General features: G+C 43.0%; 1 protein-coding gene across 1 annotated transcript; it reads left to right on the forward strand.

Annotated features, from left to right (window-relative positions):
• The first annotated feature begins 29,858 nt into the window (after positions 1 to 29,858).
• On the forward strand, positions 29,859 to 48,696 carry FCRL4 (Fc receptor like 4). The gene is made up of 10 exons (XM_008264263.4): positions 29,859 to 34,099; positions 35,316 to 35,579; positions 35,885 to 36,169; positions 37,247 to 37,534; positions 41,325 to 41,429; positions 41,958 to 41,985; positions 43,197 to 43,267; positions 43,498 to 43,566; positions 47,450 to 47,481; positions 47,581 to 48,696. The coding sequence occupies exons 1-10, from the start codon at positions 33,574 to 33,576 to the stop codon at positions 47,695 to 47,697; spliced, it is 1,785 nt and encodes a 594-aa protein (XP_008262485.2). The 5' UTR covers positions 29,859 to 33,573; the 3' UTR covers positions 47,698 to 48,696.
• Positions 48,697 to 61,218: the final 12,522 nt, after the last annotated feature.

The raw sequence follows: 61,218 nt of genomic DNA on the forward strand, positions 1-61,218 counted from the left end.
CTGAGTACAGGCCAAATTTAACACACATGAAATAACATCTTCACTTGTTTACTTCTTGTGTATGTCAGACACTATATTTAATACTTTTACATATTAATTCAGTGCATAATGATGAGGAAGTTGGGATTTTTGTCCAAGGTGGTAGTCAATAGGCTTGAGAACATGGAAGTGGGTTTGTTTGCAGGGTGTGGACAGGGCAGGAACTATAGAGAACTATGGAGAGCATAGGTAAGTGGTAGGACATCAAGTAGGGTTTGGGACCCTAGCAGACCCGCAGAAGTCATGTCATTTTCTATAAACTCTTGCTCCCCTGAACAGGTAGGTAACAAAACACATGAGGGCAGAAATAGGATCAGCTTTACAATCAGTGAGAGATGGCTCAGCTAGATAACTCAGTAAATACTCAATAGAAATATTGGATAAGTGAATGAAGTCTACAGCCACCAAAGCCAAGGAGACTTGCACTGTTATCATGGGCCAGTGCATATAAAATGCCCCCTGCATGGCTTCCCATCTAGTTTAACCATAACATCACCCAGTCTGTGCATATAGCAGATCTGTGAAGAAGAGAACATTTGATTTCCATATTATCTACAGAAGAGGAAATGCTAAGTAGCAAATAGCAGAACCTTTGGCTTGCCCTTCTCAAAATCTTCTAGGCTAGCTCATTGGTGCCACTGTGGACAGCCTCTGTCCTCAGATCTGAGCTATATGGTCAGTTGCAAAAGAAGCTTCCTCTGAGTCTCATAGAGTAGGCGCCCATGCTGCTGTGGCCTTTGCTACTTGTTGAATACACAGCTTGAAACAGACCTGCTTAGGACGGCCACCAGCCTTCCCCAAGCACTGACCTCAGATGCTCATGAAAGCTTCTCATGGCAGTTGGTGCCGCAGCTCACTAGGCTAATCCTCCGCCTGCGGCGCCGGCACACAGGGTTCTAGTCCCGGTCGGGGCGCCAGATTCTGTCCCGGTTGCCCCTCTTCCAGGCCAGCTCTCTGCTGTGGTCCGGGAGTGCAGTGGAGGATGGCCCAAGTCCTTGGGCCCTGCACCCCATGGGAGACCAGGAGAAGCACCTGGCTCCTGCCTTCAGATCAGCGCGATGCGCCAGCCACAGTGAGCTGGAGAGTGAACCAATGGCAAAAGGAAGACCTTTCTCTCTGTCTCTCTCTCTCATTGTCCACTCTGCCTGCCAAAAAAAAAAAAAAAAAAAAAAAAAAGCTTCTCATGGCTTCAGCTCTCAGGTAGTTTCCAGCTGACAGGGGACTGGATAATCTTTCCTTAGACAATAGGCCCTTAACTTCATAAATAAGAGCTTAGTATCATATCAAAATACAAAAGATGATAGGGGCTGGTGCTGTGGTTTAGCCAGTTAAGCTGCTACCTTCATCACCAGCATCCCATATGGACACCAGTTCAAGTCCCGGATACTCTGCTTCTTATTCCACTCCCTGCTAATGTGCCTGGGAAAGTAGTGGAAGATGGCCCAAGTGCTTGGGCCTCTGCACCCATATGGGAGAGCTGGATAAAGCTCCTGGCTCCTGGCCATTTGGGGAGTGAACCAGCGGATGGAAGACTTCCTCTCTCTCTCTCTCTCTCTCTCTCTCTCTCTCTCTCTCCCCCTTTACCTCTCCCTCTCTCCCTGTCTCTCTTTGTCTCTCTCTCTCTCTCTGAAACTCTGCCTTTCAAATAAGTAAATAAATCTATATTAAAAAAGAAAGCAGAAATGTTAATATTTACTGATTTCTCACTAATAATTTGCATGCATTCATTCTAATCTCTGCACTAACTACTGTCAAGTAGGATGCATATCAGAATTGAGGAATACATGGAAATTCTGTTAAATTTTGAAAAACCACATTAACATGCTGAATCAAAGAAATCATATGGTGACAACTGATGTCAAAGGTATTGGAATAAAATTAAAAGTCAATATGTATTCCAAAAAGAATATTGTTTAAATCAGAATAATTAACATGATAAAGAATATGTGTTACAGATTGACAGCCAGCATTATACATAATACAACAGGACCAATATTGCCATTCAAATTGGAGTCAGAACCAAGATGCTTGCGATCATCATCACATTTGTCTTAGTTTTTAAGTCCTTGCAACATTAGTTGCAAAATTAAGAGGCACACATATTTGAAGATAAATTTTTTAAATCATTCATTCTTTCATCATGCCCACCACTGTGATTTGCCTTTGCTTGTTTGTTCCTATTGCTATGTATTATATAGACTCTGTTCTTTATTATATTATCTATGTGAGATGGCTAAAATGCGTAAATTTAATTTAACTAGAAAGACCCAAGAAAATGTCCAAAACAGGGAAACCCTGGAATATTATCAATAACCAGTCTTGGGCTGGCGCTGTGGCACAGTAGGTTAATCCTTTGCCAGCAGCATCGGTATCCCATATGGGCGCTGGTTCCAGTCCTGGATGTTCCTCTTCAGATCCAGCTTTCTGCTATGGCCTGGGAAAGCAGTAGAAGATGGCCCAAGCACTTGGACACCTGCACCTGCATGAGAGACCTGGAAGAAGCTCCTGGCTCCTGGTTTTGGATCAGATTAGCTCTGGCCTTTGCAGCCATTTGGGGAGTGAACCAGCGGATGGAAGACCTTTCTCTCTGTCTCTCCCTCTCTGTCTGTAACTCCACCTCTCATCAAATAAATAAAATCTTAAAAAAAATGGCTTTAGCTTATAATGAAGAAATTCCTACCAAAATATCAATAAAAGGAAAAAATTAGGAACAGTTAAGAATGTTTATTAGCATATGGAAAGGAAATACATAAAACTGTGCAAAGAAAACTTAAGTGAATAAAGACATATTATTAGCCTGGATAGGAACTCTAGACAGAATGTTATAAAAACATTATTAGTTCTCCTCAACTGGATTTGTACATTCTGTATAATTTCAAACAACCTGCAGAATTTTCCTTGAATTTCAATAAAATGTTCAAGTATATCTGAAAAAATATATTATTCAGAATATCAAAGAGTAATTTTTTCTAATTTTATTTATTTATTTGAGAGGTGGAGTTACAGAGAGAGGGAGAGACAGAGAGAAAGGTGCTCCATCTATTGGTTCGCTCCCCAAATGGCTGCAAAATCCAGAGCTAGGCCAATCCAAAGCCAGAAGCCAAGAGCTTCTTCCAGGTGGGCCCATGTATCTGAGCCATCTTCTACTGTTTTCCCAGGCCATAAGCAGAGATCAGAAGTGGAGCAGCCAGGACATGAACCTGGCACCAGTATGGAATGTGGGGGCCACAGGCAGAGGCTTAGCCTACTATGCCACAGCGCTGACTTCAAGGGTAGATTTTTTTTTTAAAGCAGTGTTTGTTTTGTTTTGTTTTGTTTTCCTTCTCTTCATACTATATGATCATTAAGTATACTGAAAATAGATATGAAAATAGATCATTGTAAACATTAAGAGTGGGAATCTGAGAGAGAGAGGAAGGAAGGGTTGGAGCGTGGGGCCAGAGGTGGGGGGCGGGGAGAGCCACTGTTACTAAATCTGAATATCTGAAATATATGAAACTTGTATAACTTAAATAAAATATAAAAAAATTTGAAAAGTAGTGATGCCTATTTAATTCATATATTTTAACAGAATCTATAGAAATACGTATCAATGGAAAATAACAGAAACAGAAATATTTTCATTATGTATTTTTAACATATCAGAAAGAGACATAATCAAACAATAGATATTTACAGATTCCACTGCAAATTTAAAAATAAACTTTGGTAACTATGAGATACATGTATTTTTTAATTCTCAAAAATATGGTGAAAAATTAAGTTAAGGCTATTTTTAATACAGATCCTAATTAATCAGAGATTTTATAACATCAAAATTAAAAGTTTATATATTATAATAGCACATCTATAATAGAAACAATATTGTGTTAGGAAAACATTGCAACAAATAAGGTAAAGAGTTGATGCATGATTAAAGAATTCACATAAATTGGCAAGAAAAATTAAAAATATTATTAGGTAAATGAATAAAGATCATGATTTTATAACACAAAAATACACCTTCCAACAGCTGCTTAAAGAGTTGATGCATGATTAAAGAATTCACATAAATTGGCAAGAAAAATTAAAAATATTATTAGGTAAATGAATAAAGATCATGATTTTATAACACAAAAATACACCTTCCAACAGCTGCTTACTTGACTGCAAGCTTCATGAAAACTGTTGTTTACCCCAAAACTGAGCAGATTACATAGTTGTCACTCAATAAATACTTCTTAAAAGAATAAGTGAATTCACCCAAGAAATGCAATGTACACTCATTTGCAGCAACAACCTAAAAAAGCTAAATGCTAATGAACATGTGTGGGGAGACTGGATGAGCACAGCCATACATTGCTGCTGGCACTGCTAATGGTAAAACTCATTTGGAGAGCCACCGATCATGAAAATTGATGAGTACTTTGATGCAGCAATCCCAGCTCCAGGACTTTAAAACAAAGGTGTAAGAGTAGAGAAGATAACTCGCACAATGATTTATTATAACATTGAAGAAATAAAAGAAGAATACAAAGCTGTATTTTACTCATTAAAATTAGGTTAAGAGCATACACTTCATAAGAAAAATGTCTTGAATGAAAGAAACAAATTGTGAAGCCACATGAGCGCTGGAATTGAATGAATGGACTGTTTTACTTATGGTTTCAAATTGACACATGAAAGTTGTGCACATTTATGGAGTACCATGTGATGTTTTCATTCATGCATGCACTGTATTGTGGGGAGCAGCCCGGACTGGACTGAGTTACTGGAATTAAGACTTATTCTATGCATCTGCTCTCCCACAATATGGCGCTGGGAGAGAAGTAAACAGCTTCCGCACAGCTGCCTCCAGTTCAGCTAATAAACTGTAGGACTTGCTCCTGATTGGAGGAGAGCAGCGTACTCGGCGTGTGGGCAGCCGAGTTGGGATTGGCGGAGGAGGACTATAAAGGAGGAGAGAGACGGCATGCACCGGGAACATCTATGGGGAACATCTAAGGGAACCCGTGCAGCCCCCGAGAAAGCCGGCCGGCGGTGTGCCGCTCCCCTGCGGAAGTGGGGAATGTGGCAGGGGGAACTGCCCTTCCACGGAGGTGGAAGGGATAGTAGCCAACCCGGGAAGAACCAGCAGCAAACCCGGGGAGGGCCGAGCAGACGAAAGAACAGCTCAGGGTCCTGTGTCGTTCCTCCACGAAGAGGGGGAGCGACATAATGGTGCCGTGACTCGGATAGGAAACCTAGCTCGGATAGAAAACCTAGGACGGATGGGAAACCTAGGACGGATAGCAAACTTAGGAGGGAAGAAACGGGAAGAAGCAGGAAAATACCAGAGAGAGAGACTAGCAAACAGCCTAGGGAAAAGCCGGACGAAAAGGGTGCCGGAAGAAGCTATTGAAAGCCTAGGCATAGATTCGGATACGGCTACAGGGGGAAGCTGGGAGAAATCTCTAAGGTCGAAAGCGAAAGTGAAAGCTAGAACAAACAGACTCGGACGCGGACTGTGGGGAGAGGCCAGGAGAAATGAGGGAGGAATATCGTTGGAGGAAAGTTTGGGGAAACATACCGGGTAGAGAAAAATGTTAGGGAAATTGAAGCCGCGGGGGGCAGGCCAAGGCGGAAACGGAAGCCACTTTGGGGTTCTCAAGTTAGCCCGGGAATGGGGGGCGAAAAGTTGAAACCAGAAGCTGAAACGTAAGCCAGATTGGGATCCGTCTGATTAGCCCGGGGAGCAAAGGACGGGAAGCCAAATCGTGGGGCGGAGACGTAAGCTGGGTTGAATTCGCCAGGCTAGCCCGGGGAACTTAGATTGAATGCTAGTGGCGGACACGTAAGCTACGCTGTGTGACTCGCGGAGGCTGCCGCGCGCAGACAGAGCATGCGGGGCTCAAGTACATAGGGAACGGGGCTGGCGCGAGGCCGTGGTTCAGACGCGAAAGGGTTAAGTGCGAGACCGCGGAGTGTGTGCGCGCAAAGCCGAGCCGTGTAGATGAGAGAGGCGCTGGTTGAAGCGGGCGCAGCCGGGAAGCCGCGGGGATAAGAATGAGAGCAGGAAGCTGCGGGGATAAGAGAAACAGAAGTTTAGAAGTAAAGTGAGAGAAATAGGAATGCTGGAAGATAGAAGTAAAATGGGAGAAATAGGAATGCCCGGAGATAGAGAAATAGAGAAGGCCTCCCCACAGCATGGCAACGAGAAAGCTTGGATTCAGTCTGCCTGATTAAGTGAGGCGATGAGCACCTGCGGGCAGCTAGCAGCTTATGCACCGCAGGTCACCGAAGACAGGCACGAATTAACATCAGTAAGGCTTCCCCACAATACAACAATGAGAAAGCTTGGATTCGGTCTGCCTAATTAAGGCGGTAAGCACCAGCAAGCAGCTCAACCAGAGTATGAGCTGCAGGTCACCGAAGATAGGCACGAACCAACACTAATAAGTCTCCCCCACAATACGGCAATGAGAAGGCTTGGATTCGGTTTGCCTGATAGGGCTTGTAAGCCCCTGCAGGCAGAGCAGAGCATGCACTGCAGGGCACCGAACACAGGCACGCATCAGCGCCTAAAAACCTCCTCACAACAGGGCGAAGAGAGGACCCGGATTCGGTTTGCCTGATTGATAGGACTTGTAAGAGCCTGTGGCAACTCTAGCAAGTAGAGCAGAGTGTGTGCCGCGGGACACCGAAGACAGGCGCGTATCAACACCAAAAAATAAAAAGAAAGGGGGATCTGTGGGGAGCAGCCCGGACTGGACTGAGTTACTGGAATTAAGACTTATTCTATGCATCTGCTCTCCCACAATATGGCGCTGGGAGAGAAGTAAACAGCTTCCGCACAGCTGCCTCCAGTTCAGCTAATAAACTGTAGGACTTGCTCCTGATTGGAGGAGAGCAGCGTACTCGGCGTGTGGGCAGCCGAGTTGGGATTGGCGGAGGAGGACTATAAAGGAGGAGAGAGACGGCATGCACCGGGAACATCTATGGGGAACATCTAAGGGAACCCGTGCAGCCCCCGAGAAAGCCGGCCGGCGGTGTGCCGCTCCCCTGCGGAAGTGGGGAATGTGGCAGGGGGAACTGCCCTTCCACGGAGGTGGAAGGGATAGTAGCCAACCCGGGAAGAACCAGCAGCAAACCCGGGGAGGGCCGAGCAGACGAAAGAACAGCTCAGGGTCCTGTGTTGCTCCTCCACGAAGAGGGGGAGCGACACTGTATGACATTCAAATCAGGGCACACCTATGCTTCCTAAAAATGTTGTCATTCTTTTGTGATGAAGATTAATTAGATAAGATTAAGAAATCTTGGTGTTCTGTTATATATTATGGTGACTATAGTTAATGTAATGTATTTTTTCTTTAAAAAGGTTAGAATAAAGGATTTATGAATGTTTCCTTTATAAAAAAAGATATATTTATTTAATTTGAAAGGCAGAGTTACAGGCAGAGAGGGGGATACGGAGAGAGAGAGAGATCTTCCATCCACTGCTTCACTCCCCAAATGACCACAACACTCATGGCTGGGCCAGGAGCTTCTTCCAGGTCGCCCACATGGGTGGGGCAGGGGTCCAAGCACTTGAGCTATCTTCTACTGCTTTCCCAGGCACATTAACAGGGAGCTGGATCAGAAGTGGAGCAATCAGGACATGAACTGGTGTCCATATGGGATGCCAGCAGGCAGTGGCTTTACCCGTTACCCGTTACCCCACAACACTGGTCCTTAAGTGTTTCCTTTTTAAAAATATAGCTTTAAAATATCTGTTAAATTTTAGAATCAAAAAGATCTCAAACTTTACCATATTATGATTAAGTCTCTTTTTTTTTAAAAAAAAAAATGTATTTGAAAGGCTGAGTGGCAGACAGAGGGAGAGATAGAGAGACCTTCCATCCACTGATTCACAGCTGAGGCTGAGCCTTGTGAAAGCCAAGTGCCCAGAACTCCATCCAGGTCTCCCACATGATCCAAGTATTCAAGTCATCGTCCATTGCGATGGCCTGGGAAAACAGTGCTTGGACTCCTGCACCTGTGTGGGAGACCTGGAGGAAGCTCCTGGCTCCTGGCTTCAGATCAGCCCAGCTTCAGCTGTTGTGGCCATTTGGGGAGTGAATCAGTGGATGGAAGACCTTTCTCTCTGTCTCTCCCTCTCTCTATCTGTAACTCTGCCTCCCAAATAAATAATTTTTTTTAAAAGAAGCAGGGGAATAGGGATTGAAATTGGCACTTCGACGCGGGATATAGGTGTCCCAAGCAGCAGCTTTATCCACTGTGCCACAGTGCCTGCTCCACGCTTAACATTTTGACTCTTACAGAGAGAGAGAGAGGTCATTCATCCGCTGGTTCACTCCCAAAATGGCTGCCACGGCCAGAGCTGAGCTGATCTGAAGCCAGGAGCCAGGAGCTTCCTTGGGGTCTCCCACGCGGGTGCAAGGACTTAGGCCATCTTCTACGACCTTCCCAGGCCATAGCAGAGAGCTGGATAGGAAGTGGAGCAGCCAGGATTTGAACTGGTGCCCATATGTGATGTTAGCACTGCAGACGATGGCTTTACCTGCTACACCACAGTGCCAGCCCCTCTCACTTACTCTTTATATGATAAATTACACAAATGGTCTTTCTTATTCGAAAAAAAGAATTTGAATATCTTCTTCAACTCTTTTATAGCCTTCTATGTTTCCTACTATCATATCCTCACCATACTGTATTATTGCTGCTTATGAACTTAGCATCTCTTCTATTAGATTGTAGGTTTCTTGACTTAGGGGTGTTGTTTCATTCTTGGCAACTATAATAGTTAGGTCCCTGCCCGCACAGTACTCATTGAGTGTTTGTTGAATGATTGAATGAATAATAAACTCCTCTGAGTGCCCTTGCAAAGGGAACAACTGTCCCCAAAGAGAGGTGTTGGTGAGATCAGGCACTGCTAAGCCCTCCCTTGAACACTAATGCCAAACCACAGTAGTCAAGGAAGCTGAGCTGTGAGATTTTGTTCTCCACTGGGCCCTCCGCTTCTGTGCCACTCCACGGCCGCCTCTGACCAGAGAGCTGCTGAGGGGCCAATAGATCCAGATGAACTGGAGGGTGTCCATTAGCTGTTCGGGTTGGAGCTAAGTGGCACAGAGAAGGCAAAGAAGGAAACAGGATGAGTGCAGTGGAGGAAGTAATCTTTCTGCTGTGCTAATAATTCCTCATGCCTCACACTCTTGCAGTTCATGACAGAAGAGAGTCCTGTAAGTTCTCTGTTTCTTCTTCCGGCTTCAGAGTCATAGTGCCCAGCACAGAAGTCTGCGAAGCCTGTGCCAGTCCTTGTCCCCAACAGCTGCAGGGAACTGTAGCCTTTTCCTCCAGGCTGTTACTGTAATCCACTCTACTGTGCTCTGTTTTGATACCTTCTTCCTCTGTCCTGCACTAGCGTGATTTCCAACCCCTTCAGCAAAGAGAGGAAAGCACACCTGGAAAAAGAAAAGCAAGCAATCTTTTCACCTGGTCACAGGTGTAATAAGGCTCCTGGAGGCTCCCCAGCTGGAAGGCCCTGCTGGGAACAGGGAGGCAGCTCTGAAAACAAGACACATACAGAAAGTGCCTTACAACCAGGTCTCTGGTCTAGTTCAGGACAAACTCCTGTCTCACCTACAAACTCAGCACTTGATATTAAGTCTTTTTTAGCTTCTTAGCCTCTGGTCTAAACAGAGTCAGAAGCTGTTTTGGATGTGAAAGGAGGAGCACTTTGTCCTCAGCTATTTACTCATTTGTTCTGATCCACTTCAGACTCTGACACTCCAAGAATCACACTTTAAAGGTCACATAACTACTCCCTGGTTTCGTGCCATCCTCATGTGTGAGCCTCTCCACACTTAGTGGTCTCTTTGCCTGTCTTGATCAAGCAGAAAGTACAGATCAGGAGAAAGAGTTTGGCCATAAAATTCAGATACAATGAGATTAATCCTATAGCTGCTCCATTCTGTTTCTGTGGCCACGGCAAAATGGCCTGAGCCTCAGTTCATTGTTTGAAGATTATACCAGGGAGGGGCAGTTAGCCTAGTCATTAACAAGCCCACATCCCACAACAAAGCATCTAAGTTCCATTGCCATCTCCAACTCCTGGCTCCAGCTTCCAGCTAATGGGGTAGCAGTGATGACTCAAGTAATTGGGCTCTGCACCCACGTAGGAGACCAAGATTGCAAGCCCAGCTCCTGGCTTCAGTCGTGGCCCAGCACTGGGCATTGTGGCCATTTGAAAAGTCAACCAGCAAACAGGAGGGCACACTCTGTCTCTGCCTCTCAGATAAACAAATAAAAATGCATTTAAGAAAACACAAAGAGTCCGAGTTGGAGTCTGGCACCCAGCAGAGGCCTAATTCACACCAGTTGTCTCATTTATTCAATGTTTATTCATGTGTGTCCTATGTGCTAAGGGTACTGATATTCTCCTTTCCATTTAGTTGACACTCAGAGTAGCAAACATGGGCAGTGGGTCTCCACAGAGACGTGAACTTGGCCTGCTCTTTGCCTCTCCTTTTCTGGGACTCAGCACTGCTGTTTCCTCTGGGAACAACCCCTCTGCTTGCCCCAATCTCTATCCCTGTCTAACTCCTAGTCTTCAAATTTCAACTCAAATGCCATTGTCTCTGAGAAATTGTCACTGACTCCTCCAACTAAACTTTTTGAAATCATGCGATTCCCAAATTATGCTCGTTTTTCACATGGCACTGCTCTGAGTGCTTTACATACCAACTTATTATGTGGAGATATAGATGTACCAATCAGATCCTTTTGCTAGAACAAGGTACAGTTCCCCTTAACAACCCAGAGTGGCAAATCCTCTCACATGACTGTCTTACTTTCTTTGTTCTGGTGACAGAAAGACCAAGACCTGAATTTCCAATCCACTTTAACAAATAAGAGGACTTCCTGGCATAATGTTGTACTCTAATTCAACTCTCTTTTTCCTATTTCCTTCTAATTTAATTTCTCCATGTACATTTAAATTTTGATTGTCTCACATTTTTATCATCTGCCTTATTAACCAAAAAAAAGCAATTCTCCAAAGATTAATAAGATTCTTGAGGAATGAATATTGCAATAGGATACATGTAGCACAGTACATAGTGAACATATTCATTTTTTAATTTATTTTTATTTTTATTTTTTGACAGGAAGAGTGGACAGTGAGAGAGAGAAACAGAGAGAAAGGTCTTCCTTTTCTGTTGGTTCACCCCCCAATGGCCGCTGCGGCCGGTGCACCACGCTGATCCAAAGCCAGGAGCCAGGTGCTTTTTCCTGGTCTCCCATGCGGGTGCAGGGCCGAAGGACTTGGACCATCGTCCACTGCACTCCTGGGCCACAGCAGAGAGCTGGACTGGAAGAGGAGCAACCAGGACAGAATCCGGCTCCCCAGCCAGAACTAGAACCTGGGATGCCAGCGCCGCAGGCGGAGGATTAGCCTATTGAGCTGCGGCACTGGCCAATAGTGAACATATTCAAAGAAGTTGAAGCAAGGGGAAGCTTTTAAAGGCAAAATAAGGATAACATAAATTATTTTTGAGAGAATAATCATTGGCTATAAGAGTCAACAGCAAAGATTGTATCAATCCAAAGTTGGATGGACAGCTGTTTGGCAGATATCCTTGTAGAAGGATTTTTAATTTTTTATTTGAAAGAGAGAGAGAGAGAGATCTTCTATCTGCTGCTTCACTCTCAAATGCTACAACAGCTGGGGAGGGGCCAGGCCAAAACTAAATGCGTAAACTCAATCCATGTCTCCCACATGAGTGTCAAGGACCCAGGTATTTCAGCCATCACCTGCTGCCTCCCATGGTACACATTAGCAGGAATTGGAATAGGAACCGAGACTTGAACCCATGAACTCTGATATGGCATATGGGCATCTCAAGTGGTGTCAGCTGCTGGACCATAACACTGGAGCTATAGAAGCAATTTTTGTGTAAGGTTTTAATTCTGGCAAAGTCTTGTGTCATAGTTCTCATTATTGGATGTAGTGCGTAAGACCCCTTCCTTCACATCCTCTCAGCTGTATGTATGTGTTTATATTTATGTTAAGATTTGACACAACTTCATTTCAATTGTTACAACTTTCACAGGTTCATAAGAACAGTGTCAATAAATACACTAAACCTAATACTCTAGTGTAAGCAGTTTCTAATTAAAATAAAAAGTTGTGGGGAAATGAACAATTAATATGTCCATATCAACCCTGCTTTTTTTAAAAAAAAAAGATTTATTTATTTATTTATTTGAAAATCTGAGTTACAGAGAGGGAGAGGGAGAGACAGGTACAGAGAGATCTTCCATCCACTGGTTCACTCCCCAGATGGCTGCAATGTCCAGAACTAGGCCTGGCTGAACCCAGGAGCCAGGAGCTTAATTCAGTTCTCCCACATGAGTAGCAGGGGCCTAAGTACTTGGGTCATCTTCTGCTGCTTTTCCCAGACCATTAGTAGGGAGCTAGGTCAGAAGTGGAGCAGCCTGGTCTCCAACCATATGGGATGCCAGCATCTCAGGCAGTGGCTTTACCTGCCACACCACAATGCCAGCCCCTCAACTCAGTTTTTATATTTTTATATCTGTCTGCTTATACCACAGTAATTTAGTGCTACTATACTACACTATATCAACATGGACTAATTATATGAAAAACCACCTCAAAGCCATTAAATTTGGAGCCAAAGTGTCCCTTTCCTCATGCTTCACTCTGTACTTGCCATCCTAAAAATAAAATTCATTCTCAATACAGGTTTTAGATTAGTTTCAACTTGACATCAATTTAAAAGAAAAAAATTTTTGTTGTCTTGGGCAATTTGAATGTGACTATCTTCTTTGAATTTTATGCACTCTATCAGCCTCACTTTCATACCCATTTAATACCTAGCCTTATAAATTTCTAATAATTATGAAATAAGGCTTTCATACCAAGAAATACTAAATCACTGATACACATAGAAACCTGCTCTTACAGGAATTTCAATGCAACTCTCTCCTTTTGTGCCATACTTTTCAAAGTCCTTGGCCCCCCAGATGCCACAGAATCTCTCCCCAGCCCTCTTGGTCCCCACTTCCCATCACATGCTGTCATCAGCCTCTTCACTCTTTGGAGTAGGAAAAATGTAAATTCTTCAAATGTTTCCAAAAACTTGTTTAAGCAAAGTAGACAAGTGAATGTTTCTGAAATAAAGATGGAGAAAGTTCTAAAAACAGAAAGGAGGAATGGTAAGTCAACACAGCCCCTGGATGCTGCCTAAATAAGACATAAACTAAACAGAGGCAAGGTGGGAAAAAAAGTGGAAGCACGAAAAGGTGCCTTGGGCAGAGCAGAGGCACGAGGGACAATCCAGGTACACAAAAAAGAGGGATATTTGGGCTAAGAGCATCCACATGCCATCCAGCAGAGTTTGCCTCTATGTTTTGGGCCTGGCAGTCCTGACATACACCTGTCAGTAAGTTATACACCAGTAAGATATAAAGACAAGATGAGAGCTTGGGAATATCTGATCGGCACATATTGGAAAAGACATTACAGAGACTTAAGATAACAACATAAAGTTCTGTGATGTATATTTAAGGAAAAACTCTCCTATTCTGTTTCTACAACAGAGATGCAGGGCTGGATGAGAATGTTGACCATTGTTTACCATTTGTCTAACCTCAGGAGCATATCGTCGTCTCTGAACTTCAGTCAGCAGTAGAATGGAGATAACTCAAAGGGTTGTTGGAAGATTGCATGAGACCTTCTAAGAAATGCCTGTTGCAGAGGAAGTATATAATAAATGGTAACTTTAAAATCAGATCATTATTATGAGAAATATTATTCCTATAGACAGCCCAGAAACAACTTCTCAGGAGATCTCCACTGACTTTAAACTTACTTTCATTCATGAATCCTACATAGATTTGTTTGTTATAGTCATGGGAACGCTCTTTGCAGAAAGCCCGAGTATCTTCTTCCAATTTTCAGAGATTATTTCAGTCAGATTTCTCAGACTCCCTGTTCAGAAAGAGAATACTTTGCTAGAAGGACAGGGACTTGCGAAGTGGGTGGCCTGGATTAGAAAATGAGTAGAAACAAGAGAGTCAGTAGACTTGGCAACAAGAACCATCACAATGTCATGTTACATGTTGCTGTGATCCACATACCGCATGTCCATCCACCCCAGAGGCTCCCCACACTAGTGCCACCAGCTCAGTTTGCAAAATCCTACAACAGAGACCTGACTCACTGAACATAGGCCGCCTGCCCATCCTTTGACAGATGGAGGTGGCAAGCTGAAGAATCTTGTTACCTGGATTTTTAAAATGAAAGATTTACCTGGTGTTTGTGCAGTCTTGAAGGAGGATAATTTAAAGTGCTAATAAGATGGGTGCTTTTGTACCCAAGACAACAAATGAGTCATTAAGCAACAAGAATCTGCTAAAGACGGTAACATGGCCATCTCAGAATCTAACTGTACCCCCTAGTTCCCTTCTTTAGTTTCAGAAAACACCCAGGGGGATATAATTCTTTGAACTTCTCCTTACTACAAATTGCATAATTCTAACCTCAGAAGTACCTCAAATACCACAACTTTCATACAAGCTTCAGGGCATCAAGATTTTCCCAATCAGGGGTACTATTTATATTCCATTATCTATCCCTGGACATCTCTGTGAGGGTGCTAAATTCTAGCTAGTTCTACTCCATAGATAAGTAAAATAATTAGGATTGGGTTGCTCTCGCACCTCACACTTTATACCTCACCCCCAACGGCCACTCATACTCACACACACCGGTTCCTTCCTTCCCTGGAGAACTCTTAAGATACTGAAGGAATCTGAGTCTCAGAAGTCCTGGGTTTTGGATTTTCCAATCACTGCATCATCTGATTAACTATCTGAAATGTTTTCTTGACTCCATATTTTCTATTCTGAATGAAAGATTTTTAATTATTTTTTTAAATGCCCTTGCTGGTGTGACTTACCTCTGTACAGAATCAATGTCTTCATACTTCTGTTTTAATTTATGTCATCTTTACCTCCCATAAGACAACAACTATCCAAATTCAGCTCTGATAACCAACAATACTTATGCTGACATCTTTTCTTATATTCTGGAATTCTTTAGGTAGGAGTTATACCCAGTTGCCAAAAACAGGACCAGGAAACAAGCTTAGGAAATCTGACTATCTAAACCCAAGAATTGTCATCTTTCTTTTGCTTCAAGATGTAAGACTCCCTTTCGCATCTTCTGTAAGACCAGTCTAGTGATGGTGAATTCCCTCAGTTTCTGTGTGTCTCAAAAAGTCTTTATTTCTCCCTCACTTCTGAAAGACAGCATTTCTGAGTATAGTATTCTTGGTTGGCAGTGCTTTTCCTTCAGAACATTGACTATCTTCCCACGCCCTCCAAGCTTGTAAAGTTTGGACTGAAAATCTGGTATTAGTCAAATATGCTTCCCTAAAATGCTCCATGGTATTTTTTCTCTTGCTGTTTTTAGATTCTGTCTTTGTTTTAGACTTCTGACAGTTTAATACTGTGTGGATATAATTTTTTTGGTCAAATTCATTTGGTATCTTTCAGGCTTCTTGGATCTGAATGTCCATATACCTTTTCCAAGATTTGGAAAGTTTCTAGTTATTTTATTGAATAGGTTTTCTGTGTCTTTTATGTTTCTTCTCCTATTAGAACACTTATATTTCATATATTTATTCATATAGTGGTGTTGCATGGGCCTTGAAGGCCTCTTTCTTCATTCATTTGTAATACTTTATTTTATTATTTTCTTCTTTGGCTAAATGGTTTATTTGAAAAGGTCTGTCTTGAAGGTCAAAAATTCTACTTGATCAAGACTAATATTAAGACTCTCAATTATATTTTTATTCTACTTATTGAATTCTTCAGTTCCAAGATGTCTGCTTTATTCATTTTCATAATTTCTACCTTTTTGCTGAACTTCTCATTTATATCATGAATTGTACTCCTAATTTCTTTGAATTATATGTTTGCATCCTCTTTTATCTCAGTATCCTACAATCATTCTTTTAAAAGTATTGTCCAGGTATTTCACTAATTTCCTCTCCTTTTTGGTCTGTTTCTAGAGTTATTATGTTGCTTTGGAGGTACTATGTTGCCTTGCTTTTCGTTCTTCTTTGTGTCCTTACCTTGGTATTTGTGCATCTCGTAGATCTGTTCTCTCTACTAATGTTATCAAATAGCTTTCAGAGTAAGGTATTCTCCTTAGCAAGTTATTTTGATGGGCTCTGCTTGCTTTGGCTCTCATTTGGTACAACCTATCTTCCAAGTAGTTTCTTCAGCTGCAATTGATGCTTATGGGTATAGTCTATGTGTCTGTAACTGAAGAGCCCTTCTCTGTGAGCCGCATGTAGTGTGGCTACTCCAGCTGCCCAGGCAGATGTGGCACATGCAACAGTATGGGTAGGACACCTGTTACTGCTTGGCTGCTCCTAAGTACACATGCAGGTAAGGTACAGTGTGCAAATGTGGCAGCAGAAGTGTGCCTGTCAGTTTCTGTTGGCCACATAGTTGTCGGGACACACTGGTGTGCCTTGTCAGGGGTGGTGCAGTGCATGCATGAGCAGTAGGAAGGCATAGTCAGTCCTCATGGGCATTGCAAGGGTGGAGCTACTGTACATGGGCCCCAGACAGGTGTAGTACACTTGCCTGGGAGTGGTGGCAGAACATCTATGCGATTTAGGGGCTACACATGGGGATGGAGTGGGTACCCCAGCAGACTAAAGGATTGAGGCACAGCTTGCACAGCCTACATCAGAATGTCTGTGTGGTACTGCATACATCTGTCAGTCTGTGGAGACTGTGTGAGGTGAGATCTCACTAGTGAATCTGGCAAATGAGGCACAGCTTGTTTGGCAGTGGGTGCAGGGTTGTTGTGCAGCACAGAGTACACCTGTGAAGCCTATAAGTATTGTGTGAGACTGAGGTCAGCATGCCAAGGTTGCTGTGCAGAGAGCCAGTGGCTGTGCTGGTAAGTCTTGCTAGGCCGTACAGAGTTGAAACCACTCCAACAGGTATGAGCATGTATCATGCACAGCAGTGGGCCAGGGTTCCATTGTTTCAAAATGGTGCTATGCAGCATCTGCATAGATGGAGAAATGTATCTCATGAACTGTGTCCCCACCCCCAGAAAAGTGCAATGGTGCGCTCTCCCCGAAAGCTGCTCATCTGGGTTTGTGCCCTCAAGGGCTGCAAGATCTTCCAGCAGCAGCAAAACTTCAGGTGTCAATGGGGGTTGTTGGGAGTCTTGCATTCACATTTTTTTCCATTGTGGGGAAACTCTCAAGTTCAAACTGGTCCAGACTGTGGGCTGCTAAGGCAGACAATGTATGTCACTTCCCTCCATTCTTCACCAGACTGTCTGGGGTCTCTGCGTTCTGCAATTTCTCCATTTCATCCACACTGCGTACCAGGGCTCGCTTTGGACTACTCTAGCTGAAGAGTAGCTGTCTATTTACTCTTAGCTTTTCATGCTTCCTTGTGAGAGGAAGCATGTTTGGTGTTCTAGTTAGCCATCTTACCAAAAGTCTCTATTTTTTCATTTTTTAATTGACAAATAAAAATTGTGTATACTTATGGTATACACTACAATGTTTTGATACATGGATGGAATAGCTAAATCATGTGAATCAACATATTCATCACCTCAAATACTTATGCATTTTTGTGTTGAAAACATTTAAAATATACACTTTTAGTGATCTTTAAGGACATAGCATATTGTTACTAACTGTAATCACCATAATGTAGAGAAAGGGAGAAGACACACAGAGAAAGATTTTCCTTCTGCTGGTTCCTTCCCCAGATAGCTGCAACAGCTGGGGTAGGACCAGGCCAAAGACAGGAGTTTCATCTAGGTCTTCCATGTGGGTGGCAGGGGCCCAAACACTTGGGCCATTTTCCGCTGTTTTTTCCAGGCAGTTAGCGGGGAGCTGGATCAGAACTGGAGCAGCTAGGACATGAACCAGCAGCCGTCTGGGATTCTGGCATTGCAGGTGGAGGCTTTCCCCACTATGCCACGACACCAATCCCAGACATTATTAATTGTTAACTCAATCTCCACCACTTTTCTCATTCCCAGATGTCGGAGGAAAGCTCCGAATGTCAGCTTATGGCTTTGTCTTCCATAACTTCTAACAAGTCCTCATTCTGAAGGTATCAAAGAGAATACAAAGAGCTGCTTCACCAAAACAAACAGTGCCCCTATTATCAGGAAACCCCAGGGTTTTAGGAGATCAAGACCAGAAACTGGGGTCAAAGATCAAATATTATAATGAAAAATGCTCCTAGCACCCCTGATGTTGAAGAAATTACAAGAGTTTTAGGAGCTGTGTCAAGGGCAGAAATCAAAACCACAAAGACACAAGGTCAAAATATTCAAGGGCTAAACAAATAGATTCCACCTCTTTAGAGGAGGAGCTACAAAGTGAAACCATAAGGATATGGATGCAAGAAGGAGAAGAATTTGTAGCCATTTTTTCAAACTACCATAAGTCTTGAAATGTTGGATACAACCTGTACACATTAATAAGCAAAATATAGATATGTTCCTATTGTGATCTGTACTAACATTGAATTTGTTATGAAATTTAAATTCAAAATGGCATTGTTTTCTAATGGCAGAGAACTTAAATCTATCATTACATCATCCACCAGCAGTCACTTTGTGCTAAAAAGTTAGAAAGGTGAGATATTTCAAATTCAGTAATTTAAACCATGAACTAGATTAGTTTCAGATTAGAAGCACAGACTACTAACACTTTACTTGATGAATAAATTGCAAAATATTGGGATCAACTATACATGACTTAACTTGCGACACGATGAATTAAAATAATTTGGGGCTGGCATTGTGGCAAAGTGCATTAAGTCATTGTCTACAATACCAGCATCCCATATCAGATTGCCAGTTCAAGTCTCAGTTGCTCTGCTTCCTATCTAGTTTCTTACTAATGTGCCTGGGAAGGTAGTGGAAGATGACTTATATCCTTGCCATTCATGTGGGAGACCTTGATGGAGTTCCCAGCTTCTCTCTTCAGTCTGGCTAGACCTGACTGTTGTGAAGATTTGGAGAGCAAACCAATGGACAGAAGATGTCTTTGTGTCTCTGTCTCTCCCTCTTCCTCTATTGTTCTGCGTTTCAAAAGAAGGAAGAAAGGAATAAAAGGAAAGAAGGAAAGAAGAGGAAGGATGGAAGGAAGGAAGAAAGGGAGGGAGGAAGAAGAAGGAGGGAGGGAGGGAGGGAGGGAGGGAGGAAGTCTTGCTCATGTCATCCAGTGGACATATAGTAGATAATGCAACTCATTCAAAAATTTGATTATTTCTCAGATAAAAATTAATGAGTAATTATTCAGAATTATGATCCTATTCACTGAAATCAATTTCCAGAAATAAGAGGATTGGGTAGAATCTCTTTGTGACAAATCCTAAATTGTACATTTGGAAAGTGAATTCAAAAAATAAAAGCCATTGTAATCCATAAACTGTACTTTGGAAATTTATATTTACTAAATTAAAAAAAAATACTCCACTAAGAAAAAAAAAGAAACCTGAAAATAAATCAACGGTGTTAAATTACCTTTTTTCAATTAATATTCGTAGTGGAGCTGAAGAATTACAAAAAGAAATAATTTAAGGCCTGGCAACACTGAAAAAAAAATGCAAGATGGCAATGTAGGAGTACCAGGATTCTACAAATATCTCAGAAGTCATTCTAAATGTAAAAACAGTCACCCAAAATGTCTATCCATGGTCAGAAGTGCTTATGTTTTCAAACAGGCGTTTACCTTTATAAAAGAAAAAAACTAAGGATTGCAATTGTTTAAAGGATATAAAGCTGAGTCTTACGTGGTACATAAAACATGAAATGTAAATTCTGATATTGATTTCCTGGAGCAAAACAGATGCCAAGTTTCCAATTTGCAGCTAAGAAATAATGAATAAAGGGTGGAAATTAATCATACCTACAATCCAATTTGTATTTTTCAATTTTGCATTTAAAATATAGTGCTTATGTTGCATTATGTTGTAACACACACATATCCAATATTCCAATACAAATAATTAAATTGTATTCCATTCTGCCAGTTGATGCTTCTTATGCCTCCCTCTGTGTAATCTACACTGCCTGTCTGGCTCCCATGGGCTCTGAGTTTTCATGCCATGTAACAGGCTAAGTCAGATTAAAACAGATGCCACAAACACCAATCTTGAAAAGCAGTCAAACCAAAACAAACCAGTAAAATGCAAACTTGATTCGCTCCCATAAAGTGGAGAGCACCCTCTGGTGCAATTTTTTAAATGCTTTTCTCCAAAGTAGACTTCCCAGGTAAATGTTTGTGTAACATGCAGGTCCAGCTAAAAATTAATAGTCACAGATGAAATTTGGAAGCCATATCATGCACAGTAGGTGAGTAACATTAACTTAGTATTTAAATCTAAAATTCTTTTTTTTAAGATTTATTTATTTATCTGAAGTCAGAGTTACAGAGGGGGAGGAGACAGAGAGAAAGAGATCTTCCATCACTGTTTCACTCCCCAAATAATGGCCACAACAATGAGGGCTGGGCCAGGATTTTCTTCCAGTCTTCCATATATGTGTAAGGGCCCAAACACTTGGACCATTTTCTGCTGCTTTTCCCAAGCCATTAGCGGGGAGCTGGGTCAGCAGTGGAGCAGCTGGGACGCAAACCAATGCCATGGGATGCTGGTGTCATAGTTAGCAGCTTCACCCACTATGCCACAATGCCAGCCCCTAAATCTTAAATTCTTTACACAGTCCTCTGATAAATGGCCTGGTTTTAGAAAATCATAAAATCTAGTGAAAGATTACAATTTTAAATTTTTTATGTTGGTGATTCTTTTTCAAAATGTTCATTCAGGTTTGGCCAATGGAAGTAAAGCAGTGAGAAAATCCATTTCTATATAAAATGAAAGCAATGGGAAAACTGCAGTTCCTTTCCTCTTCCAGTTAAGTGGTAGTGACCCCTAACTTTTGAACGGGCCAGAACAAGAGTAACAATGGGGGCCTTCCTTGTATACGAGAGAGCTTCAAAAAGTTCATGGAAAATATTTATTATAAAAACTATGCATTCATTTCATTTTTTGCATCAAAATAGTTGTTCTTCAATCCCATTTTTCTAAAAACTTTTTTAAGTAGTATCATACACTTGAGGCTATACATCAACCGAATTAACTCATAAAGTATACTTTGTCTCCTACCTTGACACACCCATGCGTTCACAATGACCTGGAAGTCCTAATTCAAATATAAAATCCTGAATCCTTGGAATTTCACACCGGAACATGGCTCAGTAAGAAAAGCAAGTTTACAGTCTCCAGCCCCAAGCCAGAAACTTCCTCCTTCTCTATCACACAGCACGATAGTGAGACAAGCCAGCCTGCATTTTTCTTATGCATCCCACAGTCATACCTTGGCCATTCCTCAGAAAAAGCTAACCATGTTTGGCAAAACATTAATAATTGGTGAATCTCAGTGAAGATTGTTTAGATATTCACTGTGTTATTCTTGCCAGTTTTCTGAAGGTTTAATGCTTATCAAAATAGAAACATGGAGGAAATGAAAGTTTTAGTATGATAAAAAGTCTCCAAGTAGCAAAGTAACTTACATAACTTGTAAGTGTTGCAGCAAAACCACCGCCAGACCTCAGACTTCAGATCTAATGTTTATTCTGCCCCCACTGCCACGTCAGTGTAAGTCTGTGGATCTGGAACAGAGATTACTCACTCACTACAATCCTGGTTTCATTTTGGTTCAGCTTTTAAGTAAACCAATTTGTGTTTTCATGAAGGTGGAGGAGTTTCAACTTAGAACAAGAAACAATCTAAGAAAAGTCTCTAAAAGCAAAGAAGGAAGTCTTTTACCACTGGACACTAGAAATATTCTTTATCTGTGGGCAGCGAAAATAAAACAAGACTTCCAGGTGGCACTAGTTTCCAAGAAAATCTTATTGAGTGTATTCACTGCCTTTTCCTTGAAATTCAACAATGATTATTCTAGGGGATTGTTTCTCCAGCACTAACAAATGGCTATAGAAACCAGTATATATACTTGCATACATAGCCATTGGTTTTGGAGTCAAGGCAGCACTATTAATAACAAGAACAACACATTACCTGTCCAGTATTTTTCCACTCATAAAGCCTTGTCAAGATCACACATTCCCTTTCACTTGACAATGTGCACTTGTCTCCCAGGAGTAAGGAACATGCCTAGGTCTTGATTTCTAACTACCATTCTCCTCTGAAAGAAACTGGGGATCCTTGGAGAACTGGCTGATTCTAGAACTGGGACAGGCAAATGAGCCTGGAGCACCTTGTTGTGCCATGAGGTAAGGAGTGCTCCCATAAGCATTGTGTCCCAGTGGTGGGACACAAACATTGGGACTAACCTGAAAGACAGCTCAATGTCCATAGTTGGGATAATTTGAGCAACACAATAAAATAGCATTGTGTTATCACTCAGATTCAACAACATACAAGAGTACATGGTAGCATAAATAAATGATCTATTTAATTAAGTAATAGATAGGTGAATAGATAGGAGAGAAGAGACAAACCTCCTGGCAGCCCCCTCCCCATCACATCCCCCGTGCAGGGGTTGAAGTTAGTGACTTGCTTCCAAATAAAAGACTATGGAAAGGAGACAAGTAGTAACTCAATATTGAAGAACCTGGACAGCACTAAATTAACCAAGCTATCAAGATTAATACCACCAGCTATGGGTCATATTGATATCACTTACACCTTGATAAGATGTTTTGAGGACATGTCACTTCATTTCTGAAAACTCACAACCGCACTCTAATCATGACTAAAATATCAGACAAAGTACAAGTGAAAGACATTACAAAACCCCGGGCCCACTTTCCTTAAAACTGTCAAGTTCATAAAAAAACAAGGGCTGATAAACTGTCACAGGCCAGGAAGCTGAAGGAGAGATAACTAAAAGCACTGTAGAATCTCGGGTGGGATATTGGAAGCTATAAACGACTTTAATGGGAAAACTGATGAAAGCTGAAAAACATCTGGAACTAAGCTAATAGCAACATATCAGTTTGACTTAGAGTTTTGATAAATTTTCTATCAGCATTTGAGATTATACCAGAAAAAGAAACTGAAACTGGTACTTTCTTTGCTATTTTCTGTAAATCTAGAATTGTTCAAAATTAAATTTTAATTTTTTTTATTATCATTTTTTATTTTTTTATTTATATTTATATTTTTTATTTATATTTTTTATTATAAATATTTTATTATAAATATTATATATTTATTATATTTTTTTTATTATCATGTTATATATAAAGGGATAGTTTTTAATCTTCCTTCAAATTCTTTTCTTTTTTACCTATAAGCCTTTTATTTAAGGTATACAAACTCCATGCACTTCATATATACAAATTGAGGAATATAGTAATCCTTCCCCCCTTACCCTCCCTCCTGCCCACACTCTCACCATTCTTTCTCCTCCCTCTCCTATTCTCATTCCTATTTTTTACAAAAATCTATTTTGCATTAATTTTATATACATAAGATTAACCCTACACTAAGTGAAGAGTTCAACAAATAGTGTAAAACGGAAAAAAAAAAAACTGTTTGTCTTTTTGGATCAGCTTATTTCACTAAGTGTAGTGGTTTCCACTTGCATCCATTTTGTTGCAAACAATGACATTAAAATTTAATTTTTAAAAGGTACAGTTTTAGATGTTTTCTTTTTCAAAAAATCATTTTTATTTGAAAGGCAAAGAGACAGAGAGAAAGCATCCTTCCACTGATTCACTCATCAAATGATGCTACCTGGCCAAAGCCAGAAGGGTGGAATTCAGTCCAGGTCTCCCATGTCAGTAGCAGCAATGCAAGTACTCTAGCCATCAGCTGCTGGCTCCCAAGGTGCACATTAGCAAGAGCTGGATAGCAAACAGAGCCAGCACTCTAATGTGGAATATGAGTGTCTCAAATGTTGTCTTAACCACTGTGCCAAATGCATACCCCAAATATATGAAAAGTATAGAGCTTTCAGTTTCTTACATTGTCACTAAAAACAAGCACATTTGTTTGGCATACCAGTTAAGCCACCACTGGGATGCCCACATCCCATAGCAAAGTGCCTGGTCAGAGTCCTGACTACTTGGCTTCCTACTAATGCACAGCCTAGGAGGCAGCAGATGACAACTCAAGTGTTTGGATCCACACCATTCGTGTGGGAGACACAGATGGAGTTTCAGGCTCCTGGCTTCCCCAGACTTGGATGCTACAGGCATTTGGAGAGTGACCTGCTGTTGAAAGCGATCTGTCTGTCTGTCTATCTGTCTGTCTCTTGCTCTCTTTCGATTAAAATGAAAAATACATTTTAAGAAAAAAAAAGCAAGTGTGTTTACCTTTCGTTAATATAAAAAAATAAAAATTATCCCTGATTAGTCAATAAATTGCTTAATAAATCATGCTATCCATAGCCAATGTTTAAAAGTGAAACTACACTTTTGGCATCAATAACTGTGACTCAAATGCAACAACAAAACCAGTGCACTCAACTTACTTAAACTAAACTTTTACCTGGCATTTGTAAACAAACATGATTGTTATGTTGGGACATCTTCTATAATGTCATAAATGTCAAATTTTATATTAAAGATTGAAATTCACTCATTCAACAAAATTGAGGCTAGAAACAAGAAAATAAGCAATGCAATTACAACTTCCTCAAAATCCTTATTTAATTAATAAATATTTGAACTCTAAACTTATGTAAAATATTTTTCTGGGGTGATAAGGGCTACAGAAACATTGATAGAATATTATACCAATTATAAAGTTCTTTTCAGTTGATTGTAGTTAGGATTTCAAATGTGACAGAATATCTAGTTCATCATAGTTATTACTTCTTGAGTGTTTACATTGTCCCAGACACTGGACCAAGAGTTTTACAACCATAATTGATTTTTCCATGGAGCAACAGCAACATACCCTTGAAGTGGGGATTATTTTTAATCTCTTTTTTATCAGTGTGAAATTGACATCTACAGGAGCTAAAGTCATACAACTCTTATTAGGCAAAGACAAGGGAGCTGAAAGATGACTGGAAAGTCACAGAGCAAGGAGAACCTGAGTGCCATCTGATATTCTGTATGTCCCTGTGGTGCCCGGTGCCTATGTCTGCTGGGAGCCCTCTTTTTATAATAAAAGATCATGGGCATTGCCTGGAATATAGTTGATGTTCAATACAAACCTCAGCCAGAAAAATAAACTATTATGATGTTATAAAAAATTGTGTTATATCAGAAAAATACAGACATCCCAGTTTGCCCTCTGTCTGTTATCCTCCCCTTACAAGAAGGTTAAGAGTCATTTATGCACACATATCACCATGTATTTCCCAAGACATTGCTGTGGAAGATTTTGATTCTGGGACCTTAAACAAAAACTTCATGTTTGGGGCCACTGTTGTGGCACAGCAGGTAAGGCTTCTGCCTGTGATACCAGCATCCCATGTGGGTGCCGATTCATGTCCCATTTCTGATCTAGCTTCCTGCTGATGGCCTTGGAAAAGCAGCGGAAGACAGCCCAAGTGTTTGGACCCCTGACAACTATGTGGGAGACCCTGATGAACCTCTTGACTCCTGGCTTCAAGCTGGCACAACCCTGGCCCTTGCAGCTGTCTTGGGAGTGACCCAGAGGATGGAGGATCTCTGTGTCTCACACACACTCTCTCTCTCTCTTTCTCTCTCTCTCTCTCTCTCGTGTGTGTGTGTCCCTATTTCTTTGTAATTCCATCATTCAAACAAATAAGTTTTTTTTTTTTAAATCTAACAATGATGCTTGATGGTCTAAGAAGATTTTGACAGGGCTGTAATTTTCTCGTCAGTTTGATTCCAGGTCAGATCACAGCTGTGGCTTCCCCTGAGACAGATGAGTCAGGACATTTTCATATATGTGAGACAAGGTGGGAGTTGTCTGACGGCTGAAGGGTTTCATCAGGTGTGTGGATGGCCAGCGGAAGGTGATCTGACATAGACAGCAGAGGTTGGAGGAGGGTGTTCCTGCATTGAATGAGAACATCTCCATCCCTGGAGCGTCTCAGGTACATTCTTGGATTATGTGACTCGCAACGGAACCACAGTCTTGCCTGGTATCTGGTGGCAGAGAGGATGAAACTGTGATTTCTCAGAAAGACAGAGGCTGAACTATTTGGAACACGTGACAGTTAAAGCCTTGAGAAGCTCTTCATGCCAGGATGTCAGCTCATTACTTACATAATTCTATCAAATGTTGATTTTTGTACTCCAGATTCTCTCACCCTGGGTCACATGGTGCTTGGTGTTTGAAGGAAGATTCTTCTACTTCCCCTTTTCACTTTATTGACGTGACCCACTGTTCTCTGATGAGCACCTTACTCACTTCCCAGTGCCAGCGCGGGTTCATTGTCTGGGCACTGCTCTCGTGATCTGGGTGGAACTGGCCTGCCTCCTAAGAGCTTCTCCTCCTCCAGTCCCTGGAGAAGACGTCCATGCTGCTGTGGGCTTCCTTGCTGGTCCCCGGTAAGTGACAAGGAGGAACTTCTGCTTGCTACAAAGCGGGGCTCCCAACATAGCAAAAGCTTCTCTTCTGAAATGCTGCAGTCGTAGACTTTTATTTCTATTTCAGAACAGCAGAAAATAAGCAAGGGAGGGATGATATGGGTTTATTGATATGAAGGGAAATAATCATTAGTTCCCAAAGGTGTGGTCCACATCCACTGTTGTTTTTAATTGCCTAGGAAAAACCCCTCCTACTCTAAAGCGAACTTTTCATTCATGTGAAAACAAAGCAAAACAAAATTACTGCTGTATTCAGTTACCTGCTTAAATCACAGCTCCTAGAGATCCAGGGTGAAAGATGAGTTAAATTCCATGTGGAAAGGACCGTATCCTAACTGTGAGCTAGAGTAGTTATTTCCTTCTCCTTCTCCTAAGATCTAACCTGCTGTGGTGATTGAAAAGAACGTGAGAAGAAATGAAATGATTTTTTTCTTTGGTTCCCCACATCCCCCACTCTCCACTTCGGTACACCTTGTCAATATTTGTCCACATGAGCACTGAATTCCTAGAAATTCAGGCTAGGGAATTCAAATAACAGTCAATCTTTTGTACACTAAATATGTATTAAGTGTGTTTGTCTTGTCCCAGCTGTATCTAAGACCTTAACTAAAGGAAGAGTTATTAGTGTGATTGGCACCTTAAGGGAACTCAGTTAATAGTGAATGGATGAATATACGTGGCATTATACAACAGGGACATCTAGGAGAGAGCTGCTGCCCACAAGAGCCATCACTTTGATTAGGAGATCCAAGTATGAGTGCAAGAATATTTGATTTGGCAGTGTAAAAAAAAGTATTACACAATGGGTCATAGGATTGTGTGTGATGATGACAACTTATCCTTGCTGGTTTCTAATAACAAGTATGCCCCAGACACTCTTCTGGGAATATCCCTTTTGGGGATGGTATTATGGCTTAGCAGGTTAATCTGCTGCTTCCAATGCCAGCATCCCCTGTGGGCACTGGTTTGAGTCCCAGCTGCTCCATTTCCAATCCAGCTCCCTGCTAATGTGCCTGGGAAAACAGCAGAAAATGGCCCAAGTGCTTAAACTCCTGCACCCACATTGAAGACCCAGGGTTCCTGGCTCCTGGCTTTAACCTGGCCCAGCCGCAGCCGTGGTAACCATTTGGGGAGTGCACCAAAGGATGAAAGATCTCTTTTTCTACGTGTCTCTCCACTTCTCTCTGAACTTTACCTTTCAAGGAAAAATATTTTTTTAAAAAAAAGAATAGTCCATGTATTAACTTAAGAAATTATTGGACAATTAATGAACTAGGACTGTTATCACTTCCATTTATAAAACAGGAAACTAAAGCACAGAGACTTTAATATCATGTCTGAGATTCATGCAGCTAGTACAGTGGCAGAATCAGGGTTCAAACTCTCAACCTGACTTTTGAAGCTAGGTGTTTAACCCCTACCCCACACTGTACTTCCACTCATGATTCCAAATAAGCTATGATAGTGTCCTGAGTCAAGAAAAGAGGGAGGTTGCTTCAGCATAGAGGCATCTCAGAAGGCTTCACAGAGAAGGTGTGACTGCATCTGGGTCTTTTTATTTTTTAGGATTGATTTATTTATTTGAAAGTCAGAGTTACAGAGAATGATGGACACACACACACACATACACACACACAAAGAGAGAGAGGGAGAGATCTTCTATCTGCTGGTTCATGCCCCAGATGGCCACAATGACCAGGACAGGGCCAGGCTGAAGCCAGGAGCCAGGAGTGTCATCCAAGTCTCCAACGTGGGTGGCAGGGGCCTAAATACTTGGGCCATCTTCCACTATTTTTCCAGGGCCATAACAGGGAGTTGATCAGAGGTGGAGCAGGGGCTGGCACTGTGGCATAGTGAGTAAAGCCTCCACTTGCTGTGCCAGCATCCTATATGGGCGTTGGTTCAAGTCCCGGCTGCTCCACTTCCTATCCAGCTCTCTGCTGTGGCCTGTGAAAGCAGTAGAAGATGGACCAAGTCATCCCCCGTGGGAGACCTGGAAGAAGCTCCTGGCTCCTGGCTTTGGATAGACGCAGCTCTGGCCACTGTGGCCAATTAGGGAGAGAACCAAAGGATGGAAGACCTCTCTCTCTCTCTCTCTCTCTCTCTCTCTCTCTGCCTCTCTCTCTCTCTCTGCCTCTCCTCTCTCTATGTCACTCTGACTTTCAAGTAAATAAATAAATCTTAAAAAAAAAGGAGGTGAAGCAGCCAAGATATGAACCATTGCCCATATGGGACGCCAGCACAGCAGGTGGTGGATCTACCAGCTATGTCACAATGCCGGTCCCCCATCTGGGTCTTAATGCATAGGTATGACTTGGTGGTGCTTCGTGCAAAAGTCAAGAAGATTCCTAAGATGAAGCAGAGTCAGGACTCAACCACAGTCCCATGTTTAAAATGATAATGACAGCAAGCACTGAGGACTTACTAATGTAACTTAGCACAATCTTGTTCTAAGGTTGCTTTGACAATCTTCATTTATCAAATGAGGAAACTGAATCTCGGAAGTTTATATTTTCCCAGAATCACACAGCTCAAACTCAAATCAGGATACCTGAGTCACTGCCTGAGCTTTGGGGCAGAGCCTGAGCTGGCTTCTCTGGGATGGGTTCTTGGAGAACATGGTTTGGGACTCCTCACCTATGCTGATGACTGGTTCTTGACTCTCTTGCAGCTCTAGTCAATGGACAATTCGGTAAGTATCCTCCCTTTTTTCTCTGTTAGACACCTTATCCTCTATCTCAGATACTGGTAAGATGAGGCCCCATCGTCCCTTTGATCCTTTTCCTGAGGGTTGTAGAAATGTCAACACCTCACTCATTCTGGTGACTCTGACTCTAAGAATCAGGCTATCGGGGGTGAGTGGGCTCCTCTCTAAGATCAAACCCACCATCATGGATGAACATGCAGGGGCTGGGATATGTGTCACAGAGGTCACAGGAGGAAGAGGTGCAACTCGGTCTGAGCCTTACAGAATGCATCAACACTGAGGGCCGGGGCCAAAATAAGCCACTACTTCAAAAGGAAGAGGCTAGGCCCCAACAATCTTGTCCCTAACCATGGGTACTTAATTTGTCCAAGCTACAGCATTCTGCATAGACATTTTTCTGTTAATAGTTCAAGTCATGATGACTCTAAGGCCCTATCCATCTAGTGTCCAGCAATCTTGTCTTCCACTTGGAGCCGTCTCACAGGTGTTCAGGCAATGCCTGTTGAAAGCCTTGATGTCCACCACATGCTTTCAGGGGGCTGCCTGCTGTCCTCACTCAAGTCAGCAAGAGCCACAGCTCTCTCAGTGCGCACTGTCTCCTGTGGTTCCTGGGTTTCCTGTAATACACCCATCAGCGTGTAGACAAAGACCATTTCCCATACATCCCTGCTTCCCTTAGATAAGACTGTAACCCGGCAAGACTTTGCTGCTGGCCCTCAGAAAGAGAAATAAGACAGACAGTGCCTTACCTCAGCTACTAGATGTGATTAATCTCAGAGCCTCCAGGCTTGGTGGCAGCTTCATGAAGGTCCTGACAAGAGGTGCCTCCTCCTGGCCACAGGGCCACCTGCACAGAGTAGGGGCCAAAGAGATCCAAGCGGCAGGATGGAAGTTCTCCTCTCCAGTAGAAGACCCACTGGCCGATTTCCCATTTTTCTCTCCCCAAGTGCTTCCCAGGTATGTAGCTGCTGGGAATTTCTGTTCTCTTCAGAGAGAAAACACACCCAGTTACCACTGGGACACAGTATTCTGTCCAAATCCTTAAGCAGAGGGTATTTTTAAAGGCTATGAATGGTTTAATATCCCCAAAAACATTTAGTTTCTTTATCTAAAACATACCTTTGGGTTACTTTACAAATTTTGCTCCCAAAAAGAGACAATATTCCCTTTACATTTGAATATAACTGAAAGATCCACGTGGGCTGCTCTTTCAGAAAAAGGTAAGAATATTTGAAGTCTCAGACTTTAAAAAAGCAATTGTTGATAAGCTTTTAAATGTAAACAGTTCCCCTTATCTGAATAGAAAATGTACCAGGAAGAAAATGCGTTTAGTGATTCCACTTAAAAGTGCTATGTTTAATAGCACAGCCCAGAAATGAGATGCTTATTTTTGAAAAATAATACAAATGGAAATACTTGTTTCATTTTCTGCTTTGTAGAAGTCAGATTACCTTAGGTAGTTTGTAGAACAAAGTATGCACCTAACACTGATTTTTTTTTTAAATATAGTGGCTGTCACCATTTTCAGCATCCTGTGTTTAAGGTAGGAGAGAAGGCAGGCGGAGTAGGGAACAGAAGCTGTCCAAGAACCCAAGAACTTCCTCTGTACCTCTCTTCTTTCAACATCAGGAAAAAACTTCCCTTGGTACCTCTATTCTCTAATCCACCCCAACCTTTGTTCCTCTGCCATCTCTCTATCCAGACCTGGAGCATGTAACTGGGAAATTAATGTCTCACTTTTTGAAAACTGTTGGTAGGTAGCAGGCTAGGGGAAGAGAACACTGGAACTAACTTTCAAGAGGCAGGCAAGCATTTTCCTTGTTACTGATTTTTCTTTTTTCAGGGATAACAGTCTTGCTCTACCTCACTCCCCGGTGGTTTTGTGAGCTGTCAGAGCTGTGGCAGAGAGATAGAGAAAAGGAAACAGATAGGCAGACAAAGCGCGTGCCCATCTGCTGGTTCACTCCCCCCAAAGCCTGCAATGATGGGACTGGACCAGTGCCAAGACCAGGCACCGGGAATTCAACCCAGGCCTGCCGTGTGGGTGAAAGAGACCCTCCTACTTGAGCCATCACCATCTGGTTCCTAGGGTCTGTCTTACAGGAAACTGGAAGCAGGAGCAGAGCCAGGAAATCAGACCCAGGTTCTCCAGTGTGGAATGCTGGCGTCTTAACTGCTGGGCCAAGTGCCTGTCCCTAGATAACTTTCACCAGCTTCACAAGTTGCTGCATCTTGAGAAGAACCTGCAATGGAATCATTTCGTATTTGTAACTCATCGAAAGCACTCGTCTTTCCACAGGCTAGAGAGTAGCATTAAATCAGGAAGAATGTCTGTATGAACACGTCTATTAGTGAATAATTTGAGTGTAATCAGTTTGGTTGTTAGCCCTCATAGGCTCATAGCTACACATTTAAAAAAAAATCTAGATTAAAAAGAGCCTCAGTAACACCTGCTCTCTGGGGAAATATGGTTAAGCACAAAATCTTCTCTCAACCCAGAGATCCCTTCCACAAAGTCATAGAGAAAGAAAACCTATGATTTGAGGGGCTGACATTGTGGCACAGCAGGCTGAGCCGCTGCCTACAGGGACAGCGTACAATACCGGGGCACCAATTCCAGTCCTGGTGCTCTGTTTTCAATCCAGTTCCCTGCTAATGCACCTAGGAAAGCAGCAGAAGATGGTCCAAGTGCTTGGGCCGCTATAATCCATGTAGGAGACTGGGATGGAGTTCCTGGCTCCTGGCCTTGGTTTGGCCCAGCCCTGGCTGTTGGAGGAGTGAGCCGGCAGATGGAAGACCTCCCTCTACAGAGTGTGTGTGTCTCTACTGCTATCACTCTGTAAGTCTGCCTTTCAATAAATAAAATAAATCTTTTCAGATAAAAGTAAATGATTGAATAAGCATTAAATCAGAATGTGATGTGCATCACAGGCAGTCCACTGAAAAGACAGAAGGGAATCTCAGCTCTTTGTGCCCCCAGGAGGATAAAGAATAAGTGGTCCTTAGTAAGAGGCCCTTTGCTATTCACCTGTCTGAGATAATTGGCTTTTGTGCAGAGGAGAAACAAACTCCTCACAGCTGTATGCAAGCAGGTAGTTCTGCACACTGAAACAAGCACCACACTGAGGTTTTTGCCCTCTCACAGCACCTGGGGGTGAAGGGTGGGGGTGAGGGAGCTACCTCCCAGGAGTTGGGACACTGACCCGGGGTTAGTTTGAAAAGGGCCCAGAAAGTGAAAGTGCCATTGTTTGTTTTCAGCAGGGAGAATGAAGCTTTCTGTATTCAATTTGTGTTTACACTTACATCCTCCAGGTTCTGCCCACGAATATTTCAAGAATTTAAGGGCCCAATTTTGTATGAGATCAACATTTTATTGTCACCAGTCAGTGTCTTTGCTGTTTGGGGGCTGAGGAGCACCTGGCTCCCTGCACTCTGACTTTTTGTAGCTGTCTGGATGGCTCTTTCACTCCAGACAACAGCCTGCTTTCTTCGCCCATACCCACTTCAATTTTGACCATTTTCTATAATTGACCCCAAAATTTCTATACTTCCTCCATCTCCAATCCACAGCTCACCAAAAGCCCATGTCACATGTAGCAAAAAGAAAAAAAAAGAAAAAAAAAACCTGAGTTTTCCCTCTACTCATCTTAGCTTCTTGGCTATGGCCCGTGAATCAAACTGGTAAAAGAGAGATTAACAAGTGAAAGAAACAGTTTTAATTACATATATTCACAGGGGAATTTACCAAAAAATAACATGATTCCAGAAGGTGAGCAGGTGATTGAGGATTATATACCATCTTGGGTTAAACAAGGGAAAAGCAATTTGGAGCTTTTGAGTGCACGAGGTCAGTTGTAGAGAACTGACCATGAAAAATATGGTAACAAAGGCTATTTAGTAAGGTTTATTACTAAGGCTTAAGTCAATGTCTCCCCGTTGCTAAGGGTCATCCAGAGGTATCCTCTTCCTGGTACAGGAGAGGGAGAAATTTTAAAACTGGAAATTTCCTACACAAAAGGAAAACCCATGTCCTGTTTTTAGAACTTTCCCTAACTTCCAGTGGCTCTTTGTGGCCCTTAGCTTAAAATAATCCATAAGCCAAAAAGGCATGATTGGGGATGTATGTTCTGGTAGCCCTCACACACAAACCCTGAGCTGAGAATGGTCTCTGTAACATGAGGAGCCCTGGTAGGAGTCTAAGAGAAACAGCAATTCTCAAGTACCTACCTGGGGGCCTGGTCCATGAGCCGCCCATCATCCACAAACAGTGAGTGTATGCTGCTAGGATCGCCCTTTGAAAGGCCAGCCTGTTCCTGTGGACCACAGGGAAGCCACTGCACTCTGGGGCAAGGTGAGCAGAGTTGGCAGACTGGCAACCTAGGGAAACAGCAGCCCTCCTTCGGGGATTTTGGGGGACTCTCCAAAGCTAGGTTTTCCGGTCTGTCTCACACTGACCATGCAGCTGGAACTGCAGGCCCCTCCACCCCAGACTCACCTCTCTTCTCCTCCTCAGTAACTACGCCCACGTCTGTGATTTCTCTTCATCCGCCATGGACCACAGTCTTCCAAGGAGACAGAGTGAATCTGATCTGCAACGGATTTCAGTTCTATGCTCCAGAGAACACAACGTGGTTCTATAAGGATGGTAGGGAAAATACACAAACAGAACACCCAGGAAACACCCTTGTGGTCTGTAAATCCGGAGAATACAAATGCCAGGTCCAGGGCTCACTTCCAAGTGACCCTGTGTCCTTGCGTTTTGTAACAGGTGAGAAAGATTGTGAATTCGTAAGCACAATTTTGGTTTAATTCAGCTCCCGGGACTTCCCTCTTTGACCTTTGACCTCACCTATTTCAGTTTCACATTCTCTCATTGCCTACAAGTGTTTTCCAAACTACTTTTGAAACTCAAGTTTAAATGTTTACCATTGATCAACACACATTCTTGCATACTTAGAAAGTCAAGGAAATTAGTTACTTTAAGGTAATATAAAAATGAAGCTCTCCCTGATACAGAATAGAGTTTAGCAATGGCTGTACTACAGTAGGTTGTGTCTGGGCATTGGGGTGGGAGCAGGCACGGTGAGTTCTGTTTTTGAAACAAGGAAGTCACTCCAACCCTAGATAACTCTCTAGACTGTATTTAAAGCCAATGAAGACTGTGGCATTCTGCTATAGTTAGAGCTGCTGGTCTGACATCCTGCCCAGCAGGCTTTACGACCTCATTAACAGAAAAAAGTAACACATACACAGGAATGTATGGAGCCCAAAGCAGAAAGCAAAAACTGCCATAAGGGGTTCAGAGGAGAGAAATCTCCAACCTCAGGCCTTTGTCCCCACTTTCCCTGGCATCTTTCTCTTCTCCATCCCCACGTTTCCCTCTGAACTCCCAGGCCTTTCCCTGAGCAGTTTTTCCAGTTCAGAAGTAAAGAAATTATTTGAATCATGTCCCCTGGCATGGTTCATGGAAGGAGGCACTCACCACAGTCAGTGAAGAGAAAAGGTAGAGCTATCTTCAAATTAGGATCTGAACAGCATGGGAATCTCTAGAGAGGACCACATCCCTGTCCCTTGTACCTGGATTTGCATCTCTGACAACAGCCCTGCCGCATAACGTCTCCCACACACTGTAATGCTTGCTTGTACATTTCTGCAAATGTTCCTTCCTTGACAGCTCCTGCTCAGATCTGCTAAGCAGATCAGAGTTGATTCTGTGTCAGGGATTTTGTTCACACCTACTTTGGCTTTTCTTCTCAATGTTAGAATGTTAATATTTTGAAACTGCCCTTAAATGATTGAATAGATGTGTTTAGGGTTTTGTTACAAATTGTATCCAACTTCTTTCATGCTGATTTGAAAGGAGATGAATGTGCTTGGGTAACCAAACTAAATCCCAGGAAAGAAGACAGTGAAGTCTCTGTAAATCAAGAGACATAGAGGAAGGAGGTAGCCCTTGAACGATGTCACCTCTGTGTCTTTTGCAGGCCCTATCATCCTTCAGGCCCCTCATCTTGTGTTTGAAGGGGACACATTGATTCTGAGATGCCAGAAAAGGGGGAAAGATAAACTGATTGCTGCAAAATATAAACAGAATGGAGAAACTGTCTTTGATTCTAAGGATTCTAATCTAGGCTTGGATCTTTTCATCCCACAAGCAAGTTTGAATAACAGTGGCACCTACGAATGCTGGGGATATGAAGACAAAAATACTGTTTTCAAGTCAGATGCTAAAATTATTAAAATTCAAGGTAAACCCTTTGTTTCATATTGATTCACTTAGCAACATCAGGGCAAGTAAATTGGGCATGTCTGGAGGGAATTTATGGTTTAATACTGGAACTCTACGTCCATGAAAGGCAAAAGGCCTTTAGAAGGCAGAGAACGTGGAATAACTGGGTTGGAATCAACCCAAGGAAGAAAATTCTGATGGAGAGCCTGATGAGCTTGTCCGGCCGTGTGCCTGGAGTTTCCTGAAACTGAGACTCTGAGCCTGCCTCTGCCGGAGTGCTAAATCCCCAGGGTGCTGAGAGCTTGCCTGACCTTTTCCCCTTAGAACTATTTCCAGATCCAAAGCTGAAAGCCACAGACCCTCAGCCCACAGAGGGGAATCCTGTACATCTGAGCTGTGAAACACGGCTTCCTCCAGCACGGTTGGACACTCCACTCCACTTCATCTTCTTCCGAGATGACAAGGCCATCCTCTCCGACTGGAGCAACTCCTCAGAGATCCAGATCCCAACCATCTGGAGAGAAAACTCAGGGAAGTACACGTGTGGTGCGGAAACGGTGACCCACAGCGTCTACAAGCGCAGCCTCCCACTGGAGATCCATGTGCAGAGTGAGTGTGGGAGAGCCAGGTGGGCCAGGGCGGCTGAGTATCCTCCCTGCCTACTCCCTGCGCTTTCAGCCCTGTTGGGTTGGGGAATGTCTAACAGTGATGGGTTTGGTTATCCTCACAGAGGCACCGGGCTTAGACTGCAAAGTGAGAAACTGTAATACCAGAAATGCAACATTTCTTTCCCAGCTCTATTTCCCTAAAAATTCAGTATTCCTTTCAAACTCTGCCACCTGGAAGAGGTACAGGTGACTCGTGGAGTTAGATACGAGAAAAGACTGTGTCCACTTGCTGAGCTGGCAGATTCCAGGGTGCCAGATCTTGGGGCAAACTATTTAGAAGACAAGCATTTGCTTTTTCCTAATCAGCTGCAACAAGCAATGTGAGTGCCTGTGATGCATACAGCAGAAAAGGAGGAGATCTACAAAGAGCAATGCAGTGCTAAGAGACCTGAGTGCTAAAGTAGAACTTCTGGAAACTGGTGGGGTCCAGCCTACAGCCTTGATGGCCACTGTTGCTATTAGCTGGCCCTCAAAACAGTTCAGACCATCTGCCAGGATATCCTACAAAACCCAAATGCTTCTGCAGGGATAGCCAGTTTTTCTCTCATGGAGTCCTCTGTATAAGGATTGAAATCTGATCATATTTGGTTATAGTCTATTATCTATGAAAGATATATCTTGAAAGTCCAAGAAAAATGACCCTGTTTGGGACAGAGTTGTGGCACAGTAGATTGATCCCGTTCTAGTCCCAGCTACTCCTCTTCAGATCCAGCTTTCTGCTAATGGCCAGGGACAGCAGTGCAAGATGGCCCAAGTGCTTGGGCCCCTGCACTCCCATGGGAGGCCCAGAGGAGGCTCCTGGCTCCTGGCTTTGAATTAGCTCAGCTCCAGCCATTGCGGCCATTTGGTGGAGTGAACCAACGGATGGAAGACCGCCCCCACACACACTTTCTGTAACTCTACCTCTCCAGTAAATTTTTTTTAAAAAAACTTTAAAAACAAAAAAAGGAAAAAATGACACTGTTGGATACCCACTCCCCAACGCTTAGCCCTCACCTGCAATTTCCTGTTCACGCAGGGATCCCTGTGTCTCAGGTGTCCATAGAGATTCAGCCCCCAGACGGCCAGGCAGTTGAAGGAGAGAAGTTGGTCCTTGTCTGCTCTGTGGCTGAAGGTACAGGGGAGACCACGTTCTCCTGGCACAAAGAGAACACGAAGCAGCATGTGGGACAGAAAACTCAGCGTTCCCAGACGGCAGAGCTGGAGATCCCTAACATCAGGGAAAGCCATTCCGGGAGATACTACTGTACAGCTGACAACAGCTACGGCCCCGTCCAGAGCGGGATGGTGAACATCACTGTGAGAGGTGAGCTGTAATAAACAGTGGCCTTACTTACTCTCAGCAAACTTCCTCAAGTGGGGAGTAGACATAGACAATGCCACTTTTATGACTCTCCTTTTTTGGTCCCTATTTGACTGTCCTCCCTGTGATAGACAATTTATTCCATTAGAGTATCCATAACCCAAATCAGAGTAAGGTATTCCAGTGAGGGGCTTCTGGCCAGGAGCCATTTCACCTCTTGGAGATTTTGTATGTCTGTGCTCTAATCCACTGGTTGTTACTCTCAAAGAGCACCCTCACCTCACTAACAGCACCTTATGCTGTGGCCCAGCTCTCTCACAACCAAGTGCTCCCTATGCCTCTCCTGTCAGTCATCCACAGCACAGTGCCCCTGAGTCCAACAGAATCAAAGGTTTAAGCATTCCTTTCTTGAATACTGTAGGTTTGAGGGAGTCTCAGTAATCAAATTCTATGCAGGTCGGGAAACTTACAAGTACAGAGAGCAGAAACAGCACAGTTCTGCCCTTAGAAGGGAGAAGACTTACTTTGAGATTGCAAACTTACACCATTCTTCTCTTCCTCTGCCCTCCAAAAAGCCACAGTGAACTAAGTCAGCTTCTCACCCAGCAACACCCTGGTAAGGAATTGATCTGTGCTGGGCTTCAGTCATTCTCTGTTGCAGACTGAGCTGCATCCCTGGACACCCAATAAAGTTAGCTTGCATTGACAGGCAACTGAAAAACTTGATTTTCTTCACAGAGAAACTCCTCAAGAGAGTGATCTATATTCACGTTCTTCATTTGTCTCATTTTCTCTCAAACCAACCACCATCAGGCTTGGCTTTCTCCACCAGAATTACTCTGCAAACATCGCCAGTGATCTTGATGCTACTAAGATCAATGGGGAATTCTTAGCTTCTGCTTTACTTGACCTGTCTCCGCCTTTGAACAGAACTGGTCCTTGCTTCCTTAAAACACTTTGTTCCTTGACATCTGAAGCACAATTCTGTCTTGGTTCTCTACCTACCCATCAGACACCCTATTAGGTTTTCTTTCTGGATCCTCATTGTACTTCTAACCTCTGCATTTTGAGACTCCCAGGGCTCTGACGTTGGACTGTCTTCACACTCTCTCGACCAGGGGTGGAGAGACTTGTTTCTGCCAAGCGTCATGTGTATCTTTATAATGTCATTCATGGGCCATACAAAAAAATCAACTTTTAAAATTAGGCTGCTGCAGATTTATTGGGTTTTTGAGTTCCACCTGCAGTTATCTTGGCAGGGCCAGACCAAACAATTTCTCAGGTCTTGTGTGGCCTGTGGGCTGGACATTCCCCGTGCCTGTGATCATCTCATCCAGTCTCAAGATTTTGCATGCACATATGACTCTATATACTTATGACTCCACACTCAACCTATAGCCTAGACCTGCAGTCTGAACTCAACTGTTAGACCAAAGTACTTAAGTCAGGTGTTCCACAACTGTAGCTCATTAGTATCTGCAACTTAACTTTCCCAAAACTAAACTCTTGATTTTCACCCCAAATAGATTCCTGCTTAGAGCTTCCTCCGGGTAAATGTAAAATGCCCTTCTTCTAGTGCCACAGGTAAAATATATGGGCATCATTCTTAACTGCTTGTATTTCATCTTCCACATCCAATATACCTGTAAGTCCTGGTGGCTCTACTTTCAAAACACAGCGAAAATATCACTATTTCACATCAACTCCACTGCCATCACCTGGTTCAATCCACCAGTATCCATTGCCTGTATTATTACAATAATAGCTGGTCTTCTGTTTCAGGAAGGGGAACCTTTAAAGCAGATCTGTTTACTGTTCTGCTCAAGGCATCCCTTTGCTTCCCATCTCCTTCAATATTCTCTCAACAACGCACCAGGACTAGCATTATCTGGCCCCCTGTTGCTTTGACCTACCCCCACCATTTCCCCCTCACCTTCTCCACTCCAGACACTCCAGCCCTCAGTCTCTCCCTCAAACTCCTCAGGTATTCTCTAGGTCAGAGCCATTGTGTAGCTTTTCCCCAGTAACCTCAAGCTCACTTCCTTAATTCCTCCAGAGCTTTGCTTACCTTCTCAGGGAGTCCTGCCTCAATCATACTTCCTAGCACAGCAGCTCTCACCACAGTTCTGCCCTCCTGATCTTGCTTGATTCTCTCCACAGCACTTGTCATCAACTGCTCTGCCTTGTGTGCCCTGTTTGTTACTGCCTTCTCCCACTCCTTCCATGCTTTTCATATTAGTCTCATAAGAGTGGGCCATTTTTTTAACCACTACTGTATCCCATATGCCTGTAAGAGTGTTTGACTCAACTCAGCTTTCATTAACCACTTATTGAATGAATTAATTTTGTGCACATCAACTTCATTGATCATAGTAACCATCCTAGAATATAGAAATATTATTATCTACTTTCTACAAAAAAAAGGGAAGCGAATGACCTCAGAGTTGTGGTTACTTTACATCATGGAGCTTATACATGGCAGCCCAGATTTGAATCTTGGTGCAATCATTTAGCTCAGAGAGAGAGAGAGAGAGAGAGAGAAAGCAATGTAAATGTTCTCCTAAGATGTGCCACATGGTCAAGTATCAACCATGCTAAATATCAGAGAACTGTACTGTTTATACAACTGGTCAACTATCACACTTGTAGCCATTGAAGTGGGAGAGGTGAGATGTAGTTGTATTCCAGTTCCTTACCTTCTACTTGTAGAAGCATTCTAAGCACAGGCACATATACAGGGCACAAAGTAATCATTTTATTTAAAAGGTGAGAACACACACACACACACACATACATGGGCATAGTTGAGGAGTGGAACAGCCTACAGGGAGAAAAGGGGTGGGAGAGGGGAAGTTGAGAGAAGGAGGAGCAGCTCATCACCTCTTTCAGTCTTGTCCAACAAAGATGGGACAAACACCTCCTAGCACTTCTGTTTATGAGGTAATGTGGTCATCTGGAAATTTTCTGATGCCTCCATAAAATTCTATGTGGAGCTTATATACATGGTGACTTCCCCCCGGGTCCCAGATGAAAACAAGGCATCCTGAGAAAAGGGATACTCTGATTGACAAGCAGGATAGAAACATGGAGTGGGGCCTCATGCTTTGTGACCTCCGGCTCAGCTAGCTGCCTTTTCCCATATCCCCAGGAACCTGAATGACTTAGATGCTCTGAGAGGGAGTTGCTATGCACAAGGCCCAGCTGCTCGAGTTTCCCTTCAGCTCCACTGAGGCAAATCCTGTGATGAAGTGGGGCTTCCCCCAGATCAGGGGACTGAGATGATTTCCCAGAACGAGGTTCCCCTGAAGGGTCTGCCTCTCAGTATGGGAGCAGCTGAGAGAACGGAAGCCTAGAGTGTCATTCCCAGCAGAGAAGGGCTGGGCCAATATCATTTCAGTGCCTTTTCAAGGCTCAGCCTGGGGAAGGGGACGATCAGCAAAGGAGAAATGTACGGATTTCAAATTTTTACCAAAATAGATTTTTATTCCATTTTCCGCAAACTTTTTTGAAACTCTCTCATCTGTACAAGTATACACACTTCCTCCTAAGTGCTGGTTTCTAAAATGAACCACTGAAGGTAGAGACAGTTATTTCCTCTGCCATTCCCCCGTAGCCCACCCAGGGTGATTTTTCTGGCCATAACCTGGCCCCAGGCATCCTCATGCATCTCTTCTCTTAGATCCTCTCTCCCAGGGATCAAGATCCAGCCAAGCTGAGCAATGTTCCAGGATTCTGTGGTGGCTTCAAACCCTAAACCTCTCCCCTGGGGCTCACAGGGGTTATTTCTCCTTAGGGATTCCAGGACAAAAAAGTGGCCTTATCGCCTTGGGAACCTGTGGGGGATTTCTCATGCTTCTCATAGCCGTGCTGTTTTACCACCGCTGCTGGAGGAAACCAGGTTTGTGTTCTTATCATTGCTAGAGTCATTGTGGAGCCCCTGCCACAGCCTTGCCTCATACACCCCAGCTGATGGCCAGCCTCAGTAATCAATTCAACTCACCTCTCCAGATTCTTGTGAGCACATCTCATGCCCTGGAATGGGCTGGATATAGTGAGCTCTGGACCTCTGACCACAAGTGTCCTTAATAAGCCTCAGTAATGGCCCAAGGTTCCCTTGGACAAGACCACAGATGTTCCTCAAAGTCCGCCTACAGCTCAGTACTCTGCAAGAGTGGCGGGAAGTTCAGTTCTACTTACTATTTCTGGATGTACATCCACACAGCCTTGAACCCTAATAAGCTCTCAAATAACTGAATATTTAATGCAGGAGTGTGTTTCACGCACCCCAGCAATTTGTATATTTTGTTCAGTCCTGAGCCTGTGGTAGAATTTTCTTGAGAACAGCTCTGAGGTAGCACCTGCTTGTGAGGTCCTTGAGAAACAGCTCCCTCTGCTGACCGAAACGTGCCTTTGCTTTATTTTGCAGGAGATGGTTTCCTGGCTGAAGAAACCAGGTGAGCCCTGAACCTCTGCAGGCACATTTTTTGTTTCCCACACACTCAATATGAAAAACTGCGGGGTTGCAAAATTAGGCCAATTTACCTCTCTGTGATCCTGTTACTAGGTGTTCTATTTTCCCATTCCTTTAATTGACCAAAAATGAAGTTTCCTAGAACAATTCTTATCATCTAGTAGCATTATAGATTTTGCATGTGTTTAGAGCAGTTTCTTAGCTAAAATTAATCCATTCATCTAAACAGGTACATCTAAACAGGTGATACCAAAAGTTACATATTTTCTTGGGTACCCAGAGGATATTTCTTTTTTCAAAAGATTTATTTATTTGAAAGGCAGAGTTACAGAGAGGCAGATGCAGAGAGAGATCTTCCAGCCACTGATTCACTCCCCAAATGGCCACAACAGCCATCCGAAGCCAGGAGCCTGGTGCTTCTTCCAGGTCTCCCACATGGGTGCAGAGGTTTAAGCACTTGGGATATGTTTCATTGTTTCCCCATTCACATTAGCAGGGAACTGGATCAGAAGTGGAGCAGCCAAAACTCGAACTGGTACCCATATGAGATGCCAGCACTGCAGGTGGTGGCTTTACCCACTATGCCATAGCACCAGCCCCAGGATATTTTTTTAACTAGTCTTACAGTTAGTGTGACTAGATTCTAGATTTTGTGCAAACGTTCAAGATTTTCCAGGGAAGTCCACATTTCCAATACTCCTTTTGCCCTAGACATGCACATTTACACAGACTTTGTATCCTTCAGTTTGGAACATGTCATCTTATTTTTGCTTCTATGTCATTGTCTCAGTCTTGGGTTGAAGCCAGACATTGGGGCATAGATTAATTCTACTTCCTTTTTGAACTGTTCTGACATGACAGTGTAAAAACATTTAGTCCCTACTCCCTGATAATGAGGCTGATTTTTAAGAAGAGCTTGTTAGTTGGATATCAGAGACTTTTTGGCCTTGCTTTTAGGCAACTTGTTCATACCACAACCCCAGGGTTTCTTTCAAAATATCAATCTGATTTTATATATATAGAATCTATCATAATATATATTATTGAAGCTCCAATTAAACCATTCAGGATTCCTAGCTCTTGCTGACTGCTGACTTCCCCCAGTTCCCATTTTCCTCAGCCTCTCTTCCTGGCCGTCTCTCTGTTGTGCATGTTATAATGCTCCATGGATAATTATGTTTCTCTGTCTCACAGGAGCCCTCCCTTCCCAGGGCCAACAAGGTCCTGCCCTGTCCAGGTGGAGCTGCAGCTGTTACCTGGCAATGGTGAGGATTTCCCTGTAAGAAGCTTCCCCTGGCCTCAGTCAGACAAAGATAAAGTGTCTGGTGTCCTGTGATGTTTCCCTCATCTCTCTAAGGTGTTCCATACTCAGATATCTCCAAGAAATAATAACTTCATTGTGGTCCAGCGCTGTAGTGGAGACACGTGGGAAAGTGCATTTGTAGCAATGAACACTCAGGGAGACTACCTAGAAAGTGTTGTCTTTTCTTTCCAGTGCACCCCAAAGAGGAAGACTTGTTATATTCTGAGATCCAGATAATTCATCTGGGAGACAAAGAGAAAGGTACGTCTCTGGGAAGAGATTCTGGATGAAAACTACATTCATTCATTCAATAAATATTAAGCACCTCCTATTGCTAGGTACTGCTGTGAGTATGGGACATCAATCCATAATTAAGATATAAACAGAACCCTACAATATGAAGCTTAAATTCTAAAGGAAGGTAGACACTAACCAATATGTAATAAGCCATAAGTGGTGATTAGGGCAAAAATTCAGCATCCTATTGAAAGCTATTGTGCTCTTGATGGTGTACAAAACAAGGCTGCCCGCAGATCCAAATAAATGAATATTTATAAAGTATCTACCATATGATAGGCATCGTACTAAAAATATTTTCATATAACATTATGTATAGGTATTCCTCAACTTACAATTGGTTACATCCGAATAAACCCATTACAAGTTGAAAACACTGTAAATTAAAAACACATTTAATATACCTGATCCACCTAATCATGGTGTAGTCACACAATACCCTGTAGAACATCAGTTATTCATGTCGATACTCTCATGGCTGACTGAAAACTGGAACTCACTGCCAGTGTCCAGCATCTCAAAAGAGTATCTTATCATATCACTTGTCCCAGAAAAGATCACAACTCAAAATGCAAAGTTTTGTTTCTACTGAATGCATATTGAAAAATCTTAAATCATCATCAGTCAGAGACTATACGTAGGTATGTACATATTTGTGTATGTGTGTGTGTGCGTGTGACAATTTTTTATTAGGTGCTAGAAAATGTGAATTTCCTTAGTTATTGATGGTTTTTCGATTTTGTTCTGGAGCAAAATAAGTTAAATTATTGGGTATGAAATGTATCTTTTCCAGGCTTACTTTTAATCTTGATTTTAAAAAGGCAGGTCCCGATCAACCTTCAGAACAGAGCTAATCTTTTCTGCAGATTATTAGATTAAATATTAAAGCAATGCATTTCTGAAGATTCCACATCAGATACCCCTTATTCTACAAGATCAACATGAGCTTTAGATATTATTTTGCCTGTTCCTTTCTGGTGATTCTTCCCTTGGCCTATGATAGTTTGCTCTCACACATGTGCCTATCAGTATTCAGCCAAAGACCTGAGGACCCTCTCCACCAACATCCGGATCTCTCAGTCTGCTTCACTGCTATCCCTGTGGGACTCTGCGCTGTAAATTCCAGCTGCCTCAGCAAGAGGCAGACTCTGCGCTCCCTAACCTGTGCTGCAGCTTAGAAACTGCCCCCGTGTGGTGATGTGGTGCAACTGTCGGGCTCGCTTGTCTATTTCCTTTGTTTTTCTTCTCCCACAATGGTATATACTGCCTGATGTCCAATGCCTGAAAATCATTGTTTTGTCTTTTTGGGGTTTTTGTTTGTTTGTTAAAAATGGAAAGGTAAATATAGTTCCTGTTATTTCGTCTTAGCCAGAATGAGCAGGCCTATTTCATTTTTCTTAATCTTTGGCTCTCTTAGGTATGAGATGTTATTTCCCAAATGCCAGGGAAATCATTTCAAAATTTTTTTTTTTGATAGGCAGAGTGGACAGTGAGAGAGAGAGACAGAGAGAGAAAGGTCTTCCTTTTTGCCGTTGGTTCACCCTCCAATGGCCGCCGCTGCAGCCGGCGCACCGCGCTGATCCGATGGCAGGAGCCAGGAGCCAGGTGCTTTTCCTGGTCTCCCATGGGGTGCAGGGCCCAGCACCTGGGCCATCCTCCACTGCACTCCCTGGCCATAGCAGAGAGCTGGCCTGGAAGAGGGGCAACCGGGACAGAATCCGGCACCCCGACCGGGACTAGAACCCGTTGTGCCGGCGCCGCAAGGTGGAGGATTAGCCTATTGAGCCACGGCGCCGGCTCATTTCAAAATTTTTAAGAAGCACCTCTGAGGGTTCCCTAACCATCTCCTGAGATGGGGAGAGAGAGAGAGAGAGAGAGAGAGAGAGAGAGAGAGACCCTCAGTAGAGCTTCCGGATGAAAACTGAGCAAGTGATCTCTCCTTCCAAGGAAGCCTCTCCCACAAACACTCCTTCCCCCCCACCCCATAATTCCTCAATCTAGGTGATTAACCCAGACTCTTGGAATCAAGGAAACAAATCATTCTATTTCCTTTTTAAATATAAGTGTATTTTTGACACATTTTAAAGTCTGTGCATAATCAGAGTCTTCAAAATCCTTGTGAAAATGCATATTATGCAAAAGCTCTGCATAGATTTCACAAAGTTTTACACCAAAATATACATCCTTTTATTCCACTTTCCACAAAATTTTTAAAGCTCCTACATATACATAGATTCTTATCTTATCTTGAGAACTTAAAATTACCAATAACTTTATACCTAGTGGGAATTCCAGTCACAACCTAGTGCTGTTAATTGTAACCCATTTTATATGTGAAATACATAAGACTCAGAGGGGGCAAAGGAGATTTCCAGGGTCACAAAGCCAGGAAAAGACAAGATTTAGACCAAGTCTTCTGTCTCATCACCATATTTACTGTTTGTGGCCTTTTATTATTTTTTGACTCACATGTACCGCCTGATTGCCTGGTTTGTCTATCACTCTGCTTTCCAGAGCCATTGTTTATCAGGAGTCTTTGAACATTAGAATTAGCAGTGGCCTCACCTTTCTTGGGCTGATGGAGTGCAGGAGTACATCTCATCCTGCAGAGCTCCCTTGATCATTTTGCCATTCTTCACACTCTATCATTGACACACTCATCAAAACACTGCTTAAAGTGACCATTCTGTTGAGAGACTAGGTGTGTTAATGATCTGTAGAAAAGTCCCTTCAGCCAGTCCTCAAGGTTTGCATGAAGCCCCTGAAATCACATGCAAAGTTCAGTGCATAGGACACTATTCTGGAGGAGTAAGTATACAGCTTTTCTCGTATCATTAAAATCATCTGTGGCCTCAAGTGGCCTACGGTAAGAATGTGGTGAAACAGAAATGCTGGGCCGGCGCCACGGCTCAATAGGCTAATCCTCCACCTAGCGGCGCTGGCACACCGGGTTCTAGTCCCGGTCGGGGCGCCAGATTCTGTCCCGGTTGCCCCTCTTCCAGGCCAGCTCTCTGCTGTGGCCCGGGAGTGCAGTGGAGGATGGCCCAAGTGCTTGGGCCCTGCACCCCATGGGAGACCAGGATAAGCACCTGGCTCCTGCCATCGGATCAGCGCAGTGTGCCGGCCGCAGCGTGCCGGCCACAGCGGCCATTGGAGGGTGAACCAATGGCAAAAGGAGGACCTTTCTCTCTGTCTCTCTCTCTCACTGTCCACTCTGCCTGTCAAAAAAAAAAAAAAAAAAAAAAAAAAAAACAGAAATGAGAAATGCTGAGTGCCCCAGGGTACAACGCCTCTTCCGGCTCCATCTCACCACAAAGAAGCCATGTCGCTTTGATGAGCTACCCTTTTCTTTGAGTGTCTTAATTTTTAATACACATGATCAGAGAAATTATATCTGCTCCATTTTCCTCTCATATACCCCCATCTCCAAGAAAACATAGCAATAGAATCCAGAACTAAAACACGCTAATGTGAAAGAGAATTTTTTCCCACAGAATGTACACGTGGAGAGCCCTAATGGGAACTTACCAAAGAAACAGGGATGTTGAGAATGATGCACTGTTAAGTTAAGAGAAGTAAGAATTAAAACAAAGAGAAAAATAACTCTCTCCACAGTGGGTGGAGGAAGTGGTCTCTTTGATACTGACAGAGAACTTTACAGATCAATGGAGCTTGAGAAGAACTTGAAGAAGGCTGAGTTCAGAAATGGTAAAACAGAAGCCAAATGTGCTGTAGGACATGTTGGGTTTGGGAGGAGAAAGCATGACTATAATGGACTGTGACCAATAAGCTGGCAGCCTGGGATCTAAGTGAATTTAAGCCCACGTGGTTCCCTTTCCTTCCACAGCCAACACCTCCAGCACACCTCCAGAGGACAACGTGAGTTTCATTCCCCCGCTCTTTGCTCTCCCCCTACTTCCTACCTCCTCCTACTCCCTATCTCTTTCCACTTTTACTTTTATCTTCCTTCCATTCCAGTGTGCCTCAGTTATCTACTCTGAGGTGAAGACAAAGCTCCCAGATAAATCAACTGAAAAGGTTGGCTCCAAGGAGGAAAATGCCATGAAAGGTGGCAAGACTGTCCTACCCTTGTGACTTGATCCAGAGCCCCAAGTCCTCAAGTCCCTGGAGTGACCAGTTAGTTCCAGCTTTCCAAATCTCTCTTAAGTTCATTCACTGCAAGAACTAGGCTGGCTCATTCCCTCTGAAATGGTAATGGATGGCCTCTGAAAGACTTTTCTAAAGTGATTGGCACCCACACTTCAGAGAAGAAGTCACTGTTAGCTACTCTGGCTTGACCTAATGCATAGGGTTTGGGTTAGGGGTAGGGAATAAGGAGAGAAAAGATTACTTTTGGAAAAATAGAAATACAGCTTTTGATGAACTGGGATTGGCACAGAAGTTGAAGAGTGAGTGACCATGATTGCTGCTTAATGCATTTACATTTTTCACTAGGGAATCACCTACATCAGTCGTTAGAACTGTGAGCAGTTGCACAGTGACAGTGCCTAGCCCATCTCCTCAGCCTACAAAGCTCACACTGTCAGGTTTCAGATGCAGACAAAAAAATGGGCCTCAAATTGTTTACAGAGACAGGAACTTCAACGAGGATATTAATGCTCTACAGAATCATGAGAAGAGTTAGAGAAGCAGGTTCTAGACTGAGCTTCCAAAAGTAAAATGTAGTTATGTTAATGACATTGAGGACAAAGGCTTTTAACATTAGAGAGAAGAGGCACAAACATAAAATCAAGAAGTTAAGGGATCATTGCTGTGGCACAGTGGATTAAAGCCCTGGCCTGCAGCCCCAGCATCCCATATGGGTGCTGGTTCGAGTCCCTGCAGCTCCACTTCCAATCTAGCTCTCTGCTATGGCCTAGGAAAGCAGTGGAAGATGGCTCAAGTCCTTGGATCCCTGCACCTGCATAGGAGACCTGGAAGAAGCTTCAGGTTCCTGGCTTCAGATCTGCCCAGCTCCGGCCATTGCAGCCATCTGGAGAGTGAACCAGTGGGATGGAGGACCTCTCTCTCTCTGTCTCTACCTCTCTTTGTAACTCTGTCTTTCAAATAAATGAAATAAATCTTTAAAAAAAAGAAGTTAAGAAACAACTCTGTAAACCTAAATTTATATTGGAAATATGGACATAAACTCTTGAGAAATGCTGCCTTTTAAAAAAAAACAATATGTAAAGACAAAATTAAATAATAAAAAGCAAAATGTGTTTCTTAGGTCTGTCCACTGAAAAGGCCTAGGAAGAATTACCAACTCCCCAGCAGTGAGCACCCCTGGCAGAAGTTGTAGTCTACCAATACTATTTCTTATTCAATAGAAGTAGGTATGCCTTTTCATAGAAACTCTATGAGTTATCAAAAAGTTGATGTGACAATTATTTTTCCAATAAGTGAATGAGGAATGAAAAAAATAGAAAACTAATATTTTATATGGATATTTGATTTCACACCTACTGATTAACATAAAAAAAACCTGACAGTCAAATGTTTTGTGCTTCCTGTAGGTGGTATCTGATACCACCTACAAAGTGTCTATGCCACAAATGTCAAAACCGAATTCCATGTACCCTTGAGATTGACTACCAGGTTACAGAAGCATAGGAGACAAAGGAGCACATTAAATCACACCAAGGAACTGCAATGAACAAGTGAAAACTGTAGGGAAATTCTTCGCAATTTTTTCTACAAAATGATCTATGTTCTTTAACAAATAAATGGCAGAAGAAAGGAAGGCAGAAGGAAGGAGGAAGGAAGGGGAGAAAATGGGAGAGGAGGGAAGGGAAGGGAAGAGAAGGGGAGGGGAGGGGAGGGAAGGGAAGGGAAGGGAAGGGAAGGGAAGGGAAGGGAAGGGAAGGGAAGGGAACGGAAGGGAAGGGATAAAAGTGGGACAACCTTTTTAAAAAGTGAGACTGGAGACAAGCTGACCCAAATGAATGGATGGCTTTTGTTTGAATCCTGACTCAAGCAAATTCAGCGAAGTGAAGACTCACAGGCAGGGGCATTTGATGAAGTGGTTAAGCTATTGCTTGGATGTCCAGTATCCCATATTAGAGTATCTGAGTTCAAGTCCTGGCTCTGCTTTTAGTTCCAGCTTCCTGCTAATGCACATCCTGGGAGGCAGTGATGATGATGCAAGTATTTGAGTCCCTGCCACTCAGGTGGGAGACCCGGGTTGAATTCTAGGCTCCTGGCTTTTACCCCAGTGTGGGGACACCATGGGCATTTGGGGAGTGAACCAGCAGATAGGAGCTCTTCCTCGCTGCCTCTGTCTCTCTACATTTCAAGTAAATAATCACAAAATGCCAAGAGAAATTTGTGTGGTAATATTGGAAAAGCATTCTGTGTTTTGTATATAAATAATAGTACCATGGTTGTCCTTATAAAAATAAAAGCATCTCATACTGAAGTATTCAGTTAAATGCATTAACATAGATGAGATTAAATTATATAATTTGGTCTGAACTGATCTGATGGGGTGGGTAGGTAGGAAGTGGACTGAGATGACACAAGAGTGGCTATGGATGCTCCATTTCTGAAGGTGGGTAACGGGTACACTGTAGGAGGAAGGGGTATTATTTTATGCTCTACTTTGTCTACAGTCAAAAGTTGAAGCATCAATACTCAGAGTACTACCTCATTTTCTGACCATCATCCCCCACCCTTACATAAAGCAACTTTCACTTCTATTATAGCAGCAGCTTCCTGTCTCCTTCACCTGCTTCCTCCCCACAACCCATTTTCAGCACTGTGATCATGGTGGTCCAAGCTTGTAATGACTCCTCAGCTCTCTTGCATTAAAAGCCAGAGTCCTCAAGTGTCCAAGAGGTTCTATCTGATTACTACCCTGTGGCTTCTCTGACCTCCTCTCACTTTACCACAGACACTCTGCCTTCCTTGTTGCTTCTTGTACACATCAGAAAAATTCCCTCTATGGCCTTTGGCTGATTCCTCTGCTTAGAATGTTCTTCTTCCCACATATCCACCAAGGTTCTGAGATCTACCCTGAACAACATGTACATTTGGAAACTACTTTCCCTCTCTTCTGCACTGCCATCCCTATCACCCAGTTTACTTTGTTTCTCCATAGCACTTACCATTTTCTAGCATACTATAAAATGTGCTTGCTTATTATGATTACTATTTCTAAAAAGTAAGATTCTTAAAGGCAGCCACCTTGGTCTTTTGTGTTCACTGATATATCCCTAACACCTAGAACTGGTCCTGATACATAGTAGATGACTAACAATTTTTGAATGAATAAATTTATTTCAGTGAGGAAAATTATTGCCCTCTCCAGAAAAGAAGGGATCTAATATAAACAATATATTACCACATAGCAAAAGATCTGGCAGTCTGAAAGTTTTAGGGTCAAGTTCAGTGGTCGGAGTGGCCTTGACAGACGCTTTTGTAACCTCTGCAGCTGCCACCTATCTACCTAATACATGAGTCCTTTGAACAATAATGGAGTAGAGGGAAAGGACAGCCTAACACTCACTCAGGGCTAGTTACCATTGCCCTCCTGATTCCTGAGATCTTTCTCTGCAGTAAGGTCGTAGGTGAGTATTCACATAAGACACAAATATTTTCATATTCTGAGTCCACTCAGAGAGATTCATCAGGTTGTCTCTTTCTTAATCTTCCAATGATAATATTTCCAAACCCCTGACTGTATGAATCCAACCAGTAGCCACAGCTCATGAGTCACAGTAGATCTGCACCTCTGGAATCTCACCTTCTAGGCAGAGTGGAACATTTAGGCTGTCTGCATTTTTCACAATCCTGTTGCATTAGTCATCTTCATCTCAAACTGATATATTTAAACATGAATAGAGATGCTTTTATCTCCTCTGTCAGCTGGTCATGCAGAACTCACCACTAGGCCATAGCTGTTGTTGAGAGAGGTAGGAGGGCAGAAGGATGTAAGCCAGTCATTGTTTATTCAACTTAACCATTGCCTTCAGATCACGCCAGGGCCAGATCTGTAAATCACAGACAAGTAATGGTGGAATGATCCTAGACAGGAGTGATTTTTTGGTTAGTGGATCAGACAACTCCAGTCCATGGTGAACAGCTTGGGTCTCTGGTATGCTGTGTTCAAGTGTTCAGTGAGTGCCATGACCCAGTGCCAGCCAAGAGTTTCATTAAAAAAAAAAAAAAAGGTTACTTGAAAAGGTCATAGCTTTGCTCCAAATTCCTAGGGTCCTTGACTTCAAAGTCACAGTCAAATCCTACTACAGACTTCATTCAACATCCTGATAAGCTAAGCTCTTTTGGACCCTTTGAACATGCTGAATCACAAAAGCCAAGCACGAGCTGAGGGCACCATAACTGAGACGAGCTGAAGGCATCTTGCTGGATCAGGGGCCAACTAAAAGATAGTAGCTTTATGGGTTATTCAGTTATCGATCCAAACAGGACTTATCAAGTCCAACGTGAAGAGCCTGTCAACTGTTGGATTTCTTTCTTAACAGAATGGGAGCAACAACTAAACTTTCTTTGAAAGGACTGCCTCAATTGTTTCAGATGGCCAATTACACAGTAAAATCTAGGAAAGGAAGGATTTGATGGTAGCAGAAATAAAATAATTTAGTAATTTATAGTCTCAAATGCCTAGATATTTTGTTGAGGATTGTAGTCCAGAGATGGAGGAATAAATATGGTTGGAGCTAAATGAATTTATGCAGGGACATTTGAAAGACGAGTTGGATTCAGTGTATGAACTCAAGAAGCTACAGGGGGCCGGCACCCTAGCTCACTTGATTAATCCTCCGCCTGCGGCACCACATCCCATATGGGCGCCGGTTCTAGTCCTGGTTGCTCCTCTTCCAGTTCAGCTCTCTGCTGTGGCCTGGGAGGGCAGTGGAGGATGGCCCAAGTGTTTGGGCCCCTGCAGCCACATGGGAGACCAAGAAGAAGTACCTGGCTCCTGGCTTTGGATCAGCGCAGCTCCGGCCATTGTGGCCATTTGGGGAGTGAACCAATGGAAGGAAGACATTTCTCTCTGTCTCTCTCTCTCACTGTCTGTAACTCTACCTGTCAAATAAATTTTTAAAAAAAAGCAACTACGGTGGTTTCAAAAAGTTACTTTCTTGGTGGATCAAAATCTATACTCCAGGGCTGGCATTGTGGCATAGCATGGTAAGCTACCATCTGTAGTGCCAGCATCACAGCATCACTGGTTCGAGTCCTAGCTGCTCCACTTCCAATCCAGCTCCTTGATAGTGCACCCCCAGGTGCACCAGCAGGAGAGGATGGCTCAAGTGCCTGGATCCCTGCACCATGGGAGACCCAGAGGAAGCTCCTGGCCTGTGGCTGCTGGCTCCTGGCTTCAGCCTGCCCAGCCCTGGCTATTGCAGCCATTTGGGGAGTGAACTAGTAGATAGAAAATTTCTCTCTCTCTCTCTCTCTCTCTCTGTAATTCTAATATGTGAATGAATCTTTTTAAAAAATCTATACTCAAGAACGGTCTGGTATAAATGAAGCTCAGATAATGGAGAGGAAGAATTCAAAAACTTTTAGAGACAAGATTGTTGAAGTGAATTTATCACTTGTAACCCTAACTCAACATACACACTAACTACATCTCTTAAGAGGACAATTCTTTACCCCACAGCTCTGAAGACTACATTAATAATAGAAGTATCAGTATCTTTGAAAAGCATAATGGAAACAGGTCAGTGACAATGGTGAAGATGCCACTCCTGTACTAGACTCCCTGATTATGATGAAGTCTTAGACTATCAGGACGAAACTAGACAAAAGAGGGTATGGCTGCAATAACAGGACGCAACACCAAATTGGAAATCAGAGCACTATGAATAATAAGAATCCTGAGACCAAAATAGATGAACGGGTCCCATTTGTACTATCCAAAGCCTGGCTTAATTCCATAAAAAGAGCCCTAGCCACCCATTTTGTTTGTGTCAATTACTGTACTATTCAGCATTCAATGATAGACAACAGAATCCACTCTAGATGGTTTATGAGGAAAGGGATTAAGGGTAGTATATTGGGAGGATGGCTGGAGAGGAGGATATAAAGTGAGCCTCAGGAACAACTCCCAGAGTGCATCGCCAGCCTGGCCTGGCAAGAGACAGCCTCTGTCACTGCAGATGAATGAAGATCCATAGGGCCTCTGCTGCCATGGGAAAATTCCCAAGAAGCAACATTTACTGCTGCTCAACACCATGAAATTTGAGACTAATCAAACGCAGAAGCTCAGAAGAATCAAAATACCCACTTCCATCACCCTACTTCCTGAAGAGTCATGCAGGTATGACTTCATTACATCAAGTTCACCTCTTTGTCCAGTAGGTGATCTGTTTAGTGAAAGAGAAGCTACACACAAGACCCAGGCTTCATCCCATTAGTCCTTAGTGAACCAGAAGACACTTTAGAAAGCTGGTTTGATGTTAAGAGAACTACTCTTAAGTATCTGCCACAGTAGTTTTTGTAGAATGGTTCTGTATATGTATATACTTATAGCATAACTAATACAAATTACAGAGTGTATTAAATAGAATATTTTTAATTCAAGATATTTCAGCTTAAGTACACAATGTGTGGCTTCTTGGCTATAAGTGCTTACACAAGTTATTTAAATTTCTTGGGTTCAATGTTCCTCTATGAAAATGAAGATAATTTCTCCTTTATAGAGCTGTTGTGAGCACCTTAATACCTCAAGGCTTTTGCACCTGCTGGTCTCTCTGGCTGTAGAACCCTTACACCTGATGGCCATGACTTACTCCCTCACAACTGTCAGTGCCTAATCAAATGCTGCCTTTTCTATGAAGCCTTCTGTAACCACCTGTTTAGGAGAGCAATATGCCCTAAACCCATCAACTCTTCTCATCTTTATACTACTTTATGTTCTACCAAAGCACTTTTCTTTTTTTTTTTTTAATCATTCATTTATTTTTTGCTTAAAATGATCATCCTAGAAACAGATTCCATTTTTGCTCTTTTCTAATCCCATCTCCCTTCTCCCTGTTTTTTTTTTGTTTTTTTTTTTAACTTTTATTTAATGAATATACGTTTCCAAAGTACGAATAATGGATTACTATGGCTTCCCCCCCATACCGTCCCTCCCACCCACAACCCTCCCCTTTCCCACTCCCTCTCCCCTTCCATTCACATCAAGATTCATTTTCGATTATCTTAATATACAGAAGATCAGCTTAGTATACATTAAGTAAGGATTTCAACAGTTTGCTCCCACACAGAAACATAAAGTGAAAAATAATAGATGATTTTTTTTAATGATGATGAAATCAGATCAGACCTATTGTCATGTTTAATCCCAGTGAGAGTCAAGTTGGGAGTTGATAGTTTCTTTTCTTTTCTTTTTTTTTTTTTTTTTTTTTTTTTTTTTTTACAGAGGATCAGTTTAGTATGCATTAAGTAAAGATTTCAACAGTTTGCACCCCCATAGAAACACAAAGTGAAATATATTATTTGAGTACTCATTATAGCATTAAATATCAATGCACAGCACATTAAGGACAGAGATCCTACATGAGGAGTAAGTGCACAGTGACTCCTGTTGTTGACTTTACCAATTGACACTCCTGTCTATGGCATCAGTAATCTCCCTATGCTCCAGTCATGAGTTTCCAAGGCTATGGAAGCCCCTTGAGTTCTCCGACTCTTATCTTGTTTAGACAAGGTCATAGTCAAAGTGGAGGTTCTCTCCTCCCTTCAGAGAAAGGTACCTCCTTCTTTGAAGACCTGTTCTTTCCACTGGGATCTCACTCACAGAGATCTTTTGCCAGAGTGTCTTGGCTTTCCATGCCTGAAATACTCTCATGGGCTTTTCAGCCAGATCTGAATGCCTTTAGGGCTGATTCTGAGGCCAGAGTGCTATTTAGGGCATCTGCCATTCTATGAGTCTGCTGAGTATCTCACTTCCCATGTTGGATCACTCTCCCCTTTATTTATTCTATCGGTTAGTGTTAGCAGGTACTAGACTTGCTTATGTGCTCCCTTTGACTCTTAGTCCTTTCATTATGATCAATTGCGAACTGAAATTGATCACTTGGACTAGTGAGATGGCATTGGTACATGCCACCTTGATGGGATTAAATTGGAGTCCCCTGGTATGTTTCTAACTCTACCATTTGGGGCAAGTCAGCTTGAGCATGTCCCAAATTATATATCTCTTCCCTCTCTTATTCCTACTCTTATGTTTAACAGGGATCACATTTCAGTTAAATTTCAACACTTAAGAATAACTGTGTATTAATTACAGAATTAAATCAGTCATATTAAGTAGAACAGACAAAAAAACTACTAAGAGGGATAATGTATTAAGTTGTTCATTAACAGTCAGGGCTATGCTGATCAAGTCACCGTTTCCCATAGTGTCCCTTTCACTTCAACAAGTTTCCTTTTTGGTGTTCAGTCAGTTGTCACCGATCAGGGAGAACATATGGTATTTGTCCCTTTGGGACTGGCTTATTTCACTCAGCATGATGTGTTCCAGATTCCTCCATTTTGTTGCAAATGACTGGATTTCGTTGTTTCTTACTGCAGTATAGTATTCTAAAGAGTACATATCCCATAATTTCTTTATCCAGTCTACCGTTGATGGGCATTTAGGTTGGTTCCAGGTCTTAGCTATTGTGAATTGTGCTGCAATAAACATTAGGCTGCAGACCGCTTTTTTGTTTGCCAATTTAAATTCCTTTGGGTAAATTCCAAGGAGTGGGATGGCTGGGTCGAACGGTAGGGTTATCTTCAGGTTTCTGAGGAATCTCCAGACTGATTTCCATAGTGGCTTGACCAGTTTGCATTCCCACCAACAGTGGGTTAGTGTCCCTTTTTCCCCACATCCTCGCCAGCATCTGTTGTTGGTAGATTTCTGAATGTGAGCCATTCTAACCGGGGTGAGGTGGAACCTCATTGTGGTTTTGATTTGCATTTCTCTGATTGCTAATGACCTTGAACATTTTTTCATGTGCCTGTTGGCCATTTGGATTTCCTCTTTTGAAAAATGTCTATTGAGGTCCTTGGCCCATCTCTTAATTGGGTTGTTGGTTTTGTTTTTGTGGAGTTTCTTGATCTGTTTGTAGATTCTGGTTATTAACCCTTTATCTGTTGCATAGTTTGCAAATATTTTTTCCCATTCTGACGGTTGTCTCTTCACTCTCCTGACTGTTTCTTTTGCAGTACAGAAACTTCTCAATTTGATGCAATCCCAATAGTTAATTTTGGCTTTCTACCAAAGCACTTTTCACCATCTGACATTCTTTCTGTTCTTTTTTTAAAGATTTATTTATTTATTTATTTATTTGAAAGCCAGAGTTACAGAGAGAGAGACAGAGAGAGAGCTTCCATCCACTGGTTCATTCCCCAGATGGCCAGGCTGAAGCCAGGAGCTTCTACCAGGTCTCCCACATATATGGGTAGCAGAGGCCCAAGCACTTGGGCCATCTTTCACAGTTTTTCCCAGGCCATTAGCAAGGACATGGATCAAAGGTGGAGCAGCTGGGACAGGAACCAGCTCCCACATGGGATGCCAGCATTGAAGGCAGTGGCTTTACCTGTTATGCCACAATGCCAGTCTTACCAATTGACATTCTAAATGTTTTCTTATTTGTTCATCTGCTTGCTCCACCTATTTGAGTTCGATGAGGACAGGGATTTTATCTTTGTTGTTCACTAATAGATCTTCAGTGCATTTTTAGGGCCTGATACATAGTATGCACTTAACTAAATTTGTGCCTTATGAGGACTATTTAAAACAATGAATCTAAGTGACTGATAATGTGCCTTTCTCATATAAGCATTCCATACATGTGAATTATTAATATTAGTATTCATCCCCGTGATATTATTTTCAGGTCAATGAATACATATTGAACATTTAGTATACTAAACACAAAGACTGGTCAGAAAAAGTACCTCTTCTTAAGAAGTTTCTAAAATAAGGTCCTAGAAGAGGAAGATACATAAAAAGACAATTTCCATACAAGATAAAAGTAATATCAGAAGTGTACTTAGGACCTTTCTCTCTCACTGTCTAACTCTGTCAAATAAATTTTTTAAAAAAGGGGGGGGGGTGCTGGCACCGTGGCTCACTTGGTTAGTCCTCCACCTGCGGCATTGGCATCCCATATGGGTGCTGGGGTTTAGTACCAGTTGCTCCTTTTCCAGTCCAGCTTTCTACTGTGGCCCAAGAGGACAGTGGAGGATGGCCCAGGTGCTTGGGTGCCTGCACCCGTGTGGGAGACCAGGAGGAGGCACCTGGCTCCTGGCTTCAGATTGGCGTAGTTCCAGCCATGGCAGCCATTTGGGGGGTGAAGCAATGGAAGGAAGACCTTTCTCTCTGTCTCTCTCTCTCACTGTCTAACTCTATCTGTCAAATTTTTTTTTAAAGGAGTATAATTAGGCTGTGTGCTAGGGGAGTTAACACTAACAGTTGTAACAGATGATCCCAGAAATTTCAAGAATCTTCCTGAGCAAAACAACATCACTTGCTCCCAGGGAGAAAGGCAAGGTTCTGCTCCACAATCAGGCAAGAACTCAGGCTCCTTACTGAAAGGCCATCACAAAACACACCAAACACCTGAGTTAAAGCAAGAGTTTATTGTCAGGTTGGGGAAACCCAATAGGCTACCTTCCAATGCATGAAAAAACAGCAGCCTGTACTGGGAGAACAGGTCTTATATAGCTTCGCAGAGGTACAGAGGTGGAAGCAGCAAATCCATTAGGGTGGGGTGGAGCTGACACTTGTGTTTGGGCCATTTGGTCTAGTAAGCCAGGCTGGGATTAGGATTGAAGCTTGTGTACAAGGTGGCAATGGGGCCCGAACATAAGATGGCACCCAAGGCTTAAGATGGTGCCAAAGATAAGATTGTGCCATTTTACAAACATTCTCCCATTTTGTTTTTTATAAAACAAGTGTTACATGGGATTACATTGGCCCCAAAAGCCCAGGAGGGATAGAAGGATGATGATAGAGCTGCTTCTTGCTGACATGGGGTGACGAGTTACTCCCCGCTGGCATGGGGCGGTGTCTCAAGCCACAATCTCCTGCTACCCCTGTAGCAGCATTTGGTTGACCACCTACTTGGTGAAGACTTTGGTTTGTTCCATTATCACCTCTTGTAAACACTGCCCGATTGATTAACATACTAGGAACATTGTTAGGGTCAGTCTGTTCTGTAGTACCACACCTGTTAATGAGGTGATATGGCTTTGGATACCTCAAATGGTGTCAGCTGAGGTCTCAAGGTACCTAGTGACCTCCTCTTATAACTGTTGGAGTTGTTTCTGGAGTCGGTTGGTCCTGAGATCACTACTGAGGAGAGGGAGGCTGCAAAGTTGATCCCAACCAAAACTGGGAGAGAGGCCGCTCATCTCCTGTGGGTAGATGGGTTTGTCTGTAGAAAGAATTCTGAATAATCATAGAATGCAGAACATTAAGTGGGGAAGAGGACCACTGATATACACAGGTCGGGAGTAGAGCAATAGATGTAAGAGTAGAGGTAATGATTACAAAGGAATGAGGCAGGGCCGGCACTGTGGTGTAGTGGGTGAGGCCGCCGCCTGCAGTGCCGGCATCCCATATGGGTACCGGTTCAGGTCCTGGCTGCTCCACTTCCGATCCAGCTCTCTGCTGTGGCCTAGGAAAGCAGTGGAAGATGTCCCAAGTCCTTGGGCCCCTATACCCACATGGGAGACTTGGAGGAAACTCCTGGCTTCTGGCTTCGGATCAGCACAGCTCCAACCATTGTGGCCAATTGGAGAGTGAACCAGAGGATGGAAGACCTCTCTCTCTCTCTGCTTTTCCTCTCTCTGTGTAACTCTGTCTTTCAAATATATATATAAATCTTTAAAAAAAAAAAAAAAAGAATGAGGCCCCAAGAGGACTAGACAGTGTCTAGAACAAAGGACAGAGTCATTACTAGAGAACCTAAGAAAAGTGCTGTCCAAACCACCAGCAAGTCTTCCCATTGAGAAGCAAACAGAAACTGACAGGTGGGGCTTGATAGTGATCAGTTGGGCATTAAGGTCTTGCCAAGTATGAGGCCCAGACCCATCCATCTCTTCACATGGAGTACAGCATAATGGAGATGTGAACCTCCTTAGAGAAGGTATCCTGTTGACCTCCATTACTCAGCTGGCCTGGGAGGAGAGCTGGCCAAGCAAAGGCAGGTTGTATCTCCACAGGAAATGTACGGTTCTGGGTAGAATGGTGCTGATCTTACTTGGACGACCCTCAGCAGTGGTGCTTTCTTCGGAAGCTGGGCAGAGTGAAGGGCTTTTCAGCTTAGAGCCAACAAGGTCTGCAGCACTGACCTGGGATTCCTTTGACTCCAGGACAGTTCTGTTTCCAGCAACCCAACTCTTGGCTGGCAGAGCTGCCAAGGCTCTTCATAAGCTGATGTCTGCTGAAGCCCTGGCTTTCACATCGAAAACCAGTGCAGTGGACTGGCCTGTTGGATCTCCTTGATGGCAGATCACTGTGTAGAGCTGCCATTGTTTGGCCTGCCACCTATCTTTACATTGCTTCTGTTGCCTAGCTTCCTTTGCTTTTTGTTAAAACAGACTAGAAGGCCAGCGCCGCAGCTCACTAGGCTAATCCTCCACCTAACAGCGCCGGCACACCGGGTTCTAGTCCCGGTCGGGGCGCCGGATTCTGTCCCAGTTGCCCCTCTTCCAGGCCAGCTCTCTGCTGTGGCCCGGGAGTGCAGTGGAGGATGGCCCAAGTGCTTGGGCCCTGCACCCCATGGGAGACCAGGAGAAGCACCTGGCTCCTGCCTTCGGATCAGCGCGATGCGCCGGCCACAGCGCGCCAGCCGTGGTGGCCATTGGAGGGTGAACCAACGGCAAAAAGGAAGACCTTCTCTCTCTCTCTCTCTCTCTCTCTCTCACTATCCACTCTGCCTGTCAAAAAAAAAAAAAAAAACCAGACCAGAGGTTTTGAGACCTCTAAGAGATGCAAGCCAAGGGGGTGCTCCATCCCTAATCTTTGGTGGCCTAAACTAGAAATTCATAGTCACAGGCATGTCCGATAGTGGTTTCTCTGTGAGGTAGACAATGCCAATGAGGAAAGCTATGTCTTCACTTTAAAACGTTCTTTCCCTTCACTTGGTCGGAAAGAGGTTTTGCCTGTGTAGTGTGCCCATGGTGAAGTCAATCTAGCCGTGAAATCACAATTTAAGCTCTTATTTTGGCTATGCTATTATTACAGAAAAATGTTATCCATCCATGTTATAAGGTCTAAAGATCAAACTGTACATCCTGGAGAGTCCTGCAGTATGGAGTGAGTTTCCCATTTTCTCTCAGTTGGAACCTGTAGTCCATTATTGGCTTTGTCTGTTTGCAGAGCCATCCCGAAGTACTGAATACAATATAAGTCACCAGAAAAAGTCCTTCAGAACCTATAGGGGGCACATTTAAACACAGAACCAACAATGTTTTAGTTTTTGTGAGCAGCAAATCTGATTTTTAGTGTTTGGAGGATAACACAAACTGTGGATGACAAAAGACTTTAAATAGTCATGGTTAAAACTATAAATTCATTAACCAACAAGAGGCACTTGCTTACTCCACACAGTATTTTCAAAAGCACCTGTAGGATTTTACAAAACATTCATG

This window comes from Oryctolagus cuniculus, chromosome 7 (genome assembly GCF_964237555.1).
Source record: "Oryctolagus cuniculus chromosome 7, mOryCun1.1, whole genome shotgun sequence".
NCBI classification, from domain to species: Eukaryota; Metazoa; Chordata; class Mammalia; order Lagomorpha; family Leporidae; genus Oryctolagus; species Oryctolagus cuniculus.

What these genes read in the sequence shown, in the direction of transcription:
- FCRL4 (XM_008264263.4), top strand. Translation starts at nt 33,574, where the DNA reads ATGAGCCGCCCATCATCCACAAACAGTGAGTGTATGCTGCTAGGATCG. An exon ending in ACTGGAGATCCATGTGCAGA is followed by an intron (nt 36,170 to 37,246) that starts GTGAGTGTGGGA and finishes CTGTTCACGCAG; the next exon opens with GGATCCCTGTGTCTCAGGTG. An exon ending in GCACACCTCCAGAGGACAAC is followed by an intron (nt 47,482 to 47,580) that starts GTGAGTTTCATT and finishes CTTCCATTCCAG; the next exon opens with TGTGCCTCAGTTATCTACTC.